Below are 67,900 nucleotides of genomic sequence, written 5' to 3'. Positions count from 1 at the left end.
TAATGCACTAAGTGCCGAGATCTCTCAAACTCTCTCTGACGTTGCTAAACATGGACTTTAAGACCTTCCTTATGCCCCACCTCTGCCCCTGATCAACTCTCCATCTGCCTTTAGCCATTTCTAATCATTTTTGCTCTTCGGCAGTTACCTAAATGCTGGTGGTTTATGCAGCTCTCGCTCAATGCCTTCTGGAACTAAATGTTTTCTGGCCTTTTGGGATTAGCTGCCTGGAAATAGAGTTAGTTATACAGGGTTCGGCTTTTGGCAGTAAGAGAACTATGTCTTGGCTGAACACTAACTCAAAAGGCCTTCCCCGTTACAGAGAAAATCATGACAGCGAGATAAATTCTCATGTCCTAATATCCAACATCCTTTCCCACTGCAGCCCCCTTGGGTTTGCTTTTGGTAATATTTTATACCTGCTTATAAATAAGCTATAAAAGCATGCTGTAGACGGTCAGGTGTTAGGCACAGGGGAAATTTCATTACTGTTGCTTATATAATTGCAGGACCTTCCTCTGATGTGAATTCCTGAAAACAGAATGAGTTCAGTTTTGCTTCCATCCTCCTTTGTGGCACCTACACACTCAGTGGCTCTTCTGAGGGGACAAGATAGAGGTTTTGTTGCCCTACGGAGCCCATGGCCAGGTGCTCGTACAAGCAAACCCCGTCCACTATAACGGACACTTGCCCTTCTGTAAATTTAGCCCTATAAGTGGTGGGGCCTTTGTGCTGCCCTGGGGGTCCTGGTGAGTTTCCTGGCGTCCCTGCCTGTCCCACCCAGCCCAGCCGCCAGCAATGATAGCCTGCCGCCCGAGGTCACTGGAGGGTATATTTAGAGCCTCTTCCCCAAGAGTGAGCTGGGTCTGAAAATAGATCGCTTGGCCCGTGTGTGTGTTTGGGTCACAGCCTCTAAATCTACACCTTGAATATATGCAGCCCCTGGCCAGCCCGATGGATGTCTGTTCAGCAGAATAGAAGTACCAGGGACCTGGTCTTGGGGGCTGGGCTCTACTCCAGGATGTCGTCTTCCCTCTACGGGACTTGAGCAGGCCTTCCCGAGGTCTGGTGCTGACATCCACCTCTGTGGCTGTGAACCCTTGGATCTGGACCCAGTCTGGATTAGAGTGTCCCATATTTGAAGGGCTGGCCTCTCTCTAGAAGAGACCAGATGTTTCCCTCTGGTCTCAGCTCTGTGTGATCACAGTTGCTCTGTATCCTGAGAGCCCCCATGTACTTTGCAGCTGTGGTCGAGTTGTTTACGACAGGGAGCATTTTATGACCGTCATTTGGGAACCAAGAGATGGAGGCGTCTCTGTAACTGCTCTTTCCACCTTGAACATGTTATGACAACATTTTGTAGTTTGGAGTTAAGGGCAGTTGAAAATTACCCTTAAACTTGTAGCTTATAGGTCCGTGAGAGCAGGGATAGAGCCTGTCTGGTTCATAGTTGTCCTCTTAGCATCCGTTCAATAAGCATTTATTAAGCACTCACTGTGTACAAAGCAAAATGTTAGATTCTTTGAAACTATAAAGATGAATAAGTTGTCCCTATATTCAAGAAGAAGGTCCTAGTTTAATAAGTAATTATGATACAAAGGGAAATTAAACTGGTGCCATAATAAATATTTAAGCAAGGTTTTTGGAGGACAGTGGAAGCACTAACCATCATTAAGGGAAGATTGACAGAGGAGACGGCCTTGAGGTAGTGCCTTTAATGAGTAATGGCAGAGGGGATGGGGAGTGAGTGGGTACGTCACACACAGTCCCTCAAGTCAGTATATGCTAAGTCCACGCAGCGGATGGCCTCAGCCACCACCTCTCCTGCTAAGCAAGAGCTTCTTGGGTCCGTGAGTCCCAACTGTGTGTCCCAGCAAATGGGTGAAGTGGATCTTGCCATTTCCTTGGAATTATCCCAGGAAGCTGATGGCTCCTTCTTAGCCTTCTATTAAAGGAAGGTTTTCTTTCCTTAAGTCAGTAGTTCCCAAAGTCATCTAGCTGGGCGTTAGGAGCACCGGGGGGTTTTAGCCCTTCCTAAACCTGGACCACAACCCCAAACCAGTGACATAATCTCTAGAGGTGGAAAAGGCTTCTGTAATTTTTTTAAGCTTCTGGGTAACTGTAAGTTTGGGAACAATTCCCTTATGGCAAGTTTAAGTCGTCTTGTTTCACTATTGACTGGAGCCACTGGCCATGATACAAACACCACTGGTTGCTAAGCCACGGAGGACACCTTGTAGATAGAGCATGTGTCTTTGAACACCTTTTAGGCCTTATGGAAATGGCCCAGGTTTGGGGGATGGCTAAGACGGTCTTCATTTAAAGCTAATCACTCTTTCCGAATCAGACACCTCATTTCTGACCTCGGAGGCTCTCAGTCCCCAAGACGCATATACTGGCCCAACGCCCATATCAAGCCTGTCCATACAGGAGTGTATGACTCCATGAGAAGGAGCCCATGAAAATGAAAATGGGATCGTAAGAACTGTTGGCACCTGGGAACACTCACCTCCTCGAGTCTGGTACCCTGGGGCTGACATCAGGAGAGGCTAGCTTCATCCACAGATGTCCACTCATTCACACATCATGCAGTTACTGGGCTTCTATGATGTGTTAGACACTGTCGTAAACGCTGCCAGGGCTGCAAAATGACTCAGACCCAGTTGCCAGTTATTTAGGTTAACCTATTCCTGCCTAGGGAGAGGACTTTTCAGATGCGTTCAGGAGAACCATAGAAGAAGGAACGTGATGAGCAACATAAGAATGGTCCCAGCTACAGGCTGTGGGAATCCAGGAGAGAGTGGTTCCAACGGAGGGCCATTGAGAAGTGCCCATGAGAACGGTCTGGGGGAATGGGGGTATTTGGACAGAGAATGGGAAGAGGGGAGGGCTTTTCTGAGCGGAGGAGCAGAAGGAACACAAAGATGGATTAGTGGGGTGGCAGCCCTGGGAAACAGTGAGTTATCTGAATCTGCCCAGCATGTGAAGGGGAGACAAAGCCAGGAAGGGAGGTTTCCAGCAGTACACAGCTGACCCGGCCCGTCGGACACAGAATCAGGGGTAAGATAATGGTACTGTGGAACTCTTGGAAGCCAGGTCATCTCTGGGGGAGACCTGAACATCGTACTCCCCAGCTTCTGGAGTGCACTGAGCTCGTTCCCTCCTCCGTGCTCTTAGACCCACTGTTCCCTGTGCCTGGTCCATGCTACCCCCACTGCTTCCTTTTCCCCCAACTGTATCTTATTCTTTCTTTAGATCTGAGTATAACTGTCATTTCCTCAAAGAATTCTCCCTGACCTTTCAATTTAAATTAGATTTCCCTGCTATGGTCTCTCATCTCATCCAATTATTTTCCTCCATCGCACTTATCATGGCTTCTAACGGTACATTTATATCTGTGACTATTTGTTTGCTCTCCAGCGCCTCCGTCAGACTGCATAAGCTCCGTGAGGTCAGGGACTTGATCTTGTCTCTTAGTGCTCCCCCAGGGACTGACAGGTGAAAGGCTCTCAGCAAGTGTTGGCTGAATGATACGTGAATGAATGAGTGACAGTGAAGGGAAAAAAAGAATATGTAAGACCTTTCTGTCCCATAACACATGTAATAGAAATACATCATTAATAAGGGAAGGGTCAAGGTCTCGTGAAGGACACTCTGTCTGGGAGTCAGAGTTGGGGGTCTGGTTTTATACTCATTTCTGTCACTTCCTAGTCATGAGATCACATCTGCAATCTGACCGGTTAGTGCGGCTCTCTTTCCTTCTCTGACTTCACAGCCCTGGACTCAAATTGCTCATTTATCAGATAGAGTCATAGAGTGTGCCCTGTTTAATAGTTGGGAAAACACACTGAGACTTTATATACTATTGGGCAGGTGAAGGACTACACAAATGTAACAGTATTAATTGGTGCCATCAGCTTAGAGGTATTTGCCTCTACATTTTATATCGAATAAATGGCTTTGGTTTTTTATTCATGTTTACTGCAAAATATTCTTTTTTATTGCCATTGTTCACACACACACATACACACACAAACACACACATACACACACACACACACACACACACACAGACCAGTGGTAAAGCTATATCCTTTTATTACCAGGGTGAACCTAAGATATGCAGAGTCTGTGTCAAACATACTAGTGAAAACAGATGCCCTTTTCATTTACTCAAAGGCACTAATGGCTTTAATAAAAGCAGAACGTATCACTTAAGAGGAATAGATAATTAGCCTTGACAAGCAGTAAGCTCAGAATTCTTATGAATGAATTAGCTAATTCCCACCATGGACATTGAGCATTTGGTTTTTCATCCGACATCCTAATGAGAAGCCGGTAACAGCTGGGGGCAGAGGAGTGACTGAAGTCCGTGGGGTTGTCTGGGAAGGGCTTAGGTCAGGCGAATGTTGTTATATCAATAATGGTCTTAGACAGGACACTGTGGTGCCAGCCAAAAATGTGGATTAGAAAGAAAAGCCACACTTGTATTTCTTTTACTTTAGACAAAGTGTATGGCTTGTTATGGGATGTTAAATCGTATGGACGGTGCCACAAGGAAATCATGCTGGGGTATCTTGCTATAAGCATATCAAGGATTTTTTTAAATGCAAAAGTATTTATTGAGCACCTACTGTGTTCCAGCCTTTAGGCAGGAGAACAATTTCTGTGGGGATGCAGGTTGGGTTGGGGAAGGTAAATGGACATAACAATGAACCACAAGTTGGGTTGAACCATGCTGTGCTCCCGCAGTGAGCAAAATAGCCAGACCGGAAGGGACCACTGGAGAAAGGGAAGAAAAAAACCCAAACAGACAAACATGAAGATATTACTTCCTTGTATCTGTATAGAACTTTGGTGTGTACAACAAACAGAACTCCCAAACCAAGCCAAAACACACGCAGTCCCCTCATCCCATTGGATCATGAAGCAAAAACAAAACCCAGAAACCTTAGCCAGCTGAGTGGTGTGGGTGTTCCCCCTCCCCGGGGGGTAAATGAGCTTGCTCAAGGTCACCCAGCTGGAGGTGCTGGGCCTTACTTAGGACTTCAATCCCAGAGCGCTTTCCTCCTGATGGAGCTTAAAAGGTAGGTTGAGACAAGACAGTGGGGCCTTTCCATACCAGGCTAAGGCTTTTGGTCTTTATTCCGTGAGCAGAAGTGGTCAGGGTCACCTAACTTAGCAAAAGGGGAAGAAAGTAGAGCCTACCACTCACTGCTGACAAATCATCTTGACCTTGACCTTGAATAAGGCTCTAAGGAGAGCTTTTTACAGGATGGCTTTTGAGTACTTGGAAGAGCCCTTGCCAGCACCGGTCCACGAGGAAGTCAGTTGTGCTGGAATAACTCATTTCTTTCTCAGACAGACATACAAAATGGTAGTTTGTGCTTTAGTAAGACTTGCTTCAGATGCTTCTGAGGGAAAAAAATGGACAGTTACGGAATTGGAGGCTGGATTCATTTGCTTTTAATTTTCAAGTTGAAGGGGATTTTGGAACTCACCTAGCCCTTTTCCATCATTCTACCAATGAGTAAAAAGAAACAAGGGGGAAATGACTTGCTAAAAGTCACATCATCATCATCAAAATGGCTTGTACCCACTAAGAATTAATTATGTATCTGCCACCTTCTAAGTGATTAACACCTGTGGACTGAATCACAAGACTATGGGGTCACTGATGCCCAGGGACACTCAGTGTCTGAATGACGCTCGTAGCAATGGAACTGGGATTTGTACCCAGCAACGCTGGCTTTTGACTGATTTCCTCTGCAGACACAGCCTCTTCTGGCCACACGACGAGTGTTTTATGAGCCAAGTGTCCATGGTCCTATAATTGGATGGCACGTTGGTATGCCCTAAGACATCCTTGCTATGTCCTTTTCAGTATTTTTGTCCCTAAGTTAGAGAAAATATGGGAGCAGGGTGTCAGGTCTTCGGAAGTCTTGAAATGGGGGGGAGGAATAATACACACTGGATGGAAGAGACAGGAACCCCAGAAGACTCGGGGTGATGAGTGAACCCAAATGCAGGGAGGCAAACAGTCCCCAGGTATTCTGCACGGTCCACATCTAATGCCCGTTCTCCACGGAGCTTCTGAGGCCACCCCCCAACCAAGGAAGCCCCGGGCACACCATGCCTTCGCAATGCTAGCCTGCGTCTTTCTTCCTCCTTCCTGACCGACGGGCTCTGATCCCCATCTGGGCCCTTCCTCCCGCGTCATCTGGACTCTGTTCCCGTCTCTGGGTCTTTATTCTTAGTTTTTTGCTGGGTTCTCTTAGCACTTGAATCTTGATATTTTTTTCCTGTGGGCCTTGAGTTGCCTTGCCTCCCTCCGCGTGCCACGCGACATCAAGGGCAAAACTCTCATCCTGTCCCAGCCTCTCAGAACTCAGCCCATGACCGTGGTGGGTCTGCTGATGGCACCCGCGTTGCCCTGCTGACCCAGACACCAGGTGGAGGAGATCGGGGTCATAGCTGAAATAATGTATTCAGGTCTGGCCAACTCCCTTCCCCTCCCTGAGGGTCTCCAGAAACTGAAGCATATTCCTAGAAAAAGAACAGATTGTCAATGGACTCGAATGATTGGTGGCACATGGGCAAGGTGAACGAGGCCAGGGCTCCTCGAGAAGTAGATTGCGGACACTGGAGATTTTTCTGTGAATTCGAAGAACCCTGCGGGCTCCTCTTATGTGACCCTAGAGCCTGTTGGCAGAAGCTACAGAAAAGAGGTAGACGTCAGTTCAATTAAAAAACTTTCTTATGGCAAGAGCTCTCTGGAAATGGAATGGGATAGTAGTGAGCCTCCCATGGCTGGAGGTGTCCAAGGATAGGCCCACAGTGTGTTGTCAGGAAAGCTGTATAACAGATCCGCACATCAAAGGGATACCTGGACTCTGATTTGTAGCTGGGTTCCAGCCCAGAGAGTCTCTGGCTCAGTGAGGACTCAGTGGTGCCTTCTGAGGGGAGCAGGATGGGATGACAAGGGCGGGATGCCCGCGGTGTGTCGGGCGAATGCATCCCTCCCGTGAATGGCCACCGCCACCTGGAGCCCACGTCTGGAGCCCACCTGGAGCCCCTGCTCGCACGTCTTCCCTGTGAATGCCCCGGGGCTGCACCTGTCAGGCTTCTTCTGTTAGAGCGCAAACGCCTCCGGCCCCAGAGCAGGAGAGGCCCACCGCACACGCGAGGCAACCTGCAGCTTAGTGTTCCACAGCTGGGGCCCGAGTCTCCCCCTTCTCCATCTTGTGCCCAGGAAGGGGCTCTCTCTAGGCCCTCACCCCTGCCCCCCTGCAGGAAAACAAAAACCCAGTGCAGAGGACGGACCGGAGCCCGAGAGCAAAAACGCATGTGCCCAACACCCCATCGATGTCCGTGGGTGCGAATCGAGGAGGAGCGCCCCCCGCCCCTCCCGCCCCGCCGGCTTCCCCCGGCCCCTGCCCCCGCCGCCCCTCCCCGGCTCCCGACCTCCGGGGGGCGGTCACGCAGCGCCGTGGGCTTCCGGGACGCGGGGCCCGCCGCCGGCAGCGCCCCCGGGGAGGCGCGGAGCCGGCGGAGCGCACGCGGCGGCCCAGCCCCGAGTGAATCAAAGCAACAGGAGCCCGTGCGCGGCGGGGCGCGGCGGCGGCGCCGTGCGTGGTAACTGACAGGCACCAGCTGCCGCGCCGCCCGGACGCGCGATGTGGCCGCTCCGAGCGAGGGGCAGATTCCAGACTAATCCCGGAGGGCCGGCCCAGCCCGAGCTGCCCGGGCTGCGAGGAAGCGATGAGCGCTCCTGTTAGCCCGAGTTGAAGGCAGCCCCGGCGGCGCGCGGGAGCCCGGGAGGCCGCGCTCTTCGGCAGACGCTCGGGAGAGGAACATGAACTGAAGAGTAAACATGTACGGGAATTATTCTCACTTCATGAAGTTTCCCACAGGCTTCGGCGGTGAGTCCGGCGCCGGGGCTGCCCCGGGGTCGGGGGTGGGGGGTGGGGGACCTGTCTGGAGGGGCCGGAGGGGAGCCGCGACCTGCGGGCACGCGGCTGCCAGTGAATTAGATGGAGGGCAGGGGTGTTCGTCCGCCCTGGTCGTGCGTTTCCGCGGAGTGGGTCTGTGCGTGCAGGAGGGAGGGAGGGAGAGGGGTGGTCGGAGGCGAGGATCCGTGCACAGCAGCATGAGCGAGCAGAAGAGCGGGCGTGCAGACGCCCCGCGGAGCGTCCCAGCCCACCTGCCCGGGAATGGATCGGAGACCCAGACGGAGCGCGAGCGTTGTTAGAACCCAGTGTGTCTGTGCGGGTGGGCAATGTGGAGGAGTCAGAGGGTATCCCTGGGACGTACCTATTGTCCAACTTGTAAGGAGAAAGATGTGGTGAAAAAGGCTTTTGCCTCTCTACTAAGAGCCCCTGCCATTCTTGGTAACAAGGGCATGCTTGTTGTATTGAAACGCAGATCTCCCTACAGTCGGATTTTTTAAAAAGAAAACGGAGCACTTGAATTTGCCACCCTGTTTTCCTTCCTCTGTTGTCTTCCCTTTTGATTTGCTAATAGCCTCGCGCCCCCTCCCTGCTGCTTTCCACTGCCAGGGTCCCTGCTGGCAGTTCTGTTCCGAGGGTGGAGGGTCGGATCTGGGTGCGGGAGTCTGCGCTCCCGGGACTGGCAGGCGGAAGGTCCAAGTCCCCAAGCCCGGGAGGGCAGCCCCGGCTCACTTTCCAGGGGCCGCCTTCCGTGGGACTCAAGGCTCCCTCGATTCAGTGGCAGAAGCAGTTCAGCCGTCCAGCTTTGAATAAATGGAACCAACAGCTGACCGACCGGCCTGTCACTTGTCAGCTGGTGGCACGAAGCTTGTGCTCTTGGGAGCCAAAGAGGAGCTTTTGCCCTGCGGATGCTGGCAGCCAGGACAAAGCAGAAATTCTTGTTAGGTCTTGAGAACTGAAAAGTCCCTGCTCTCCCGACCTCCTGTGTGGACAGATAGGCAATTCATCCGAGGGCTGGGGTGGGGGTGGGTACAGCTTGCCTCCTTGGCTGTGCAGAGCCCTCTGTGAGGCGTGGAGGAACGCTGCAAGGTGGCCATGGGCCCTGCCAGGGTGGTGTTGGGCTAGGGGACTTGCTCTTTCATTCAGGGTGCCTTGGGGAGTTTGTGAGCCAAGCGTGGTATTAGGTTCTGGGAAGACAGATGTGAATGAGACACGGGCTCTGCCACTTGTGCAGAGCAGGCTTATCACACAGGCACAGTCATATTTCCGGCTCTGTGTGCTTTGGGGTGCAGGAGGAGGCTGTTGCTGGGACTCAAGAGGTGGGGGGCCACGGATGTGTTCCTGGAAGAGGGGATGTTGAAGCCATTGGGGCCAGTCTCATGCTATGACCCAGTGAGAGTGGTGGCCAAGGCCGTGACCGGGACATCTGATCTCGTTTATAGTTGGGTCCTGGGTGTGAAAAGCCTTCTCAGCTCCCGTCTTGGTCCCATTCACAGTCGAGACACTTTTTTTTTCTTTTCCCTCTGAATTCAGTTGTCTGAGGTCAGAGGGATGTGCTTGTCTTCGAGGTTCTTAGGTCTCCCAAAGTCTGGGAGGCTGTGGCTTCATGAATGCCATGGAGACCCTCTGAGCCAGTGGGAGTGAAACAGGGTTGAGGGTAGAAAGATCTAGGGGAAGAGCTAAGAGCAAGGTTGGATAAAGACGGTCTAGCCCCAAATTCAATCGGGGCCGCCTGCTGGGATCTCGAAATGTTAGTCTGCTCAGGGACCTCGAAGACCATCTTAGACCTCTCATTTTTGGAGTGGAAATGGAGGCCTCAACAAGGCAGGGGCCAGTCTAAGGCCACATGGGCTTGAATGGGAGAGAACCTTCCAGAAAACCCCTGACTCAAACTTGGAATAGTGCTCCTTTAATCGGATCTAGTGAAAAGAGCATGAAAGGGAGAGAGAAAGAGCAAGAGAACTGGAGTTGGATTCACATACCAGCTGTGTGGCCGCAGGCAAGGAATTGCCCGTCTCTGAGCCTCAGTGCCTTGGTCTCTAAAATGGAGCTGATAATCCCATCCTCAGGTATTGTTTTGAGACTGAAACGTGCAAACATTCGGAGAAGCAGCCACTTTGGTGCTGTCTGTGTGTTTGGTCCGTAGTAAAAGTTAATATTTTCATCTCTTCCATTTTGCTCAAGCACTGAACATGCAAATTAACCGAAAAATCAAACGTTCCTGGAGAACAATGAATTAGGAATCTTGGGAAATAAAATGAGGTCCACGAAGATGCACGCACTTTTGCTGGTTTGGAGTCTTACGATTGTGGGGGCTCTGGTGGTTGGTGTAATGCGGTTTCAGAGACAAGGAGACACAGCAGTGCAGCCACAGAAGAAAATACGTTAATGTAACACGGGGAGCCAGAGGGAAAAGGGCCACTAGGTTCTTTAAATGTCTCCCTCTGATGCGACTTTTCCTTGTTCCCAAGGGAGGAGAACAATTATTTTGTTTAGCTCTGTTGATGTTTTCCGTTTTGTTTGCGTGCACTGACTCAGAGTGCTAAAACACGGAGCCAGAGGACATCCCCCCCGCCCCCGGCCGCCCCAGCTGCAGGGAGGTCTGTCTGAGAACTTGGCACACCCCTGAGGCACAGGGAAAACCTGAGGACTGGGCTGGCTGTCACCTGCAGAGCCAGCACAGAGAGAGGAAACACGCAGATGCAGTGATTTCGTGCCTGCCCCCCCTTGCCTTTTTATACAGCAGCAAATGGAACCTCAGGGGGTTCCTGGGATCCCCTGTGAGGAGCTCTAGGGAGGGACACAAAGTCACCCGTGGGAGATCCCCCCAGGGAATGTGTCTGGGGCTTTGCTTCCCAGATGTGAGCTCATGGTTCCATCGGTGAAGAGGGGCCGGTTCCTTGGGCTGAGCTGCGGTGACTACCTGGGTCGCGGTGGCCGCGGTGGTCTCGCCGAGGTGCCCCGGTGCCCAGCGCCCCGCCCTGCCTTGTGACGTGCAGAGAACCCTTCCCTCCTTCTCCGCCAAGTCCTGGCTTTGCCAGCTGCTCAGTAAGAGATTTGTTTGCCTGGAGGAGACAGTTGCTGCCTCTAAGAAGATGGCTAAACAAAGCCTGTAATTCCCCCATCCAATTGTGCGGTAATCCTCTGGGGGAGAGCAGGATGGGGAGCAGGGCTCGCCTTTCAGGGAACAAGGGTCGCTGCAGCCGCCCTAGCCCGGGCCCGCTCCCCTCGCGAGCCCTTGACCCTGAAGGCTCCTGACCACCCTCCGAGGAGTCACCACGAGGATCCCGAGGATCCCGCTGCTTTTAGAGGTGAGGAAGCGGAGGCACTGCACAGTGTGGTAACGTGTTGAAGGTCTCGGGGCCGGAAAGTGGCACTGGCCGGGATTTGAACCCAGGCCATCGGGCTCCGGTATCCCTGGTCAGCTGAGCTGCCGGTCAGGGCATCTGTGGACCACACACTTGCTTGGGGACAGGCCGGAAAGCCACGGGAAGCAGCGCAGGCCTTGCTGGGTTCCCGCCGCAGCCCTGCCCCGTGGCCGCAGACCTGTGGCCTGGCCACTGAGGAATAAAACACGGGGGAGTTTGCAGTCACTCAGCAGCAAGGGACTCTGCGGCCCTGCCTGGGGCTGCCCCTGGAGGCCCACTGATTTGCAAGAGTCCTGCCCATCTGGCCTTGACATTTGTGCGGAACACTCTGCTTTTCCCCTAAGAGTCTCCTTAGAGGAGGGGTGGGTCGGAGTTACGTGTCCCCACGTGTTTGTGTGTATGTCTGGGGGGCTCTGTGAGGATGTGCGTGGGTGTGGGAGCCGTGTGTGTGTGTGTGTGTGTGTGTGTGTACACGGATGCATGCGTCAGAACACACTTCTCCCCTCCACAAATGTGTGGGTGGTCACTACTGTGGACGTAAGTGGTTAGGGTTTATGTCGGAAGGCGTAACTGTTTATTGAGATTTAGGAAGGAACATATTTAGTGTAAACTATTTTCTGAAACATTTACAATCTTACCAGGAGACAGAGAGCTGAATAGGAACTGGGGGAAGAAATTGTGCAAAGACTAATCTAAATTCTCCACCTCTTCCTTCCCCTCATTATGTCGCTTCTGTATCTGCAGAGAACTTCGCCACCAGAGCTGGGTGGCTGGGATGCCAGGGGCTCCCAGGGGAAGCTGTGATTTTCTCTTATTGGAAAGTGGAAGACTCAGAGGCCCAGGGAATGTAAAAATTTATTTTCTAGAATGCCTGGGTGTGGGGGGCTCTCATGGGATTGGTCCAGGTCCTGGTTCAGCAGTCGTCACAAGAGTGAAATGGTAGCTAATGTGTATTATGCGCCTACTGTGTGCCAAGCCCTCCTCCACATTGCAAATCTCTCCTCGGCATTGCAAACACCGTCTCATTTAATATTCTCTAGGGCTCCTGGAGGGAAGGCACTACCGTTATCATGGGGAGTGATGACAGTATCCCTGTTGGACTAGATGACCAGAGTCACGGGGAGGTTTAGCAAACTGCTCAAGAACGCCCAGCTGGTAAGGGGCAGACCCAGGATCCAAATCCAGGCAGGTGCGAGCTGCCTGCAGTGCTGGGGCCGTATGCTGTACCTGCTGTTTGTTGGGGGGTAGGGTGGAGAGGAGGTGGGGTGCGGGGGCATGGAGTCCCAGATCTGCCACAAATGGGTGAATTATGTGTAATAACAGCAACTGACAATCTCGGTGCTCATATCATAATGCGTCTTTTGGACATGTGTAATTACAGCAAATGACTGAAATGACTGGGCACGGGGGCAGGGCACTGGGCACGGGGAGGTGCTAAGAAAACAAAAATCCAAAAAGTCTCCAGATGGACCCCGCTTTGTTCTAATACACGGAGCGCGACCTTATATTCTAAGGTGGGGCTCAGCAAACGTTATGAAGAGCGGGAGAGTAAACCTTTGGGTCTTTGCTGGCTCTAGGGTCTCCTGTTGCAACCGCTCGTATCCGAATCCTGTCCTAGGGTGAGAGGAGCCGTAAATGAAGTAGCGAAAGCTAAGGTACAGGGAGGGTCAGGGCTCCTGTCTGTTTGCGAAGCCCGAGGGGATCGTTCTGGAGAAGGCTGAGTGCTCTCCAGTCTGCAGTGGTTCCCATCCCTGCCTCCAACCAACCTCCTCCTGGCTTCCCCACCACCACAGGGCTGAGTCTTTAAAGCTAGACTGAGGGGCCTGCGGGTTGGGGTCGGGGTGGGGGTGACCCCTTAGTTATAGGTGAGGACATGTGGGGAAGCAGGGTGGCTTGCTCCGGACCTGCAGCTGCTTGTGGTCTTCAGACTGGGTTCCCTGGGGTGGTCGGAGGGGGAGATGGGGGGAGGGGTGGGGAAGCCTCTGAGAGCCCTCCCCCCACCCTTTGGGGAAATAACTCGGTTCTACCCACCCCACAGGGTCAATGTTAACTTTCCACAGTGTAGGGGTTTAATAAATAAAGCCTAGAGGATCGTAAACACATGGTCAAAGATCCCCCTTGCCATTTCAGAAAATTTGGAGACTCTAGTTCTAAAGTCACTAGAATTTTGTGCTTAGATTTTCAGGGGAGGTGTGCCTGCTCTTAAAACATCAGGCGGCACTCCAGGCGATCCTGACAAAGCAAAGGCAGATGTGGATTCAGCGCGTGTTACAGAAAGTTCTGTTTTCACAAATCATTCTGGGGCAAGCCTCCTGAGATCTGGCAGAAAGAGAGCTGGGACCTGGGACCTTCAACCCCTCCAAATCTTCAGGAGACCTTGGCCCAGGGCCATTGACTTTGATGAGTCATGAACAACCTGGAACCCCCTGCTGTCTTTATTAAATACCTTGATTGAGAGACAGGGAGGGAGACGGGAAGATTTGAGGTAAGAAATCAAGCTCAAGTTCCTGATGGGATTTCAGAATCCAACATCTGAACTTGAAAAATGGAGAAGCTTGTGATCTTTAATTCAGAAAGCATTTACTAGGAGTCAGAGGAGCAGCCCAGAAGGAGCTTAACACATATGTTGGGATGTTTCTTCTAGGCTGTTTGGCCTGGCTTTCATGTCTGCGAACTCAACATCTCCATCATCTCCTTTGCTGGTCACTAGCGTCATTGGGAAGCAGTCTCTTAGACATTTAGGCGGTCATGGTACCTGTGACTTCTCAGCCTCAGCCATGAGGGGAGTAGAGCAAAGGTCAGAGTTCATCAGCAGGGAGAGAATATTCTAGACTGTGCTGGGAATGCCGGTTGGTGGTTAGGCACACGTTGGCTAAGTATCTGGCTTGTACAAGGGTTGTGCAGAGCTCCAAGAAGGCAGACCCATTCCCTGTCCTGAAGAAATGATAAACTAGTTACACGCTCTGTAGTCTGCCTCCGTATAACATTTGGAGATGACTTATTTCCAGAAAGGTTTCTTGGGACTGAGGTTAAGCGAATGGGTCCCAGGAATTTACGCGTTTAGACCCTGGGAACAAATGATCCTGTGTGCCTTGCCTAATGTTAACATGCACTAGGGGTGTTGTTCACTGTATTTTAGATGATTGCAGTCCTAAGAAGACTGTATTTTGAACAAGAAGTCCAGAGAGATAGAAAAAGGGATTGCGGTAATGGGTTCAAGAGCTGGATGTGGACAAAATGGGTGTGCAAGGACTTTAGGAACAAGGGGTGAGATGGGGGCACCCTCAGCAAATGCTTGAAACATTCATTGGCATTTTTTTTTTAAATTTCCATTTGAGTGGGGTCATCGGCATTGTCTTGGTGGACGTACGACAGGTCCATGGTCCGCCGCTGTATCGAGTTGGTTTAAAGAGACGCACAGTGTTCCTTGTTAGAGGAGCCCCCGCTCCAGGATCCTGGCCTCCCTCTCCCTTACGAGTTAGACACAGCGTAATATCCACCTGTACCATCAAGGTTGATAATTTGGTCCTGGGTAGGAAAAGTGGTACCCAAGCAAGATGTCATTAATTACATGCAGAAAGGTTACCAGAAACTGTGCTAGACTCAACTCAGATTCTAGGTCTATAATAGCTCACAGCAAGTGCTTACAAAGGTCACTTTATCATTCTGAACCTGTTTTTCTAACTCGAGCTAATGGGGTTTACTTCTGCCCTACCAACCACTCTGAATCAGGTTCAAGCTTCCATGAACCAGGCACTGGCTCCCAGGAGGGACTGCTCTCTCCGTAGTGCCTAGCTTGGGGTCTGGTATATGGTAGGCACTCAACAAATATTTTTTTGACTTGATTGAACCAATAACAGACATGGAAATAAACAGTATATCGTTATGAAGAGCTTTGTGAGAGATGGTATGTAGGGCGTGGAATGACCTTGAACCTGGGAGCCAGAAGACACAGTGTTTTTGTCCTGATCGTGTAGCCTTCAGCAAGTCCTGAAAACTCTCTGGGATTATTTTCTTTTCTATAAGCCCTGAAAGTCTGGTTTCTAATCCTAAGCAGTATGGCCTTACGAATTTATGACCTAACTGATTTGGAAAGGTGATTAAATTTGGTCATGGTATGAACTAGTTTGTATTTCCTCCTTTGCCAAAAAAAAAAAAAAAAAAAAAAATGACACACACAAAAAGTTCATGGAACAAGTAAGACTGTAAAGTGTTGCCCCATTTCAGTTACATCTGTTTTGAAGCAATTTAAAAAGCCTGGTAGGAGCATCATTAGCATATTAACCGGGTGTTAATTACAAAGAAGTCTTTTAAAGCAGATTTTATAAAATCTCCGCTTAATAACCATTAGCTTGCGGTACTGGAAATACAAACTCTTCACGTGTGTTACTTAGAAGTAATAAAATTGTAATTTAAAAGTAATCTGCCAACTTGTCAAGAATTTAGACTGATTTTTTTCTCAATTGATCGAAATGAGTAAGGTTTTGCTATAATTATATATAATGCTGGTGATAATGAGGCTGATTATCAATCTTTGCCTGCTTTTCACAACCCCCATCATGGCAGATTTTAGGAGAGGTGGGGTGGGAGGGGCTGGCAGGATGGGAGCAGGGAGGGGCAGGGAGGGGGAAGGAAGAAGGGATGCCACTGTGCTCTCCCCCTCCCCCAAGCACCGGGAGAAACAACCCCATCCCCCACCCCAACAGCTCCAAGCCCTCCTTTAAAGGGACCTACTGGAAGCCGGAACTGCCCTGGGAGACTCCGAGAGGCTGGCTAGGGGCGCAGAACCCGTGAGCCGCTGATCTTTGCGTCCTCCCTTGCTGCTGAGGGACCCTGGGTGCTGAGCCCCTTCTCCCACACACTCTCCACTTCTGTCACTTTGCTTTATTTTCCCCACTGAGAAAGCCAGAAAACGCTTTGAGAGCAGAGAAGGCTTCTTATCAAGAAATGTGGCTTCTGCTTCTGCTCCCTACTGCCTGGGAGTTGGGGACCTCCCACCTTGGAGTTGGCCCCCCTTAAGCTGTAGAGCTCTGTGCCTCGGAGATACCCTCCTGTCCAGGTCCGGGTGGCCGAGAAGCTCCGAGGCTTACTTGCCAGTGCTTTTGAACACGCCGACAGTGACTCAAATATAAGAAACGTGGACTAGCAAACTCCTGGCATCCAAGTGCCCCTTCCCCTGGAGAAGGGAGAAGCAAAGGTCAGGCTGAGCTAGGACCCCGGTGAATGGAAACCCCCACCCCCCCCAAACCTTGGAAGTGGGCGGGGCCAGAGCCTGGGAGGGGAGTGTCTTAGTCAGAAAGTGCCACGGTCAGGGGCATCTGACTGGCCCAGTCCCTAGAGCAGGGGACTCCTGATCTCCGGATCAGGAGTGAGTTTGAGCCCTATGTTGGGTGTAGAGATGATTTAAAAATATAAAGTCTTTGTGTTTGCACCACACCCAGTGCTCCATGTAATACGTGTAACAGTCTTGGAACACTGAAAATAAAATCAAATAAGAAAAAAAAATAAATTCTTTTAACAGTGTGCCAGGGTCAAAGTCCAGAGTAGGGTGGCAAGTTAGATTGGGGAAGGCTGGGAGGAGTCCCAGAGGAGGGTCGTTCATGGTGGGGGTGGGGCTAAAGCCCAGATCTGCCGCCTTCCTCCATTCAGATGCCACGCACATAATTTACGAGTCCTGTTCCCTCGGGCGATGTCTTTAATTTCTCCGTACCCCTGCTTTTGCCTTTGTACAGTAGAGATAAGCAAAGCAACCTTAACGGGGCTTGTAGGTATGAAGTCTGTCAATGTATATAAAGTGTCGGGAACCAGATCTGGCTCCTGGCAATTGCTCGATGAATGTTATATTCTTTTGTTGTTGGTGGTCATGGAAGGAGGTGCCGAACAGTGTCAGTTAAAGCGCTGTCCTGTGGCGGGCCTCTGCCTACCTCGCTCTGCAGCCTGCCTGTGTTAGGAACCAAGAAGCCACGGCCGGGAGGAGGCGGGGGATGATAAGTTTCCCTTACACTAGGAAGAGCCAGCCACGGGGCACCGGGGTGGCTGAGTCGGTGAAGCAATTGGCTCTGGATTTTGGCTCAGGTCATGATCGCAGGGTCCTGAGAGAAGGCTCCTTATTCAGTGGGGAGTCTGCGGACGATTCGCTCCCTCTGCCTCTGTCCCCACCCCCCCACCCCTGCCCCATCTCTCAAATATTATCTCTCAAATAATAATTTTTTTAAAAAAGTATCTTTTTTTTCTTTTTAAAGCAAGAACAAGCCAGGTGTCAGACTGCTTTATGATTCTGGGGCTCACGCACCACGTTCCCCCACCGGAGACGAGGAGACAGGCTTGAGTGTGCGCTGGTGCCCCGTGGGAGAGGGTTGAGTGGGACTGGGCGGTGCCATGCTCCCTGGACTTCAGATGGAGAGTCGTGACTCAGAGATAGTGCCTCTGGACCTCCGTCCCCTCCCCGAGGTGGGTAGTAACCGGTGTCAAGCTTCCATACGAGTTTCCGCTGTGCAGGAGAGCCGTGTTAGCAGGCCAGCAAAGTCTCTGCGTGGCGGCAAAGGGCTGGACACACCAGGCCACTTGCTCCCTTGTCTGGCCAGTCAGGAAGACTCACGCTTGACATTTTCCTTTCATTGGCTGAGGAGGAGGTTGCTAGGCAACTTCCTCACTTTGGTAAGAATTCTGTAGTTCTGAGTACCCGAGATTCTCTTTCTCAACAAGGCCCCCCTCCACACACACACACACACACACACACACGCACACACACACACACACAAGCAATTTGTTACTCAGAGATTTTTGCGTTGGTTAACAGCGGGGACAGAGATTTCTGATGCAAGTGATTTCTACTGATGAACTCTCTGTACTTATATACATTAATTAACAAAAAAATGATTCCATCACTGCTCCCGTCCCCTCGTCAAGTGTCTTTTGAGCATCTGCTACGTTCCATGCTCAGGGCTGGTCCCGTAATGGCAATTGTGAACAGCAAGGGATAGAAATTAAAAAGTATGTGACAACTGGAGGTCACGTGGAGGACCTCTTTGTCCCGGGCCGGATTATGGGGTGATCTGGGCGATCCTAGGGGAAGGGTAGCGTGGCGGGGGTCACGGAGGGGCGCTCCGGGCTCAGAGCAGTGGCGATTTACTGTGTGTGGCCAAGACTGTCCTTAATAGAGCATTTAGCACAGGCCTGGCTCCGTGATCTTCTGCACCGGTGTTCAAGCCACACACAGTCCGCCCCTCACAACATTTACAGGATAGTGCATTAGTGCACCTGCTGCTGCGGCGTCTGCAGTCTCAGGTGCCCTCAGCGATCCACCGAGGTGAGTGTGTGTGTGTCTCCACGTTGCGGGGGGAACTGCGTTCAGGCGGGTCAAGTTCCTTCCTCAAGTTTATGTGCCTGGAAAGAAGCAGAGCCTCAAACTCAACCTTAAAGCTTTGCGGCTCCAGAGGCCCGTGCTCTCAGCGCTGCCCATGCAGACTTCAGGAATCTGGAGAGTTTAGGTGCCCCGCAGGTTCCCAGACAGCTCTGATAGCTGGGGACGCGCAGCCTCGCAGCCTGCAGTCTGGAATCCCAAAGAGCCCGAGGGTCCGGCTGCCGATGACAGGGACCCCTGGGAAAGTGGTCCGGACTCAGACCATGCCGGGTGGCTGGGACCTGCGCCGCTGCTTTGAGGTGCCACCGGACCGTAGCCTGCTCCAGATTCGCGGAGCCGCAGCCGGAAGGGTCTAGGACACCCCGGGCAGAATGAGGCCCAGAAATAGGAAAGACTTTTTTTTAGGTATGTTGCCCCGAGAGAAGACACACCTGAGAAAGCCCCCTAGCCCTTCCCCATCAGATGCCTTCGTTTCTGTTTAAACAAATCCTTGCCTGAGCGAAGGGCGTCAGCTCCGCGGAGTGGAGGGTTTGGGCGCTTCCCAGGCATGTGGCAGCGGGCACAGTCTGGCGGTGGCCAAAAAGGGTTAGAGGGGGTAGGGTCAGGGAGAGAGCAAGACTGCTGGGGCCCGGAGCAGGGCAGATGGGTCTGAAGGGACAACAGGGAAGCATTAGGGGAAACCTTGACTTCGGATCTGGACTAGAAACCGGGTTTCTGGAAAGCGTGTGGTGGCTTTTGGTCCTGGCTGTGGCTCCCACGTGGCTTGAGAAAAAGGGGAGAGAGGGCTGGAGGCCGTGAAAGTGCCGTGGACTGCCACGCTCTGGCCTGTGTCTGTGAGGCCGCGTCCATTTCTCGTTGAGAAACACGCCTGTGCTTAGAGGCACCGCGTCCCACCTTTTCTAAAAGCAAAACGCTCCTGTCTGAGAACCACTGGGTCACGGGAGAGGCACAGAACCAACCTGCAATCCTGGAAGACACATCTGCCTTGTCGGATTTTATTATTATCTTTGTGAATGTGGTTCTAAAGGAGCCTACCGCTTCTGGATCACTGACTCAGCAGAAGCCAATCACTTTTTAAGGCCGTTGCAAACCAAGCTTTAACCCTGTTTCAGTCTGTCTCAGGCATGCTGGGCTCCTCACTGAGCAGCCAAGCCATATCCTGGTTGGCATTATTATTATTATTATTATTAATAACAGTGTACTTTTCATTTCAGTCACCCTCCCATCATCTTATTTTATTCCTGGAACAACTTGTGAGTTCCCCAAAGCCCACGTTCCTATGTTCCTTGTGCAGGTCAGTGTTTCTCCTACACAACATCCCCTTCCTCGCTATTCCCATGTGTTCTGCATATGGAGTACCCTTGGACTTGGACTTGGTCCTAGGTCACTGTACTCCTTTATTTTTAAAGATTTATTTATTTTAGAGAGTGAGAGTGTGAGCAGAGGGAGGGCAGAAGGAGAAGGGGAGAGAGAGAGAGAGAGAATCTCAGGCAGGCTTCCCTGAGCCCGGGGCCCAATGAAGGGCTCCATCTCACGACCCGGAGATCGTGACCTGAGACGAAACCAAGAGTCAGACGCTTAAGCGACTGAGCCACCCAGGCGCCCCTACTCTCTTTTTGAAAACTTAAATAGCTATTTTTAGAAAGGTAATCTGGTGCAAAAATAGAAGCCTAGTCACTTGCTATTAATAGAAGGAAACTGTAAAAATAATTACAGAACTATTTAAAGAGTTGGCCCCATAAAATACTACCGAAGTGTCCCTTACGACTGCGTTACGGGTCTCAGACCTTGCGAACCCTGGGGTTGACGGAAGTGTGACGCGAAGCCTCGTCCTAGTGTGTCCCACAGCTCTGGGCCCGCGTTCGGGGTACAGAAGTGAAAGGCGCGGGCTCTCTGAGAGCCGCGTAAAACAGAATAAAAAGGAGAGTAGGAGGGTCGTCTGGTTGGTCTCTGGAAAGCTGAAGCCAGGAGGGAACAGCGATTGCCTTCAGGTGGCGGGGCTGTGGGGGCGACGGGGCCGCCGTCCCAGCCGGGAGAGCGCGTCCCATCAGGGCAGGCGGGCTCCCGGCTCACCTGTCACATGTCATCTTAGGAACAGGCTCAAGATATACATTGGCCTCTTTAAATGTCACAGGCTTCCAGGGCCTCAGAAGAGTCTAAAATTGTTCTTTCCAATCAGTGGCCCAGCAGGCTGGGAAGATTTTTGGTTTCTCTGGCTCGAGTTCTTGGAAGCTGCCCTTTTCTCTCTCCTTCAGATAAACTTTCAGCTTGAGATCCCTTCATAATTGAGTCATCTTGTACTTTGTGAGGTGATGGCTCTCCAAATCATCCTTGCTGTCCTTGACAGCACACACAGGGGACAGCGTGGGCTTCACGTTGACAGCTGGAATCTAAGCTCTGTCACTGGACACCCGGGCAGCTCCAGGGACCCTCCTGGGGGTGGGGAAGCAAAAACGGACACTCGTCTCCCTCTCCCAGTTTAATGGAAAAGACAGGGAAATAAATAAATATGGCGACACAGTTTAATAGATGCTAGGATATGAGTAAGGGCAGGCTGTTGTTAAAAAATGGAAAAGGGCATCAAACCAGACCAGGAACACCAGGGAAGGCTTCCTGGAGGAGGTGACACTTGACTTAGACCTTGAAGGATGAATCCGAACTCGGTAGAAATGGAGGGGAGAGCGAGTCATCCCGGAACAGTGTGGGGGTAAGGCTGAGCATAAGTTTTCTCATCTGTAAAAAGCTAAAATGATCCTCACAGGCTTATTATCAGGATGAAATGAGTTAACATATGGAATTTGCCTGATGCTATTCAGGACATGTGATAAGGGTCTGAGCTGTTCATTTGAACCCCTTGGGCACTTCCTCTGTGGACCCACAGAGTGTGGTTCCTCTTCAGTTGTGCTGCTTAGATCAGGTGATCGGGATTTATCTGTTTGTAAGACCATTGTCCCTGATAGATGGAAACTCCCTGGGTAGAATGATGGACGATCAGAGTTTCCTTGATCGTGGCAGTGACTGTTCTCTCCACTGGGAGACCTTAACCATGTTAGCAGAAGCTCAAGAGAAACTCCAGGCTGACATTTTTCCAGTGGAATATTTATGTTTAAGAGTAGTTGCACAGTATTCGAAGGGAGCACATCCCTCCCCCCATGCTGCTCCTAATGCTACACTGAGTGACCCCTGAGGTCTCCCCAGGGTTTGGACAGCACCTCGCATCTCGCATGCACCAGGTACTCGAGGTACCCCTTGAATGACCAGGAAACCATGCGGGGAAGCCACGCTGTGATTCAGGGTAGGCAGCCCTCTCGCTTCTCTGGTCTCTGTTTCCTGCTACAGATCCACGGGTTTATAGCTTCTCTTTTCTGGAGAGAAGGTTCCATGCTGTGCTCCTGAGAGGACAGTGGGGCCCCCTCCGTTTCTGTCACCTTGAACTGTGGCTCACCATGAGGGAACTTGGAGTCAACTTACCTGGGAGAAATAGGACCAGAGGATCATGTGCCCAGGCCTGTTCTGCGGGCACTTGTGACCACAGCTTCCTGTGCTTGGGGTAGGAACCGCTTGGGCAGGCCTGTCTACGCTTGCCCTCCTGGGCCTTTTTGTGGCCAGTAAGCCATGCCCAGCCATCCTGAGTCTTCTTCCCTGGTGCTGATAAAGCCCCATGCTGTGGAGACAGGCAGGGCAAAGACTTTAATGGGCACAAAATTGCAAAAGATACAGGTGGCCAAGGGTCTGACAACGTCACCCCCCTCGCCTTGCCATGGTGGAATGTGACCCCTGACAGCAGGAACTGTGTTCTCTTGGGCTCTGAAGCCCCAGCCCCTGGAATCGTACCTGCATCTCAGAAAATGTTCATCGCATGTGAGCGAGTGAGCCGCTCCTGCCTCGCAGGCTCAGCCCGACCCCAGCTCTCCGAGCACCCGGAGCGTGGAACTGGGCATTGCGGAGGAGCCTGGACACCTGCTCGCTTCCTCTCCACGTGTGGGTTTGGACTTGACTCCCCTTCCCCGTCTGGCTGGCCCCGGCCACCAGTCCCTTAGGCGCCGGGGGCTCGTGGGCTGTGCCACTTGTGGCCCTGGGTGTTGATGTGACCCAGTCCGAGGTGAGTTCCAGGCAGGCATCAGGGAACTAAAACATGGATGCGTGTTCTGTCGGAGAGTGGGTTCTTCCTGTGCCTTTAATCTAGCAGCTCAGTGGGGGTGTCAGCAGCTTGGGGTCACAGATATGCAGTGTGGTCGGGAGGAGAGGAGAGCTACAGGACACAAGCAGGGGGCCTCTGTCCACGAGGGGTCATCTCTGTGCCCCCCAGTCTCCCCTCATCTTTGCTCTTCTCCTTACAGGCTCCCCCGGCCACTCCGGCTCCACGTCCATGAGCCCATCGGCAGCCTTGTCCACAGGGAAGCCGATGGACAGCCACCCCAGCTACACGGACACCCCAGTGAGTGCCCCACGGACTCTGAGTGCAGTGGGGGCCCCCCTCAATGCCCTGGGTTCTCCATATCGAGTCATCACGTCGGCCATGGGCCCTCCCTCAGGTGCACTGCCTGCGCCTCCAGGAATCAATCTGGTCGCCCCGCCCAGCTCCCAGGTAGGTGCCCGTCTTCTCTTCGCGGCGACCTCGCACAGGTTGTCCCTGGCTGCTGCTGGAGCTGAGCCCGGGCTCGGCAGGGCTTCGAGGTTGCTTGCTGACGGGTCGTGTCTCCTGCAGGGCCTTCACGGAGTGTGTCGACCATGCCTCATGGGCCAGGAGGCTGTGGCCCACAGGCCACCCCTGTGGTTTAATGGTTTAGCCCTGGCAGTGATTTCCTTGTTTCTGAGGGCCGTTTGTCATTCTGGGGACAGACCCCTCTCTGTTCTTCTCAATTCAATAATGAGTGTTTATCAAGTCCATGAAGTGACTGCGGCTCCACTACAAGCTGAGGGAGATATTGACGCGGAAATGATCAGAATGCCGTGTCTGCTCTCTAGGAGCTGGTCCCCGAGAGGGGGACTGGGCAGGTGTGGCACATGGACAGATCTAGAAGATGGCCTGTTGTCCCTGAGATGGAGGAAAAGAAGGAAACCTCCCCTAATTCCTCGTGTTTCTGCTGCAACAGAGGGGAGGGGGCGTGTGCGTGGGCGGCATGTCCTTGCTGCGCTGAGGACCCCGAGGGTGGCTGGTTGCCACTTCCTGCCGGCAATGTCGCAGCGCAGCGAGGTCGTCCACCTTCCTTTCCTGTGGTGCTCAGCTCTTGCCAGGATGATGCTGCGTAACAATCTTCAAATTATCATGGTTTACAAAAACACACACTTTTTTTTTTTCCCCCTCACTTGCAAATTTACGTTGGCTGGGATGGCTCTGCCTCAGATGGTGGGGGGCTGGGCCAGTCTGCAGACGCGGTGCAGGTCTGCTCCTCGGTCCCAGAGTAAAGGAGCGACAGCTGTGGGGGCATGCTTTTCTCGTGGGGTCTCGCGAGTGCAAAATGAAAACCAGAGCAGCAGGGTCCAGTGAAGCCTCTGCTCGCTTGTGCCCACCAGTGTCCCATGGGCCTAAGCGAACTGTGTAGCTCACCCTAACCCTGGCAGGGCAGGGAACTAGGTGGTGCCTGTTTCAGCGGGAAGTACTACGGAGACACAGTGCAGAGGATGTGAAGAATTAGCAACAATAATCCCATCTGACACGTCCCCTCTCTTACTTACGGGCGTCTCGCTTTGGGGTTACACCGTCCTGCCCCAACTGCGGAATTAGTAGGTTGTGACGCTTCCTTGGAATTTATGGTTTTGGAGAAGAGTCAGGAATCCTGTCACGCCAGTATTTCTTCCTAATACAGCGAGAACTTCTGAGACCACCCTTAGACCATCCCTTTCAAGAGGCTTCCTGGGTGCGGGGTCTGGAAGCAAAGCCATGTGGAGTCACAGAACTTTAGAGGTGATAACGGATTCAGAAATCTATCGACTGGGGGATCCAAGCATCTGGAGAAGACCTTGGGGGTGGTCACTGAGTGGGATTGCGGGAGCTGGGGCCAGGCAGGCAACGGAGGTGCGTGAGTTGGGCGGACATCTGTCAGCTGGGCTGGTGGGGTCTCCAGGGAGCTGCCCCCTTCCCTTGAAGCCATTCAGATATCAAGATTTGACAAGCAAATGGGTCACATGTGGCTAGGCCTTTTAGCTCCAGTTTGTAATCTATGGTTTCACCCGTAGGATCTCCTTCAGAGTATACATTTCTCCCCCATCCCATATTTTGGCCCTTGTGGTGCTAGTGAAAGCCCACTGGAGAACCACTAATTCTGTCCACATTGTCCTCATCCCACCAATTGAAGTAGCAGAGCCCAGTGATCTCAAGTGACGGGTCCCCCCGCATACAGCCAGTCGGCAGCAGAGCTGGGGTTCTGGCCCCGCCGTCCTGACCCCCACTCTGTGTTCATGACGCCGCACTCACCTTGCTGCCGTGGTGGGTGCTGACTCAGTCCGTGACCCCCAAATCTTCCGCTGGCTGCCAAGGATCAAAAGATGATGAATTAGTGCGCCTGCAGAGCCGCAAGGGGGCGTGGCACGTCACGCAGGAGAGCTGCAAGGCAGCGTGTGTGGGCCACGGTAGGCGCGAGGGCGCGAGGGCAGGGAGCAGAAAAAAGGCAGCTCTGAACGTCCCACATGCCTGTTCCATGAGAGTGTGGGGGACCAGTCGGCCGCGGGGATGGCCCCTCGGGATTTCAGCCGCTCTCACTCCTGCCCCAAGCCGAGCTGGTGTTGGGTACCCCTGAGAATGTGAGATCTTGTTTGTTTCTCTCGTGCCAATGGACTCCGGGGAGGCAGGTCCCGGCCGGTGGGCTGGGGACAGAAGGAAACCAAGTTCTGGGCTGAAAGTAAACTCTTGGCAGGGCGCGCCCGTCCACTCATTCAACTATTTAGGAGGACCTGCCGAGTAGCTGGCGGTCCTGGCCGCCGTCCTGCGTTCTGGGGACAAGCGCTGAATAAGGTGGCCGAAGTCTTTGCTTCCCAGCGGTGACACCGTAGCAGGCAAGCCGGACGAACAGCAAAGGAAGGAACAAGATGGTTTCATACGGCAACCATTGTATCTGTGAAGCGATAAGACAGGGTGAGGTGACAGACAGTGACAGGGCTTGTGGGTGGGGAGTGGGCAAGACACCATCCTTCAAGGCTGCTTTTAGCAACCATGCTCCGGTCTGACTGAGCCAAACCGAACCCATAAACTCAGCTTCCTAGCCGAGCGCGTGGCAGGGCCGCTCTTCTTGGACCATATGTCTGTACAGAGGGATTGGGGTTGAAAGGTCAGCTGAGAGCTGTGGTCCTGGCCAACTGGGCTGTGTGCAGAGGCCGAGGCCAAGTTTCACTCCGGGAGCTATATTAAGCTTGCCAAGCTCTGGGGAAGCTCAGCGGCCCGGACACCGAGCGGTGTCGTGGGCTCGGGCTCTGGAACCCCCCGAGCAGAAACATTCTGCCCAGTGAAGCGGCCGACACAGGGCACCTCGTATCTGTTAGCTGCAGTGGGCTGGAATCTGACTGCCCAGATAGAAGGTCTCTGTGCATCTTGTCTTCCTCGCCCCGGACGGGTCTGAGGGGTCTCGTGCAGGAAACATGCTCCTGCGGTGAGCCGGGTCTAGGGTAAGTACAGGTTCGGGAGAGGGCAGTGGGGGAGCTGTGCGCGGGGGCAGCCGCTGCGTCTCCCGTTCCCTGCTCTGTCCTGCTGCTGTTGGAGCTTTGCTCTTTTTTGCTCTTGTTGGATTTTCATTCTCGAGGAGTAAAGAGAACTGAATCCGGTACTGTGGGGGCGGGGACTGTGTAACCTTTTGCAAACCACTGAGGCTTACGTGGATCTCCGTTCCCTTTTCTCTGTTTTTTTGGGGTAACATGCTTTTCCCTCGTTACTCTACAGGGATAGTTACGAATATTAAGGGAGCTCTGGATTTGAAAAATCACTTCTTAAGCACTCTACAGCAGTAAGGTGGTGATGTGATGATTATTACACCTAGGTGATATTACACACTTCAGTGATTTATACTCTAACCCCGTGTGATTGTTGATTCTGGCGCACTCTTGCTGAGAGGTTCCACAGAAGTTCATTACCATAAGCATTCATTGAACCAGGCACTGGAGATTAAAAAAAAAAAAAAATTATGAGACCCAGTCTCTGCTCTGGGGAGTGTCTAAGAGGAGGGAGCAATTTCCAGAAACACCGAATATCTCGTCGGGAAGATATTTATGGGGCTTTCAGACAAAAGGATCTAGGCCCCATTTTCCTGACTCTGTATGTATGTGTGTGTGTGTGTGTGTGTGTGAGTGTGCTGCCTGTTGTCTGGACTTGGAAGCAAGCCCTGCATGTCCTTGGAATGCCCCCACCTGAACCCAGCTGCCTGACCTGGGTTCTGTCCCTGATAACTCCTGCCCTGGTAGTGATTGATAACCGAATTACTATCCTTGAAGATTTTTACAGAGAATATTTAAGTAATAAAAATTGCAAATGTTAGAGCTGGAACAGACCTTAAGAATCATCTTCTGTAGTGATTTAAAGAAGTTAAGCTGTAAAGTCTTTTCTTCGAGAGAAAGCACGCTTGGAAGGCTGTTGTGTGTGTCAGGTACAAGCAGGTTGGGTGAACTCGGGGCAGGAGATCAGAAGCCTTCTCTTTCGCCCTGCCCACTGCCCAGCCACACGCACACTCTGAGTTGGAAAAACCACGGATCGAGTCTGTAGACCAGGAAACTGAGTCTCTGAAGCAGGGACCTGGTTAAGTGACCTGGACAAGATCACACAGTGAGGAAGCGCAGGAGTCCACCGGAACCCAGGGCCCCTCTCTCCCGGTCGGGAAGTCCAAGCTCCCTACTCCTCGCGACAAAGACTCTCACTGGGTTAAAGGAGCCCCACTCTACAGAGTCCGGTCCCTGGAAAAGGAGGGCCTGTCTCTGGCCTGGCAGGCCCTCCGCCTATCTGCATTCAGTGGAATAATTTTGGCCGAGAGCAGCTCAGAAATGCGGGACCTGATGTTCCATGATGGCTCTAGGGCATCCGGGAAGCATTTGGTCCCTGGCTGAGAGGCTGCAAATGGAAGCCAGGCCAGTCAAGTGTGTTTTCGCCCTGTTCTCAGGGAGCGGCCAGCCGCCTGGTGAACCCCTGCTCTGAAAGTGCTCGCTTCGGCAGAGCCGCTTCTAATGGAACAAGACAGCCGGGGGGGGGGGGGGGGGGGGGGGGCTCTGGGCCAGGCAGCTAATGGGTTTGCACCCCGGTGGCTGCCTCCCATCCCGTCTACCTTCGCGTGGAGCCCCCACGAACCCCAAGCGGGCCAAGAGGCCAATGGAGAAGGGAGCATGCCCCTGCCCCATGAGGAGAAGCGGTGGAGGGGGGCTGCCGGCTCCCGGCTGGGAGAGAGGGCGCTCCTCACCGCCGGGGTGGGTCAGGAAGCTGCTAGGGCAGGGGCTCTGACAGGTCTTGCGGTCAAGGAGGAATGAGCTCCTAGCTGGGCCTCTGGCTTGGGCAGGCCCCTAACCTGCGACTGGGCAGAGCGACAGCCTCAGTGTCTCCCTCCTCCAGGCTTTCCTGGAGCCGCTGCCTCATTTCCTTCCCTGAGGCAGTTTCAGGAGTAGTGGTCCTCAGTGCAAACCCTCCAGTGGCTGCTTTTAATTGCTTCTCAAGATTAAATGCACTCTCTTTAGCCCGGCAAGCCTTGGGCTCTGTCACAGCCCATCCCCCAGGCCTCGCCTCCTACCCATCCACACGCCACAGGGGCTGCCACGGGAGCCCCCGGGCTTCCCTCAGGGGCCTTTGTTCTCAGGGCCTTTGGCCAATCACCAGCCCATCCCTGGCCCCTGGAAGTCTTGCCTGCTTTTGAAGGCTGCTGGTGGCATTCTACCTAGCTCAGATGCCGCCTCCTTTAGGAAGTCTTCCCTGATGCCAGTGGGGGCCTTTCCTTCCTAAGCAATCCCAGCTGACTCAGTCTCATCAGTGGCCCAGCCCTTTGAGGCAGGGGCTGCCACTGTCGTCCTTCCTGCATCCCCGTAGTAGTTCTGAATGGACACTCGAAGAAACCAACTGCTCTCTGGCCCAGTTTCCTCATCTGGAGACTAGAATGACCTCATGGGGTTGTTGTGAGTGCCAAGCAAGCCTTCCGTAGAGGGCAGTGCTAACAGTAGCATTAACAGTACTTGCTGTCTTTGACCTCTGGAGGCTGCAGGGGGCGAGGCTGGTCCCACAGGTCAGGGCAGTGGGAGGGGAAGGAGAGTGATGGCCTCTTGAGCCTCTTGCTGGCCTCCTCCTTATTCCCATATCCCTTCTGGTCCATCTGAGGCTTTGGTCAGCCAGAGGGCTCTTTCTCTGGGGTCATCTGACCTAAAGTGTTGACATTTCATGGGTGCATCTAAGGGGTGACAGCTCTTTCACTGTCATGCTCCAGAAAAGTTGTCACCTAGAATCTACACCAACAGAAACCCCCTCTACCTATTTCTTAAAAAGCCGTACACGTCTAACTGTGTCCCACAGCCGAAGTAATGATAACCTAGATAGTATCATGACAACATGAGTTTTCCGACCCCTACCCCCGCCCCAAGAAATGGAATCATTTAACCCCTTCGGTGGATGTGGGCTCATTTACTGCCGAATTCCTAGCACAGAGTAGAATGTCGACTGGTAAGAAACACTCAAGAGTCTTGTCTCGATGACCCGGATCTTATTGGAATGGTAGGAGCCGGAATTCACAGAGCCCCTCCTGGGTGCCGGGTGCTGTGATGAGGATTTTCCGGTGTTACATCACGGAACCCTCCCAGCGACTCTGTGGACTCGGTCTTACTAGGCTCATTTTCCAGATAAAGATACTGGGATGAAGATAAGTAACTTCTTTGAAGTCCCGGGGCTGTTAAGGGCAGACTGGGAGTCGGTCCAGCTCTGTGGGACAACCAAGTGATGGATGTTTTTCCTGCCAAACTGGTGAATCTTAGCCCTGACTTCATATTAGCATTTCCTGGTAAACCTAGAGGAACAGCAGTACCAATGACCCTCAGAGCCATTGACTCAGAATTTCTGGGTGTGGAGCCCTGGCATCTGCTTTTCTTTTTATTTTGTTTTTTCCTCTAAAGCTCCCAGGTATACATCATACCCACAGTGTGACGCCAAAACAAAGCCAAATTCGGTTGGGTACGACTTCTAGATACCTTGTCTTAGCCCTGTGCAAAAGGTGGGGGAGAGGAAGAGAGAGAGAAATCTCCCAACCCACGTGTGTTTGCGTCCTTCGTACAAACTTTTTTAAAAATTCCTGATGACTTGGACTTCCAAGCAAGGAGCTGTGGGCTGTCTTGTGTTTCTGCCTCCCTTACCGCCCTTGACCCGAGCCTCTGCCCCCACCTCCTGTGCTCAGTATTTGCTTAGTGAATTGAAAAGCTGTACATTTAGAAGGAACGTAACTCAGGCTGTATTGTGTTTTATGTTTTATTGATTATTCCTGCTGTCCCAAAGGCCTTGAATAGAGAAACAAATCCTACCTTTGGTTTAGTTTGAAAATTGCTGTCACTTTGGGGAGATAGTGTGGTTCAAAATTCATGTAGACCATACAGAAGTCAGTGGAAACTTGCTTCCATTCCCAGATAGTTACCAGGTGCCTCTGCTGGACCCAAACACATGTGTGCTCGGCACCACCTGTGCCTATTTTTTGTGCCTGTCCCCACTCTTCAATGAGAGTGTGCATTTTTGAGGAAAGATCTAGGTTTTCTGTCTCCCTTCACAGTGCCTAGAAGGTTGGGCTGTGCTCATGGACACTCACAGTTTTCTGCAAAGTGGTTGCCTCTGTCATGTGTACTGACGATTTGATGAATACAGAGCACTCAGCCGTGGCTCTCAGTAATCTCCCCCAGCACTGGAAGGCATGGAGGTGATGGTGATGAGGACCCAGTGTGAACTTGGGACAGGGCTGAGGACAGGGACACACACATTCATTTCTTCAGCCTTTTGGGCACACCAACTCCCTACCATGTGCCAGGCCCATGTCGGGTGTGGGGAAGACAAAGCATATAGTCCCTGGCTGTATGAATTTTCCAGTTTCATTGGATGATGGCCTGTTCCTTATGGTCAAGTTCAACACCATGATCTGGGGCTTTCTACCCAGTTTGGGTGCTACTGTAATGATTTGGGCATCATCCTCTGTGGGCTTGTTGAGATGACCTTCTCTTCCATTTTACTGTGAACTCCTTATGAGTGTGTATTTTTGCCCCAGAGCCTGGCATAGTCCCTGCAGGGTAAGCACTCAGCCAGTGTCTGTTGATTGACTTAGTGAATGGATTTGCCTTTTTTTTTTTTTGCTTGGCTTTCTTGGAGTCTAAGTCTTTTGCCTAAGAGCTGTACCTCCTCTTGGAGCACTGCTGAATAGACAGTCTGCCGTTGTAACAAAATCTAAAAACCCATAGTTGACTTGTCCTAAGTGGGTCTTAAGCATGTTCAGGGTAGATTTCCAGCTCTAAAGAAACACATGGGTAAAATGAGTAAAAAATAATAATTCTGATCATGTGTTGTGATGTTCAACTTAGGTGTTGGTGTTACAAATAATTTAGTTCCTCCGTGTCACTTTTTTTCTCCCTTAAATCCATATCCCCCCAACAGGCAGTTTCGGATACTCTGTACTTACGAACTACTTCTTGAAATAGATTTTGTTGTTTTTCTGCGAGGATACCCTTGTTGCTTTCCGTCTTAGGCACTGGGTCTGTTCTGTCTCCGTGTTTTATTGTATTTTTTCCCCTTACAGCTAAATGTGGTCAACAGCGTCAGCATTTCGGAGGACATCAAACCCTTACCAGGGCTTCCTGGGATTGGAAACATGAACTACCCATCAACCAGCCCCGGGTCTCTGGTGAAACACATCTGTGCCATCTGTGGGGATAGATCCTCAGGTACGTGTAGAAGCAGACGCCGCTCTTGGGGGTCCCGTCCAGTGAGGGTCCCAAGATGGCGCCTGTTCCACTGCTTACCTGGCTACTTTGTACCCAGTGGAAGAAAAAGGGCCTTTGAGGATGGTCCAGCATGGGGCCCAGGCTGTAAATTTCTGGCACTGGATTCATAGCCTGAAATCTATATGAAGTTAAAGTATGAGTTCATTTTTAAGGATTGGATTTATAGGAAGCATTTCAGGAACACCTCTCTGGAGTTACTGTGTTGTATACTGTTTATGTGGCAGAGTGAAGCTGTTGTAATTAGTCATCTCTTTAATTTAAAAAAAAAATTGATTTTTTTCTAATTCTAAAAATATTGTCCCAGGGTAGGAAATGTCCCAATAGGAAGAACTAGAAAAGTACACAAGAAAACTACAAACATTATCTGTAATGTTCTTAGTGAAGCTAAAGACTTTACTCTTTTAGCATATTTCTTTCTACAACATTCTAGGTTTTTCACATGATTTCAGGGGTAGAAATAATTGTGTTTTCATAGATTTCATCCTCTCTGATTCTCTTCCATTTTTGCCCAAATGATTTCTTCCGTGACCTCTTCTCCCCCTTCTCCCTCACTCCGCATCCCTGCCAATTTTGAGGGCATGAGAATCTCTGTTTTGATGAATGAGAAGATGGGGAAGGCTCTTTCCTGTGGCTGTCCATGGTGGCGGACTGAGGATTCCTCATCTTCCTGTTGTCACCAAAGCTACTGCAAAATTCACTCCATCGAAAGTTTCCTGGGGCCTGGAACTGACTTCGCAGTGTGGCTGACTTGCTCGCTGGCTCTCAAAATGGGGTTGCCAAATGGTGCGGGCTTGGCCGTTGCCGTAGCAACAGAAGGCCAGTCACACCCCAGCAGGGTTTCCTCTGCTATGGCTTCTTTGAAAGTCTGAGAATTTCACTCAAATACGGGAGAGTCATGGGAATGACATGCAGGTACCATGTTTCTCAGAGACGAATACTTCAGAGCTGAGAGCATTAGGATTTTTCTGCCTAAGATAAAATCCCATATTTATTATTGCTATGCGTTCAGTGGGTTGGTGAGGGCCACTGATTGAGCCCCGACTGGCTCTGCTGAGGCAGGCCATCACGAGCCCCCATTTTATCTGAGGACGGCTTCCTCGGACACGTCAGCTCCTGGGATGCAAATGCGTGTCTCAGACTAGATCTCAAGGACGTCTTCACATTCACTTTTCCGTCAGCCTGAGTACAACAGAAGGAGAAAGCAATGTCGGGCCCACAGCTAAACAACATCACAGGTTACACTGAAGAACTGGGGGTAAATAGAGTTCGAATGATCTGCTTCCTTCTGTTTTTCCACATTCAAATCGACTGAGCACAGCTGTGTGGCATGTAGATCTGAGAAGGGCTGCCTAGAAGGAGGATTGTGACTGGTTCTTGGTGCCCCTGTCAGGTGTGCTGGTGGCTCTCCTGACACAAAGGAGCCATCCGTGGCTGGGGTCATTGGAAACTGTGTGGAACACATAATCAAGGCAATGACACATGTAACAGAATATTCTAGATCAAGCAAAACCGCCTTCCATCAGATATTTAAGTCATTAAGACTACATGTCCTTTTATGCTCTGAAAAATCATATACCAATTTATTTCTCCAACAGCAAGAGCATCTAGAAAATCCATAACCCAGGTTCCTGTTCCTAGTCTGTGGTGGAAGACCGTACTCCTCAGTGGGGCTCCCATGTCCTGGGGCCTCAATTATGGGGAAATACTAGTGACGTTGAGGGCTTTTTTTTTTTTTCCTGCTAGATACTACATAACAAACATAAATATTTTTATTTATTACGTATACTAATGTCTTGGATGGAGACAGAACATTTCGCTTAACTAAACACAAGAGTTGCCTTAATAAAATAAATGTAAACACAATCTTGGGTCAGGACTTTTCTGACAGTGCTCTCTCTGGAACTGGCGATTCCGGACGGGAGACACGAGGGGGGGCCTCTTTACTCTGCCTTCGTCTGGTCCCTGTGGTCCAGCCTGCCTTCTCCGCTGGCTGCTCTTTGTGGTCCGTCCCGGAGCCCAGGTGGTGGGCCGGGGTCCCTGGGGAAGAGCCGAGGGGGCTCTTGTCAAGGAAAGGTCCAAATGAACATGAGGACGGTCTCTGCCCGGTTAACTTTTTCTTCTTGTGAGCAGGGAAGCACTACGGCGTGTACAGTTGCGAAGGTTGCAAAGGGTTCTTCAAGAGAACCATAAGGAAAGACCTCATGTACACCTGTCGCGATAATAAAGACTGTCTCATTGACAAGCGCCAGAGGAACCGATGTCAGTACTGCCGCTACCAGAAGTGCCTGGTGATGGGCATGAAGAGGGAAGGTGAGGCCCTGCCCCCGCGGGGAGACAGGTATAAACCACGGTAGCACCCTCCTGATCTCCCGAGGACTGCGGTCGAGTCCCCCGCCCGACGCAGCGGGTCCCCCAGAGCAGAGGGAGCAGGAGCGCCTTCCTCCTCCACGCTCGGGGGGGCCCGCAGGCTGGACACTCTCCCAGGGGGGCCCGCAGGCTGGACACTCAGCCAGGCGGCAAGTCTCAGAGCTGTCGTCCGGGTCCTGGACCCCACACACGGGTCATTCGGATCCTTCGTGGCCTTTCTGGGCAGAGCAGGCTCCTTGCCTCTAATCCTCACGGGAAGGTTGACTGGTTTGAGCCATCTCTGTGGGCCTGTGCAACCTTGGGCTGCTACAGCTCTTCTGAGGCCGGTGCGTTCCCTGGACGAGGGGGATTATTGGCTTTACCAGTGATGGGACATCGCCTTTGCGTTCAGAGAGACCGTCGGTGTACAGTTTTAGGACATTATGTCTCTCAGCTTACAGCGTGGGTTCGTTGGTTGCTGCAGAGCAGGGAATAAAAAACCTGAAAGTACTTTCTGTTCATTTAGTAAATCGAAAGGTCTTCCCGTTAAATATCACAAATCGAATTGGGCAGTTAATTGACTCGTGAACTCAAGCCAGGACACAGCGTGAATGGTGCCTCTTTCTAGATTGCAGAGTGAGGAGGTCCCGCCTCTCTCCAGGAAATGGGGGCAAGGCATGTAGTCCGCCCAGGTGACTCCTCATTCTCCAGCAACTTCTTTTCTCTGAGAACAGGGGAGGCTGACGGAAGGGATCAATGAAGAAAAGGTTCTCGGAGTGTCTCTGAGGAGATAATGCTACCAAGAAGCAAAAATGGACCTTCTTAGCATGTCTGAGGTAGATGGAGGTGGCCCTTCAGAGTCGTTTACTAGCGCTCACCGTTCCGCAGCTGAGGAAACCGGTGTGGGCTGGTGAGGGGAGTTTTCCAAGGTCTCTCTGGTCCAGCCTTGCTGCTCTCTGCTGGGCCACCAGGAGCTTTGCACTTAATGGGTCTCTGCCCGCAGCGCCCTCTTGCCAGGTGCCTGCCAGGCTCCCTTCTCCTCTTCCTTCAGACCGTTACTCACTTGTCAGCTTGAGGGTAAAGCCTTGCTTGTCTGCGCCGTCTGGAATTGCATCCGCCACCCCGGGTTCTTCCTAGTCTCTTTTCCACAACATGTATCACCGCATCTAACGTACTTATTTTGTGTATCTCTGTCTCCACCAAGGCAAGTTTTTCTGCTCTCCCCGCGACCGCTTTGCCAGCCGTGACTAGCACAGAGTAGGCATTTAATACGAAATTGCCGAATGAATGGGTGAGTGGCTTAAACTGAGTATCGGAATCCGAAGTTTTAGTCATGCAGGAGCTCCTGAGAGAACTCGTTCCCTCCTGCAGCGAGTGTTAACGGAGGGCCTGCTTCATGCTCGTGTCATTCGGGCTGTCAAGGAATCCATGCTCTTACCGGTCGGAACAGGTGAGCTGAAAAATCAGCTGGTGGAGACTGTCTCCTCTTCACCAAGATAGAACTGCGGCTCCGTGGGGCTTCTGCCGCCATGACGGTCACACGCAAAACTTAAGACCCCAAACAATGTCTCCCATCAGCAAGAGCATGATGGCTGTAGGGGGCCATTTTCGTCCCTCAGGACAGAGGAGGTAAATTCAGGATGACTTGGAAAAACAAGCATTTTCCTTCTGCGGATGCGATGGAACTAAAGGCAGGTGGACGGCGTCCCTCAGAGGAACGGCCGTGTCTGCTGCTCACCGGCCGTCTCTCAAAACTCAAGCCCGGCCGCCTCAGCTCCGTTCCAGTCAGAGTGGTTGGCGCGCGAAGGGCAGGAAGTGTGGCTCTTCCGCGAAAGAAAAAGTCAGTCAGACCGGAGCATGGGAATTCTAAGGGCCTGGGCAGTCCTTCCTGTAAAGCCGGCATCGTTCTGATTCTTTGACGGAGCCCTGTCTAGTTTTGGCTTCTGCCTTTTTGAAAAGAATGTGGAGAAATGGGAGTGATGAACAGTTGAGCAGTAAAAATTCAGAGGGTGGGGCGCCTGGGTGGCTCAGTTGGTGAAGCAGCTGCCTTCGGCTCAGGTCATGATCCCAGCGTCCTGGGATCGAGTCCCGCATTGGGCTCCTTGCTCCGCAGGGAGCCTGGCTCTCCCTCTGCCTGCCTCTCTGTCTGCCTGTGCTCGCTCTCTCTGACAAATAAATAAATAAAAATCTTAAAAAAAAAATTCAGAAGGTAAAGGGGCTCTTGGAGAAGTTCAAAAAGAATCGGTGCTATCCACCCTGACCTAGAGGGGGCAGAGGAGCGAATGGGCTCCAGGTCTGAGTGGAGGAAGGGCCACTTTCCGAGGCTGCTGGGCACTTTCCTTCACCGCTCTCATTTCTGACCTCGATTTACAGAATAGGGAGCTCAGGGTGGACACTGCCTTGAGGACAAGAATAACAAGACTCTGGAACAGTCAACGGAGAGAAACTATTGAATGGAGAGTTTCTGGAGAGTTGAGTAGATAGAAAGGGAGGGACGTGGGGGTGGGCCCTGAAGGGGTCTGCCGGGAGCCAGGGCCCAAGACCCCGCTGCCTTCTCAGGGTGCATAGTGGTGAAGCCGGCGCGGACATTTGCTATTCTCCGATGTAACACATTTGTTTCCTGACAGAAACGAAGGTCCTGAGAGCCTTGGGACCTGACTAAGCTTCCTGAGCAGGCTAATGGCTGAGCTGATAGAGGACTGGGACCCTCTGGCTTCCAGACTCCAAATAACCCTCAGGGGTCATGGGGAAGTCTACTTCCATGACTTCTGGTCACATACCAGAGTTTGGATAGTTAGATAACGGGCTGTTTCTGAGGCAGTTCGTGAGTAGCATTTGACATCCCTCTCGAGCCCTGTGTGGTCGTCATTAGTACAACTGGCCCAGAACTGGGAACAAGTACAGAGGGCTGAGGGGTGGGCTCGGAAGGCTGTCGCCCACGTCCACGTGTTGGCTCCATCTTTTCTTAGCTCTGGGACCTCTGGCGGGTTACGTAACTGCTCTGTGGCTCCTAGTACTTGAGAGGGTTATGGGGGATTGAGCGAAGTGTAATCTGTGCAAAGTGTTGCACGCACTCCATAAATTTTGGCTATTAGAGTTAATGTGCAGTAGATGTATGTTGGGCTAACGGATAAAATTCTGTTAGAAGGCAGAAGTTTCGTATAATTTTATTTATTTATTTATTTGAAGGTTTTATTTATTTATATATATAGAGAGAATGCATGAGTAGGGGAGAGGGGAAGCAGACTCCCTGCTGAGCAGGGAGCCCAACACAGGGCTCGATCCCAGGACCCCGAGTGCATGACCCAAGCTGAAGGCAGACGTTTCACTGACTGAGCCACCCAGGGGCCCCCCGAGTTTGGTGCTATTTTAGATCACCGAGTGGCCCCCGGATATATCCCGAATGCGTGTAGTAGGGTAGCTCAGAATGTCTGCCACATAGAAGATTTCCCCAGCAACAGACATATGACTCCTCTGCTGTGGCAGTAAGATTTATGGCTCAAAGAGGAGAGGGGACCAGCAAAGAATCATGCAATTAATGGCAAGATTGGAATTAGAGTCGAATTCCCGAAAGCCCAGGTTGTTTTGTTGAAGGTTGGAAGGTTATTCCCCTTCCATGTTGCAGATCTGTAAAAAGAAACCAGTTGAGGACCACAAAGGAAACTTAACTTAGTTTGCTCTTCCCCATCTTTTAAAATCAAGACAAATAGAAGCCTGCTCACCTATGTTAAAACGATTAATACAAGAAGCACTCAACTTTAACCAGTCAGTCCAGCTGACAGATAAAACTACACATGGTAGCGTCTGTGTGCTGTCCGTGAACCGAGCTAACCGAGCGGACCGGAAGGGAGGAGAAGGGAGGAGGAGAAACGAGGAGAGGGAGGAAGAGGTGGAAAGGGGAGATGGAGGAGGACCAGACAGAAGTCCCAAGAGCACAGAGACAAAGGGAAGGGAAAACTACCTTTTGGGGAACTTAAAAAAAAAAAGATATTATTTATTTATTAAAGACACAATGAAGGATGGAACACAAGCAGGGGGAGTGGGAGAGGGAGAAGCAGGCTTCCCGCTGAGCAGAGAACCTGATGTGGGGCTCGATCCCAGGACGCTGGGATTGTGACCTAAGCAAAAGGCAGACGCCCAACCGACTGAGCCACCCAGGTGCTTGGGAACTTTTTATAATTATTTCATTTCATCTTCCCCAAACAGCCTCACTGAAGTATGGTAATTCCCCCTTTACGTTAGGGAAACTGAGGCTGGGTGGGCTGTCATATGTCTGGTATCCTTTAGCTGGGAAGTGGTAGAGCCCATTTTGGGAAAAAGACTTCTTGGGCTCCAAAGTACATGACTTTGGTTCTCCTCTTCTCTAATTTCTCTTTATTCTCTCTCCCTTCTGATTCTTCTTTTTTTTTTGCCACCCAGCTTTATTCTCTTTACGCCACGTCTCCCTCTACTCTTTCCTTCGTACCCCCCTCCCTCCGCCCCAGCCCCTGAATATCATTCTCATCTTGAGGCGTCTTCAAGGGTCTCTGCTGGAGACTTTGAAGTGTGAGTGGTGTCTTTGCGGTCATACCCTTCTCTGACCCACCTTGGCCAGTCACTGATGTCCCTTGTATGACAAACTGGATGCCCAGCGTCTGGTTCCGGTTCATTCTGCAGCCTCTGTGTCTCACTATCCCTGCAAGATCCTGGTGAACCACTCACTTAGAGGATAATTTTCTTGATTCTTGGGATGAAAAAAAAAAAAAAGCATACCAATACTGAATTTTGCTCCTTGATGCTAGGACTAGGAAGATGGAAACCACAGCTTTATAGATGAAGGGAACTCATCCAACAGAATATTTGTCAACAGAGAGGACCCCCTGCCTGCCACCCTTGTGTACAGACCATGAGGGTTCTGAGGGTTAGGATGAACTTTGGTGAAAACCCTAAGTGTGGGGAGGCAGAGATCATTCCAGTCTGCGCCTCTGCCTGTGTTCCTTTCCCACCCCCCAAATCAGCCACAGACTCTGAAATGTCATCTAGGTGACATTCTTCCACCTTTTCACTTCCTAAATCCCGTCATGGCTCCCCGAAGATCTCCCCTGACAAGTTGGATCAGGTGATGTTGTGTTCAGGCCGGTGCATTAGGGGCAGAGCTAATGGGACGTGAATGCCAAGCCTGATGCATAGAATCTGACAGAGGGAATTCGCGAAGTAAGGCACTCGCTGCTTAACCATCGCAGGCCCACAGTTCTAGAGGGAGCAGCTAGAGGTGAAATGCAGGAGACGCTCCTTGAGAGACGGAGGAGGGAGTGGCTCATTAAAGGAGCAGGATCAAGGTTATGAAAATTTGAAACGCACACTTCTTAGACTGGTCACCGTAATGAACGGGGAGGGCTGCAGGCTAAACGCACAGGTGTGCACCTGCATAGGCAGGCCGCTGGGCTTGCTTTGTTCCATCTGTCAACATCCTGACAGTTCTGACCCAGCGCCAGGACGAGGCCTGTGTTACAGACAGGGCAGTGGGAGCTCTGGTAGGTAACTCGCTTTCCCGTGGCTGTCCTGGGCATGTGGTGACATCTGCGTGTCTTTCTGTGTCTTTCTGTGTGCCAGCTGTGCAAGAAGAAAGGCAGAGGAGTCGGGAGCGTGCAGAGAGTGAGGCAGAATGTGCCAGTGGTGGCCATGAAGACATGCCTGTGGAGAGGATTCTAGAAGCTGAACTTGCTGTTGAACCAAAGACAGAATCCTATGGCGATATGAACATGGAGAACTCGGTATGCGGTCTTGGGGCTCCGTCCACCTGCCAGTGCTTGGCGGGGCTGGAGATGGGAAAGGGGTGCACTGGAGTCCCAGAACCTGCCCTCACCGTACTCTGGTGTTTTTTGTTTCTTTTTTTAAGACGAATGACCCTGTCACCAACATATGCCACGCTGCTGATAAGCAGCTTTTCACCCTCGTTGAATGGGCCAAGCGCATCCCCCACTTCTCCGACCTCACCTTGGAGGACCAGGTCATTCTGCTCCGGGCAGGTAAAGGACATCGAGGTTTGTTTTTCTTGGGACCATCACTTAGGCTGCCATTTTGAAATTACCCTTGGGATCAGAAGTCAAGTCAGCGGAGGAAGCTGCAGCCCCTCTGAGCCTTGTGCCAGGCTGGTAACAGGATAACCTGACTCAGTTACTCTTTTTGTATTAATTACAGGTGCTTACGTCTGGGTGGCCCCTCCTCCACAACTTTTTTCCCCAATGAAACATTGTTAATGGAAGGTGGGGCTCTTCTTCTGTGAAAATTTTGCCATGGTTTTATAATTTGCATTTGATTTTCCGAGACAGCTAAGTCCATTTCATCGAGGGCGGTCCAAAGCAGTGCGCCTTTCTTACTATACTGTAGGAACTAGAGGGATTCCCATTTCACAGAGGCGATGAAAGACGCCGGAGAGTGCCCGCTCAAGTTCATTTATCCAGGGTCCCTTCCTCCGCTAAGGTTCTGTGTGTGCCGCATCCTGTCTTGGCTTCCATTTCCCGGATGTTGGGCACGTGACCCGTTGCCATCCCTCCTCTTGGTCATGGGACCAACAGGGAGATTTCATGAAGACGGGCTGAGCCTGGGGAGCCAGGCTCACTTCATCCCCGTTAGATAGTGCGCAGTCTCTGGGCGTTCACTGAAAGCTCCGTGCTCGCTGGGTGCTGCCAGACACTAAGGGGATCGAGCCGGGCTGTTGGGTCCTGGGGGCAGAGGCTTCGAGGTCTCCCTTATCCACCCCGGCAGCTAACATGCTGACGATTACCTGCGCAACGTGCAGCCCATATGTGTTGATCGGGGGCGGAAAGAGAGTCTTTATCCTTAAGCTGCCATTCTGAGCTGTACTGGGGAGGTGGTGGGGGAGGTGTAGGGCCCTGAGTCAGGGGACCCCCAGTCTTACCCTGTTCCTTCACTAGTTAGCTGAGTGTCCCGAGCTGGCTTTTAGCCTCTGCGCGTTTCTGACGCTGCTCTTGTTCCACGCGGGTCGCAGTACAGGCCTCGAGTGATCATCTGTGAAGCACGAACGTGGTCGGTTTTCCCTCAAGGCCTCTTTCTTCTCCGCGCAGGGTGGAACGAGCTGCTCATTGCCTCCTTCTCCCACCGCTCCGTCTCGGTGCAGGACGGCATCCTCCTGGCCACCGGTTTGCACGTGCACCGGAGCAGTGCCCACAGCGCCGGAGTCGGCTCCATCTTTGACAGGTGGCTGTCCTCTGCTTCCGGGGCTTGGGTGTGCGTGCGCGTGTGTGTGCACGAGTGTGTGCGCGTGCGTGAGTGTGTGGGCCTGGGGGTCGCGCTGGTGTGCAGCACGGACCACCCACACAGCAGTGCGGGGCAAGGAGAGACCTTGAAACACACAAGAGCAGACCCTAGGGGGCGTGGCCGGTGGATTCCAGAAGGTTTGAAGGGGGGGTGGTGGCGGGGGGGGGGGAGGTGGGGGAGGGATGGGAGGGGTGGGGGAGCCGGTCAGGGAGCAGCAGAACTGCTGGGTGGAAGGGAGAACCAGTGACCTCTGGAGGTCTCCAAAGGAGAGACTGGCTCACGGACATTACCTGGGAGGTTCGGGTGGGGAGGCTGAACTGCTTACCCTAGGGGGCCGGGATGGGCACGCGATGGGCACGCGCAGCCAGGATCTGACGTTGGGAGGCAGGAGAGATGAGCTGAGGTTTTTGCCTAACCCTGTAGCAGGGTCTCTGGGGAAGGTCTGAGCGGGAGCAGACCCACCTCGGTCAGGCAGCCCCAGCCTCTGCCTGGGATGCTCTGCCTTCAGTGGTGTGGAAGGAAAATGAAGGCATGTGACTCAAAGACAGGACTGACGTGAGTGGGGGTGAGTGACTCGGGACAAAGGGACAGAGAGCTGGTAAAGAGGAGGCTAGGGTTGAAAACAGCCTCTCTGTCCAGTGCCAGGGCCCCATGGCCCCTTTCCACTTCCCTGAAGAGTGATCTTCCAGGCCACGTGCCCGTCCACGCAAGAGGTCTCTACTCCCTCCCTGCCCTTTCCCCCTGCACGTTCCACGCAGAGGCCAGCGTGGTTTTTGGCCGGCTCAGCCCTCTTCGTGGTCCCTGGAGATTCCTGCCCTGTCTCTGGAGTCCGCCCTCTGCCATCTTCCTCCAGACACGCCACACCCTCGTCCTGCTTTGCCTCTTGCATTTCTAAATCGTCTAGGCTGCCTTCCCAGCCCTCCCCGCCAGAGTGTCCTGCCGTCCTCCTGCTTTCCCCTGGGTGCTCCCTTGGATTTGGCTCTTGGCCGTTGTTGGCTTTGTGGTGCTACCTATTGCTTCCACGTCTGTTGTTTTTTTTTTTTTTCAATGAAACCGTGAGCTCCTTGAGATCAGGGGCTGCATCCTATTCACCTCCGAGCCCCTAGTACCCGACGCGTCATCTGGAACTTGGGGTGGGCACATCAGGGGCCTTGGCTGCATTCATTGGATCAGCCCTTGGCCTGGGACTCATGGTTTTCTCATCGCCTCTCCTTGTTTCCTGTGAACAGGGTCCTGACTGAGCTGGTCTCCAAAATGAAAGACATGCAGATGGACAAGTCGGAGCTGGGGTGCCTGCGAGCCATTGTGCTGTTTAACCCAGGTGACCGTGCGCGGCCTCGCCCTCCTCCGTGCGCGGCCTCCGGGCTCTGTTGTCCTCCGCTCCTCTAGTTCAGCGGAGACAGACGAGGCAGGGCGCGGGCACGTGTCCTTGGTGAGGGCAGGAAGCTGATTATTCATGGTTTCTACTCCTAGTGCCATCTTGAAAGTGTCTCGGATGGGTGTGGAGTGCGCCTGTTTGGGGGGGCAGATGGGGGAGACCACAGAGGTTAGCTGCCTGGGGTCACGGTGAAGGAGGTGGTAAAAAGTAGTCAGATTCTGCATATGGTTTTTAAAAAGTCTATTTATTTATTTGAGAGAGTGAGCACAAGCAGGCTGAAGAGCAGAGGGAGAATGAGACTCCCCGCTGAGTAGGGAGCACGCTGTGGGGCTCAAGATCATGGCCCAAGACCAAGGTAGACGCTTAACCAGCCGAGCCACCCAGGCACCCAGATTCCGCATATAGTTTTAAGCAAAGCCATGGGATTTGCTGATGGACTAGAGACAGTGTGCCAAAGAGCAGTGCTGAAGGTAATTCTCAGGGGGCTTTGTTTTGTCCTCCTAAGTAATTAGAAAGACAGAGCTTTATTTGCTGAGAGGAGGTTCCTAAGGCGGGGGGAGAGGAAGGACTTAGGACTTCATGCATTCAAGTCTCAGGTGGCTAGTAGGCCTCCAAGAGTAGCTGGCCAGGAAGGTCTTGCTTGCATCTGGGGTTCAGAGAAGTCGGGACTGGAGGTGTGTGTTGGAGAGCGGTCAGCCTCTACCCAGCTCCCGGGCTCTGAGACAGGGGTCAGCTCATGCGGGGAGTCAGGAAAGGTTGGGTAGGGAGGGGGGCTGGGTGCTCACGTGGGTGGGTCTGGTTTTTGCGCCCCATCTCAGCATTCCGTCCGTGCACAGCCCATAGCAGGCCCTCAGTAAGGGTGTGAATGTGATGTTTCTAGAATGATCGGATAAAATAAAAACTCCCTTCCTTGGACTCAGTGGTGGGTATTTGGCTATTAAAGCAAAGGGTTTTACACCTTTGTTCCCAGAGTCTACTGGGTAGACTGGGCACCGAGAGGAGAGCCGGGGCACCAAGGACCCCCAGCTTTGTTTCTTTCACGGTTGTTCCCTGTCCCAGTGTGTCTCGAGTAACTGAGTGGGTGGGGACAGCCCCATGTGGAAGGGGGTCGTGCCGTGTGTCACCCGAGGCTAAATCAGTCATGTTTTCCAGATGCCAAGGGGTTGTCCAACCCCTCGGAGGTAGAGACTCTGCGAGAGAAGGTGTATGCCACCCTCGAGGCCTACACAAAGCAGAAGTATCCGGAACAACCTGGCAGGTAAGGGAGTGCTGGAAGGACCTGCTGGCCGCAGCTGTCCTTCGCTCCTGCCCCGAAGACGTGGCGGCGCCCGGCAGGCACCGTCTAGGTTCTGCGTGTGTTATTTAATCTTAACAACAAGCTCAAAGCTGCTAAAACGTTGGCTCCCGGAAGCCGGAGACCTGATCTTGTTTGCTGCTCCCCACTCCGGAGCCAGAGCCTAAAGCAGGGCTGGGCCCATGGTATACAGCTTTATTTTGTTTATTTTAAAGATTTTATTTATTTATTGGAGAGAAAGAGAGAGAGAGATAATGACTGAGAGTACGAGCGGGGAGGAGAGGGAGAAGCAGACTCCCCGCTGAGCAGAGAGCCCGGCTCGGGGCTCGATTCCCATGAACCTGGGATCATGACCTGAGCTGAAGGCAGTTGCTTAACCAGCTGAGCCACCCAGGCGCCCCAGTATAGAGCTTTCAGTGTCGAATGAACAAGCAGATGAGCAAATGAATGTGGGTCCCGTCATCTCCAGTTTCTACCAAGGCTGCGAGGTTCTTGCCCACAAACACGGAGCTGGTGTGCAGTGGGGCTGGGATGTGAACTCAGGTCTGTCTGATTTCCAAGAGGTTGTGCTTTCCGGGCTGACCGCCCTGCTTTCTGCTCTGCCCCCACCGAAGCCTGTGCTAGAAGGTCCAGACTGACCGTGGCAGCCAGCACACGTGGCCACTGTTCCCCAAGGCCGTCTGTGTAGCCTCTGGCAAGGTCCTCTAGTTGGCTCTGGCCCTGAGCTCCTTGTCTAAAGAGGAGGACATTGATCAGAAGACCCCCGAAGCCGTCTACCCTTTTAGGTGTTCTGAGTCGTTAAAAACAAAACAAAAACAAGCGAACAAAAAACTTAAATGCTTTCCCCAAAGCACAGCTAAATAGAAGTCTCCTGCTCTGCTAACTAGTGAAATAGAGAGAAGGGGATCCTCAAATCTCGCCGAAATCCGAAAATGAAACTGACGAAACTGCCTTAAAGACATTCATTTTGTTTTTAGGATTAATATTACATGCTCTGAATTCTCACTCGTTGTTCGCATTCCTCTGTGAAGTCTAATTTCCGTTTAAGCTGTTTTCTCTGGATCCTCAGCCAGTCTGTGTCAGCTGTGCAGAAGCTGGGCTCCAGCTCTTACTGGAGTTTCTTTTATTGAACTCCAAGTGGGTGGGTTTCAGGCCTTCAGTAGGACACACACAGGCCTTGAGGGGTCAGGAGCCCAAGCTGGCGAACAGAGCTCCCAGACGTCAGGAGTGGAACACGATAGAAATGTACTTTTTGCTCACGTGCCAGGCCCTGGGCCGGCTCTCTTCCGCATCAAGACTCAGGGGTCCACTCCTTCCTTCTTGGGGCTTCACTGTGTCCACGTGAGGGAGAGGGAGGGAGTGGGAGGAACACAGGGGTGAAGCTATGTGGGCAGACTGGCCTCGGAAAGGTCCCCCATCTCTTCACTCACTGCCGCCAGCTGGAACTTAGTCACATGGCCCAGCGGGTCACAGAGGATTCCAGAGCATTCTCCAGATGCCACTGTATGCCAAGTAAGAAGGGGAGAGTGGGTTTGGTGGACACCTGGCGGTCGCCCTCATATATGCAGCAGGTGAGGTCACGGCTCTGTCCAACCGATGGGGCTGGCGGCCAGCAGCCGCTCGGCCCTGGCCGGTGGGAGCTCCTGACTGTGGTGGTGGGTGATTTCTACCCCATCTCCTAGCTCGAAGGCAGCACTAAGCACGTTTGTTGAGCACGTATTATGTGCAAGGTGTTAGGAATAGGCAGGCTCATACTCACCCATTCCTCCGACTTGGCTCTAGGTCCCATTATTTATCTCAAAAAAAAACCCCACAAAAACCCCAAAAAACAAAAAAACCACCCAAAACCCTGAACCAGTCTTTTTCCTTATAAAAGCAGAACATGGTTTTGTGGGAAAGAAGGGAAGTGTTTAAGAATAAAGTAGGTAATGAAATTAATCATAAATGGGGGGGTATTTTTTCCCATATCCTTGTGTGTCAGTGGTTGTATACGTAGACGTGTGTGTTCAGGGGTGCCTGGGGGGCTCAGTCATTAAGTGTCTGCCTTTGGCTCATGTCATGATCCCAGGGTCCTGGGATCGAGCTCTGCCTCGGGCTCCCTGCTTGGAGGGAAGCCTGCTTCTCCTTCTCCCAGACCCCCTGCTTGTGTTCCCTCTCTTGCTGTGTCTCTCTCTGTCACATAAATAAGTAAAAAATCTTAAGAAAAATTTCTTTTCTTTTAAAAAAAAAGTGTGTTTACAGAGAGGAAATCATACAGTTTGGTGTATTGTTTTCCTCTCTTAGCTATTTTGGGCGCTTTATCAGATACTGAAAAGTACAAAATTACCCTTCTCTGTGATTTTGTACTATTTCACAGGGTGGATGTATCCTTGTGTATTTAGCTCTTGTTCTGGGGAACATTCAGGTTGTTTCTACTGAATATCATATTGAGAACTTGGGAACTTGCCTGTTCTCCTAGGAACGGGACTGCCAGGGGCCTGGGCTCCCTGCTTGTTGGCTGGATCAGGGCAGAAGCTGGGGCGCAGGGCGGGAGTGTGGAGGCTGGGCCCCCTGCATGTCCCTGGGGCGCGTCCAGCACAGCCTGGACAGAGGGTGGTCGCCCCACCCCCACCCCCCACCCCGGAGCCTGTGCAGGTGCACCAGGGATATCGCTTGGCTCAACCAGGTGGGTGAGGGCGCAGACAGCTGGTGACCTCCGCTTTGCAGAAAGTAGTGGCTGAGGAGCCTGGCCTGGTGGAGGAGAGCGCGCAGTGGTGGCGTGCTGCCACCCCGTGGACACTCTTCAGAAGTATGCTTTGCAGGGGCTGAGTTCTGCTTTCTCCAGCCTGAAAGCAGAGATGGAAATTTAGGAGGACACAGAGCCTGGCGCACATCTTCTCACCCTGGGGCCGCTGCTGCTGCCCTCGGGCGAATGAGGAACTTGGAGACCTCCCCAGGGCTCTGGCTCTTCATGGTCATGCTTATTTCCGTGGTCCTGCTCTCAGTTCCTAAATCAGGCGCAGTCGGCAAAGACAGCAGTATCCTTCTGTATTTAGTGTTTTACATATTATAAAACTTTGGCATTCTTAGAATGTATAATACAATCTAAATATATTTAGATCTAAATATATTCTCGGAGTCACAGCTCAGGCTAACTTTGTATTTTGCTTCTAGAGAAGTCCTTCCCTTCCCCTAATTCCATGAAACTCTGCTGTGGCCGAGTCTGGACCAGGAGCTCAGTGTCGCTAGCTAACTCTTTCCTCCTGCTTGATGACCCCCTGCAGATGTCCTCAGAGACTTTACCATCAACAGTTTCTGGAGGGTTGTGTGGGCCTTGGTGTAGACCGTTAGCTTTTCCATGTAAAGAAGGAATGCCTACCTATTTAGGTGGTGCCGTTTTATGTTTCTTGAATTGCCCCTGTTCCGTAACCCTTCATGGCGTATGAATATAGAAATAGACACATTTTCAAGGAGTCTTAAAATTCCAGCTTGAAACTCACTCTTGAAATCATGTTGTGATGCTCGGTGACGACCCAGCCCAGCCAGAGCCTCTGAGTTAAGGCAAGAGTGGCTGATATGGTTTTGGTTCTTGGCCTTTTATTGGAAGTTATGACTTCCCGATTTCCGGTTGCTGTTAATACCATTAAAAAAAAAAAAAGCTTCATTGGCAAGTGGGTTTGAAAGATGAAGAGGGACCACGGAAGCAGGATGGGAAACATGGCAGGTTGCGGGACGTCAGCGAGGGGTGCAGATGTGAGACGCATTGTTCACATGCCGCCTCCTTCCCTGGGAAGCTCACAGCCAAGGTCCTTGACGGTACAGGAGTGTAGAGGAGTGCAGGCAAGCCCGTGTGAGCGTGTACACGTGTAGGAGGGTATTGAGAGTGAAGGCGAATGTGTGAGTGTGTCTAGGTGTGTATGCGTATGCATGAGTGTGTATGTCAGGGTGTGTAAGAGTGAATGTCTGTGCACCCAGGTGTGGCAGTGGTGGAGGCACGTGTGTGCATGTACACACGTGTGAGGCATGGGAGCATGTATGAGAATGTGCGGGTATGTATGTGTGATGGTGTGCACATGTATATAGGTGTGACGTACGAGGCAGGTGTGTATAGGTGTGTGCATATGTCACAATGGGGGGCTTCCTTTGCACGTATTCACACCCAGTGAGGATGTGGGTGTGTACATGTGATTGTGCACATGTGCATGTGTGTGATGAGAGGCACGTGCATGGTGTGTGTGTGTGACGTGGTGGGGTTCTGTCGCATGCACACATGTGAGAATGTGTGAGTGCGTGTGCACGTGTGTGTGTCATCTCCCACCCAGACCACGGCCCCTCAGGGGGATCGCCCTCTGCTCCTGACTGAAAGGGAGGCACAGCCCGAGAAGCCGAGCGTGCATGTTGGTAACAGCTGCTTGTACTTCGGTAACAAGCGTTGGTAACTGAGGTGGCCTGCGGTCCTGGCGCAGGGAGTGTGAGCGCAGTGCGGCCCACTAGGGAGGGAAGAGCTGATGCTTCCTAGGACTGACGCTTGTCCAGCTGCCTCCGTGGCCCTTCCAGGCTCCCTGTCCTCTCCCAGGTTGGAGAGCGGACGAGCTCCCCGGTGCCGATAGCTGCCCAGAGCGGCTGATCCCGGCTCCTGACGCCCCTTCGGCTTCCCTGCAGGTTTGCCAAGCTGCTGCTCCGCCTCCCAGCCCTGCGCTCCATCGGCCTGAAGTGCCTGGAGCACCTGTTCTTCTTCAAGCTCATCGGGGACACGCCCATCGACACCTTCCTCATGGAGATGTTGGAGACCCCGCTGCAGATCACCTGAACGGCCCTGGCCACAGCCTCCCCACCCAGGACCACCCCTGGGCAGGTGTGTGTGGACCCCCACCCTGCACTCGTTCCTCCGCTTCCCACCCCGACCCCTTCCTGTTCCCAAAATGTGATGCTTACAATAAAGAAACCTTTCTACGTCTGCGACTTTTATAGGTGGAGTTTGTACAGATGTTCAAGGAAGCCCTTCTTGGCAGTCTGAGGGGATGGGGATCTTTCTAGAAGTTCCTGGAAAAACGAACCAAGCCTCTGTACATATAATTGGTTTAAATTATTTTTTCACTTGCCATGGAAAGCAAACGAGCGAATAATAAAATAATATATATGATGTTGGCACCGCTTGGAGCACGGGGTGTGTTATTGTGCTTTGGGGAAGTGTTCTTAGCAGGCGGAGGAAAGCTGTTGGGTGGGGAATGGGGCTGGAGTCCCGAAACAGTAAATCCCACAGTCAGGCACCCTGAGTCTAAACTGGGCACAGTGTACTTGGCTCAGAGCCGCTCCGCCCCCCTCCCTCCCCGGCAAGACTGGGAAGAAACACGGCCTTTCAGAGTCAGCTTGGTTTTTTGTGTTTTGCTTTCTTCCTCCTAAGGATAATGAGTGCAGACAACCTTGTTCTGTTTGGGAGCAATTGAGCCTAAGGCCAAGAGAAGATGCTCTCTTGATGGAAGAAGATTCTTGGATCCGGGAGTTGGTAGGAGGTAGTAACAAAAGAAAAGAATTTTCCGCTGTTAACCAGCAACATTAGCAAAAAAGACCAGAGTATACCTAATTTGTTTTCCATCATTATCTGACCCTGCATAGACTGTTCTTAAAATGGAAAGAGAAAACCTCTCCTGGCTTCTAGCCTGTGGTTTCCTGGTGGTCCTAGGGCCCTACCGTCTGGTGGACAGTGAGCGCCTCGAGGGCAGAGACTGTCTGACACCACTGTTAGACTATGTAGATAGCCCATCTTCTTCAAATCACCATCCTGCCATCTGCAGGAATAGAACTTAATGGATACACAAATCTATACTATGATTTACATGATGCCCCCTAGGGTTGTCAGTGTACAACATGAACAACTGCCCATGGCAGTCCTACTTACCAGAACTTGATCTAGGGCCAACAACAGAGCAGATGCATAGTAAACGTGTGTTGTTGAACTGGTGTCCACGTAACTGGAAGGAATTTCTTAAAGGGCATTGTGGGTGCCCAGGCTGAAGCTGGCATTCAGTAAATGTTTGATGGGATTGGTACCTTTGGTTTCATCCCCCCATAGATGCAGCCTGTCACGAGTAGTGCAGTCCTGCGGTGAGCCTGGGAGCCTCCCCGCTGGGGCCACGAGCCGGAAAATCAGCCTTTGGTCGACTCTTGTCGGAAGGTATAAGTTCTCCGTCCAGTCAGGTTGCTCTTCACGGGCACAGTAGGCCTCTACCAAAGACATGGAGACATGTCCTCTGTCTTTGGAGAACTTGCAGCTGAAAACAGTACGAGGCACGAGGATCAAGGGATACGAAGCGATGATATGTCTTGTAGCACTTTAGAGTTTATAAAGATACATGAAGATCTGTGATAGCTTTTGGCCCGGGAGAAGTGGGCAAGAGAACTTTTGTTATCTTCATTTTATTTATTTATTTACTTTTATTTTTTAAGGATTTTATTTATTTATTAGGGAGAAAGGGAGAGTACACAGAAGAGGGAGAGGGAGAAGCAGACTCTCTGCTGAACAAGGAGCCCAACGCGGGGCTCGATCCCAGGACCCTGGGATCGTGACCCGAGCTGAAGGCAGACGCTTCATGGACTGAGCCACCCAGGCGCCCATTGTTATCTCCATTTTAAAGATGAAGAAATTAAGGTGCTGGAAACTCAGAGACGCGTGCCAGGACAGACATGGTGGGTAGGAGATGGAACTCAGTCACTTTAACTGCCCATACGCAGCAAGTGTCTCCCCAACCCCAAGACTTTTGCACGCGTCTCCTCAGTGAACGGTATATTCTGTGCCTGAGAAATATCTGTCCATTGAGGGATCGGCATAAACATTGAGCAAATATAAAATAAGGAGGGTGTTTTTTTTAAATAAACGAACTTGGGCAAACACATCACAGTTTGCCTTGAAACTTCTTGGAGACTTTTGCTGCAATGATATTTTCTTTGGAAAATTCTCTTTTCCATTTGTCTTTAGAGCTGCTTTCGGGTCCACCTAAGAAACACGATCTCATGGTTCTATATTAAAAACTCATCAGTGGGGCGCCTGGGTGGCTCAGTGGATTGAGCCGCTGCCTTTGGCTCAGGTCATGATCTCGGGGTCCTAGGATCAAACCCCGCATCGCGCTCTCTGCTTGGCGGGGAGCCTGCTTCCCCCCCTCTCTCTGCCTGACCTTCTGCCTACTTGTGATCTCTCTCTGTGTCAAATAAGTAAAATCTTTAAAAATTAAAAAAAAAAAAAAGCCTCGTCAAATAACAGCAAGGACCGTAACTACCCATGGGACCCAGATTCACAGGCGACTCCCATCTACCCAGAACCTGCTCTACACCGGGCTCATCACTCTCATACCAGCTTTATTTCCTCTTTTTAAAAGATTCAGCTCAGGGTGATTTTCGGCTGTTTCCAAGAATCAAATCTCCTCTCTCCGCTAGTGATAATTTGCCGGCACTGATGTAGTTGAAGTGACTGAGGCTCTGGCTCCGAAGGTTCCTCCCCACAAATGATTTCAAGGCTCTTCCAGCATAAACCAACGATGTCTTTCCCCCTGGGAGGAAGATTGGGGTCCCTGATGTGGGATGAATTTAGGGCATTCCTGGGAGGCACTGAGTGGGGAGTGGAAAGCAAGCACTCCCCCCCCCCCCGCCCCCTCGGCCCGCCTTTTGCCCTAAGGCAGGCAGGGATGGAGGATCTGGGAAAGGAGCCTTTGCTCGCCTAAAGCAGAGGACTAAGGAGCCAAATTCTTTCCCAGCCAGAGAAGAGCAGCCTTCACCCCGTTCCATGGAAAACGCCATGGAAATGTCTCCCAGGACGGTGTTGGAGCACACAGCCATCTCCGACCACGCCAAGCAGGCGCTGGTCCAGGTCCCCAGGGGGAGCTCCTGGAGGTCGGCGCAGGGGCGGGGATGCCTGCGGCCCGCCCAGCCCCCACCCCCGCTGGGCGCCAAGATCGATGAGCGCGGGCGCCCTCTGCCGCCGGCTCGGGGTAGCGCACCCACCTTCCCGGGAGAGAGGCCTCCGGGGGTCCTGGGAGGGCCAGAATGCTCAAGATGGAAAACAAGAAGACTCGGTAAAACGAGATCCGGAGAGACTCGGAAGGTCCGATATGCCCCTGGCCAGATGCCACACGGGGCGAGTTTTCGTTTCTCGGGGGGAAGAGGCCCCCAAAGAGGACGGAGACCCTCGCGGGGAATGCCGAGGAGCAGGAGCCGGTCTCAGCGGGGAAGGACCGCCTTCTTCGAAGCTGCCAGACCCTCAGCAGCTACACCAGCTCACTTGACGTTGGTGACGTTGCACGTGAAGTCGAAGGGCAGCGCCGGGCTGGCGCAGAGCCCGTCCCCACTAGGTGGCGCCGCGGACGGTCCCGGGGCAGCCCCGCCGGCAGGTTAGGCTTCTCGTGCGCGGCGGGCGGGGCCAGTGCGGAACTGCGCGGGCCTGCGCATGCGCTCCCGGGGGCCGTGCTTCCGGGTGACGGTCCGGTGACGTCCGGTGATGTCCAGTGGGCTCGGCTGCGAGCCGGTCACGCCGCAGAGCGGACACCCGGTGCGGCGGCCCTTCCCGCGCCCGCGGAGCCGGGTGCACGTGCGCGGCAGGCGGGCAGGTGAGGCCAAGCGCACCGCACGCGGCCCGGGTGGAGGGAGAAGCGGGTCGGCAGCCCGGGGCCAGGCCGCAGGTCGGCCTCGTCTGACCCCTTCTGACCCCGGTAAGGTCGCCGGACCCCTCCAGGCTTCACCTTCCTCCTCAGCCAAGTGGAAGCTTCTGGCAAGATGATCGCTGAGTTCCTTCCCTCTCGCTGAGCCGGGCCTGTCCTTCAGAGCGTGACCGATTCTGCACGCCTCGACCTTCCACGGAAGGCCCTGAGCTCTCCGTGCTGAGCCCAGAGAAAACCCCAAAGATCCGCGACCTCAGGGAGCTGCGACTCTGACAGTGAAACCGGTTAAATTCGGTTGCACTAGTACCCGAGCGCTCGCTGCCGGGTGCTGCTCCGTCAGAGGGCGCGCGTGGGGAGGGGTCCCTGGCCCCCGGGAAACAGCGAGTGGATCCTTCGCGGCGGAGGGCAGAGCCGACCGTCCAAGGCAACTCGGTCCCCCCGCTGCCCGCCGTCGTCTCTCTCGGATCGAAATCCTCCCAAAGCAGCTACTTCTCGCGTATTTCTAGTCGGTCCCGGGAAATCCGCCTTCTCTAGTGACGTTTGCGGGCATCACAACTGTTGGATGTGCTTTCCAATGTACGTGCGTCGTGGTTCTGCGGTCGGTCTCCCCTTGACTCCTCCGTCTTCGTTTCCCTCTGCGCTCTGCTCCGGGGTCTGTCAGCGACGCCCCGGGGGGCAGCTCACTGGCCTGACTGCCGCAGGCGGCCCGGCGGGTCCCTCGGTGGCCGGCGGGTCCCTGCCGGGGTGGCCGCGCTGGCTCGAGCCCGCGAGCGCCCTCGCTGCCTTGGGTAGGAGTTTGTCTGGCGCATAGCCCAGGAATAGGACTTGCCTAGACTGTCGTCACGGACCCACGTCCCTAACACGGCGCAGCTGCTCTCCAGGAGTTTGCAACAATGTATCCCGCGAGGGCCCGAGGGTCCCATGTCTGCACGTCCTTCCCAGCATTTACAGCTCAAGTGATAGTTTTGCGGGCTGCGCATCCCAGGAGAGCTTTCTCTGAATCGCCTTTCTCTGATTCGTAGGAAAATTGGGCTTCTCTGCGTGTCTTTATTAGCCTTTCTAATTTCCTATTCTGTGAGTTACCTATTCGTAGTGTTCTAAGGGATTCGAGCAAATTCTTAGTGACCAGAAGCCTCCTCAACGTTCCCCAAATTTATTTTTATTCTTTTCTAAAGGAAACCAGTGGGTTCAGAACATTGTTCCTATTCTCTCTTCACTCAAATAAATCACAACAAGATTTATATGCAACCTCCTCAGAAAGATATATTTCACATCTTGGCAACAACTAGAATGCGCAAGGCATGCAAACGTCCTATGAGAAATTTCGGGTCAGAACTTGAACCGGCTTGCTGTTTAGCAGAGCTGCTGGAAAACAGAAAGGAACCTGCCTGTTTGATGAGCTTTGAAGGGCCAGTGGGATTTGCATGGACTGTTACCACGGCCAGTCATGTCTACCCTGACAGGGGAGTGGGAGTCACCATCTCTCACACTCAGAGGCAGACACACAGGCACAGGTGAAGCCCCCTAAAAACGGTTTGGGGAAGGGTCCAGTTTTGCTTGGATATAGGGAAACAGAAATCTCCAGAAGAATACTGACCCACGTATGGCAAATCCAAACTCTGTATGATAGTGTGTAGGGTAGGGAATAAACACGGGGCTGAATGACAATTTGGAAGTATCCTGAAGTTTCCGTTTTGCTGCTTATCTTAACTGAAAATCAGGCTTGGTTTCCAGGAGGTTGTTGCCTTATATTAGGGAAATGCCTAATATATAATTCCCTCCTTGTCTTTCTTTCTATTGTATTTCTTGAATTCTTGTTACTGATTGGTTGGAGGTTTTCCTTAAGATTTTTTTTTTTTTTGAGAGAGAGAGCATGCGCAGGAGAGAGAGAGCAGGAGAGAGAAAGCACGAGCAGAGGGAGAAGCAGACATTCCCACCAAGCAGGGAGCCTGATTCCAGGCTTGATCCCAGCATCCTGGGATCATGATCTGAGCTGAAGGCAGACGCTCAACCGACTGAACCACCCAGGTGCCCCAGGCAGAAGTTTTTTGTTTTGTTTTTTTTTTTTTAAAGATTTTATTTATTTATTTATTTATTTGACAGAGAGAAATCACAAGTAGGCAGAGAGAGAGAGAGGAGGAAGCAGGCTCCCTGCTGAGTAGAGAGCCTGATGCGGGACTCGATCCCAGGACCCTGAGATCATGACCTGAGCCGAAGGCAGCGGCTTAACCCACAGGCAGAAGTTTTTAAAATACACTCTATATTATACCTTTGAAAGCTATCGATGTTACAAGTAGCTTTTCCCAAACTAATACTATTTATTAACTTGAACAGAATTTTACTTTTGATGCAATAGTCAAGCCCATTCCCCTACGTTAAAGCTAGCAATAATGGACTCTTGTAGGAGAAACCCCCTTCACCCCAGGGTGCCAGAAATACTTTCTCGTTCTGAAATACGTACAGAATTAGCAAGAGACTGAAGGAGCAAAGCTCCTGCCCTGGAAGTGAGAGATTCGGCCTGGAGAGCTTCCCAATTTAAATTAAAGGTTTCCAGACCCACAGCACAGGTCGGGAGGGTGGAGGAGGGACACAGCTGGTGCGAGCAGCCCTGCTCAGGCCCCTCTGGTGGACCCCGGGAGCACATGGCTCACTGCACTTGAACATGCCCCGTCCGGGGAGCCACTGAGGCCTTCACTGATTCACTTTTCGGATCTGCCCCCATGGAGGGGGAAATGTGGCTGAATGTCTTCTCTCCCCATTCACACCAGTTAGACTCGTCACCTTCCTTTCCATGGGGAGGACCAAGTGACAGGGTGGAGTGAGGTCACGTGGTCTCTCCCAGTATTTCTATTTCCAGTAAAGGAGCAGAAGTCTTACCTCTCCAGGCTGAGCTGGAAATGCGAGGTGAGGCTCAGAGTCAAACAATGCCTTTCCCTAGGCAACCTGAGTAGCTTCTTACTACAGTTGAAGAGAATGTGGCTCAGAGAGGTTGAGTAATTTGCGCATGGTCACACAGCAAGGAGTGGAGCCAGAATTCAAAACCAGTCCCTGGAGTCTGCCTGACTCTAGAGATAAGCTCTTAATTTCTTCCGTTACCCTGGACTGAGGGGCAGACTCTGACCTGCTCCATACTCTAGCTCTCTCACATTACAGATGCCCAGGATATTGGAACGTCAGCGTCCAGGTGGTTGTGCTGCTGAGAACTTTCCTGCAGAGAACTCAGCAAAAGGGCTCATCCAGAGCCGTCAGTGAACTGGGGCAGAGAGCAGGCATCGACCAAGCACCATGCAGAGTCCTGCCTCACTGCCAGGTGCCTTCAGCCTCGAGCTCCTGCTCCAAAGAGGACCCACGTCAACAGCAGAAGACCTGACACAAGCCAGCTTGAGCAAAAAGGGGAATGTATCGTCTCACAAAACAGAGCGGTCTGGAGGCCAGGCCCAGGCACCCGGACGGTGCCTTCTGGACTCCTCACACCTCCTCCAGGGCCTGCCTTTTTTCTTGATGGAGCCATTCTCAGTGAGGGCAACCAGAGACGACTACCAGGAGCTCTGCATGGGAATCCCTGCTGCCCGGTGCTCACAGAGGAAAGAGAAGGGTTTCTCTCCCCGACCCTGGATTCTCCGGGGAAATCCTGGCACTCACAACCTCTGATCTGTTGGAACCGTGTTCCCGATACACCTGTGCCGATGAGGCCAGGAGCAGCGACCCCGGAATCACATGGGCTGACGGGCTTCACCACACGGTGAAGTGGTGGTTTTCTAAAATGAAATGAAAACTGAGGCCCAGTCCCCCGAAGGGGGGCAGGGAGGCAGAAAAGCCGGGTGTCAACACAGCGGGCAAATTCAATATGCGGTCACTCATGCTTATTTCTCTGTTGCTAGCCCACTTCACTCCCAGACCACCCATTTGGGGTGCCAGACATGGGGCCAAGGGTCCTGTGTGCATCACTTCATTTCATCCTTGGTGCACTTCTATGTTGGGGAGACCACCATGATCCCACTTTCACGATGAGGCTCTCAAAGCTCAGGGAAGTTCTATAACGAATTCAAGGTCACACAGGTAGTAAGGGAGAGAACCCAAACCCAAACTCAAGAACGCTTTGACTTAATTCATATAACATTCACCACCACAGCACAGAAGGCAGCCAATCCCAGGGAAAGAGGACTCCCTGAAATCTCCAGAGAGTAAAACACAAGTCTTCCCCCTGCCGCCCCGCTGCCCCCACCCCACGGTGGCACAGAGAGCTCAAACCCATACTTTCACTGCCTATGATTTCTTTTTAGAAATTCTGGATTTCCGCTCCCCTCACAGACACTTCCTCCCTTGGAGAAGGCTGACCACCCACACAAGAGAGCTGATGTCGTAAGGGGACAGCTGTTTGGGGGTTGTCCCCAGCCAGAGAGATATTTTATTTGTTTTTCAGCTAAAGAAAGATATTTTTCCCTCCAAGTCGCCCGGGGTTCCAAACTGGCTAAACCACTTTTGTTCAGCTTTCCCGAGCAATTTCATCCCTGGGGTGGAAACAGAGCATGGAATGATTTGGAGCAAAAGGACCATTTTTGGACAATTATGAGTGAGTGAAAACAGGAGGTTATAATGGATGTTGTCTCCCAACCCTTAACTCCAGCATTTGTAACCAAGAATTCTGTCCCTCAGGTTTTGGTGGTGGGAACGTTAACGCTAAGCTGGAACTACTTCTAGATGCTCAGTAATTGGAAACAGTGACGCTGACTCAGGAGCCCATCAGTAGGGTTGCAGAACACCAGAGTACATAAGTAAAAGAGGGGGAAATGTTGGAAACGTGGAGAGATAAACATCGAACAAAAATTAACAAATATTTTATATATATTTTAAGAGCGACTTGTATTTCTCCTTTCAAAATTGCAATGTCAGATGTCTGGTATATGTAAGTCCTAGAAGAGGAATGAGCTGGAACCAAGGATGCAAATTTTTCAGTAATGACGAGACGGCAAAATCTCTTACCGGGAGGCATGCAGTCAATGGAAGGAGACAGTGCGGTTTAGGAGTGAGTCAGGTGACACAGCTAGGAAGTTAATTTGTCTGCAAAAATGTATTTTGAAATTTGGTCCAGGATGGGATCAGACGTGTTCCAATTTCCTCCAATAGCTTTAAAAGCTGGAAAATACCCAGCTATTGTCCATGACTTAGACATCGGGCTTACTGGAGGCAGAGAAAGGCGTTTTGGAGTGTCCCTTCCAACTCCGTGATATCTTAGGGCTTTTGCTTCTTATGACGGGTGCGGTAACAGGCATCTAAGCAGGAAGGGGCCTTCTGCTTCTCCAGCAAGTACTGCTGGGCGGAGTGCTGGGCACGCAAACACTGTCTACACACTGTGCTCCAGGGGTCCTGGGGAGGAGCCCCCCAAGCCTCCCCCAGGTGGCTGACGAATGGCACCTTGTTCACACCTCTTCTTTGTACCCGGTGGGGGGGAGGGGGGCTTGCCAAAGCACGTGCCCATTAACGGGAGTCGGAAGGACCAGGTGCCACCCATGGACCTGGCTTTGAGGTTCACCGTCAAGTAGGCCTTAAAAGAGGGAGAAGTTTGCTCATCCCACGGGCACTGCATTTAGAGAAGATGTTTACTCAACGTGAAATTCTATGCCAAGTAGCAATATGCAAAGGCACTTTTCCACTTACCCAAAAATAACCATATACGGGTTGATTTGGTGTATCTAAATGTATAGAAGAAAGACAGGACGGGCTTGCTGAGGTGCGGGTGGCTAATTTGGCGGGGGGGTTGGAGGCTAAGTGTGCTTTTACCTCTCACTCCACTTCCCTTATCTCTTCCACATCAGGCATCCAGAGGCATTCATACGTTGCTTCTGAGATCCTTCAAAACATCCATCATTTCTTTCACTAAATAAATACAAATGCATATGAATCTGTTTATTTTCTGTCTCTCATAAGGACAGGGACTCTTGGCAGGATGCTATGGACGAGGGGCATCTATTTTTTCACTCTTGTCTCCCCCAGTGTCTGGCACAGAGGAAGTGTTCAGTATATATTCATTGACTGAATGAAAGAACTATTGACAAAATTAAATTGCAAAAGCGTATATGTTCCAAACGCAGGACTTAAGTCTCTGGAACAGAGCCTGGCTTATGCTAACTACTTAATATGTGAGTTTATTAAATACTTTGTATATAAAGCTTGGTGCCTGCTCTTAGAGATTTTAAAATCCAGAGCAGGCACCAAGCTTTATATATAAAGTATTTAATAAACTCACACATCCAGACTTAACCACTGTGTTACAACACAGATGATGCAAGGTCTCCCGAAGAGGGATAAGCAGAGTAAAGGGTCAGTAGAGGGAGAGAAAGTTTCTATCAGAGGTAATCAGAGCGGGCTTCACAGAGGAGGTGAGGTCTGAGAAAGATGTTGCAGCATGATCTAACAGTTTCCTGGGGTTGCCGTAACACATCACCACAACCTTGGGGCTAGAAGTCCCAAATCAAGATGCTGACAAGCTGTGCATCTCAATTACGTCCTTTTGCTGTTGAAGGCAATCTTCACAGGTTTTGGGAATTAGGAAATGAAGGTCTCTTTAGGAGGCGTGTTTTCAGCCCAGCAGAGATGGAGAGAACGCTAAGAAGTAGAGAGAAGAAAGGTTCTCCTTGCTTCCTTACAGGTCAGTGTCTCGAAAGCACTCCCCAGACTTCTGCATGCCATTCTCCCATTGAAATCTGTTCCCAGAGGACCCGACCTAAAATAGGAACTACTGGGAACTTTTGTTTTTAAAGATTTTATTTATTTATTTTAGAGATAGAGTGTGAGCAGGGGGAGGAACAGAGGGAGAGGAAAGCGGATTCCCCACTGGGCTCAGAGCCTGGCATGGGGCTCGATCCCATGAACCCGAGATCACGACCTGAGCCGAAATCAAGAATTGGCCGCTTAACTGACTGTGCACTCAGGTGCTCCTGTTTTGTTTTTAAATAGTGCCGTGGCAGGTGCAGGGTGCATCTGGGGAGATCTTGGCAGGACTGCCTCGGAGTCATTGGAGGAGAGAACAGACACAGGACCATTCCGGGTCCCATCAGAGGAAGCAAGGACCTGAAGTAGGACGCTGGTGTGAGGAGGGAGAGAACAGCAAGAGAACCAGAGGCAGGTTGGCCAGTGAGGCACTTAACTGGGGAGGACTGTGAGGCAGCGGTGGGGGCGGGAGGGGGTAGTTCTGAGCCCCTGGCAATGGTCGTCTTGATAGACACGGGCGTGAGGGCAGGGCGAAGATGGGGAGAGGGGACAGTGAGTTGGGGATGCTGGTGGGGCAGCTGCTTTGTCAATAGCTCTTTCATTGAGTCAGTAAACATACTGGACACGGGCCACCGGTGAGAAGAGAGGCCCCCGGGATGAGAAGGGAGGCTCAGGAAAGCACTTTGGGCAGAAGCAACCAGAGAAGGAGGTGAAGAAAGAGTGGGCGCAGCCGAGAAGCCCAAGTGGGGAGAGCGTTGATGCTGCAGTGGGGGCCTGGGAGACCGCGGATGTGTTTGCATATTGCTGGTCTGGTAGCAGATGGCTTGTCGCTGGCTGGAGGAGAACCTGGCTCCTGAGCGCTGACCCCTCAACCATGCTATCCTATACCCCACCAGCCCACACCCCTGCTACCCCACCCCCGGGGGGGTGTTGCAATTGGAAACCCAGATTAATATCCTTGAGTCAGACCCCATAGAAGCCGCAAGTATATACTCATAGTCATAAAAATCCAGCACAGTCACTACAAACTGAAACCTGGGATGTATTACTCTATTTTATTTTTTTAAGATTTATTTATTTATCTGAGAGCAAGAACACATACAGGGTGAGGGAGAAGCAGGCTCCCCACTGAGCAGGGAGCCCGATGCAGGGCTCGATCCCAGGACCCTGGAATCATGACCTGGACGGAAAGCAGATGCTTAACCGACTGAGCCCCCCTAGGCGTCCCCGGAATGTAGTAGTTTGGTTTCCCATAGAAATATCACCACAAAATGATAATTTATTGTTCTTTCTAGACTGGGCCATTTTGGTGAAATGACTCGTGGAGATACTATTTTCTTGTTCACTGAAATTTATACAAAGATCTTTAAAACAAAATATTCTATCCTTTCTGAGCTGAAAAATGTTGGCGTTTCCGCTCTCTCTGATGTATTTTCTCTTGCAGACAACTAAGGGCTTTGTGCTCTAACCTAATTCCTGTTTTTATGTCATCTGTCAGGATGCTCAAGGCCAAGTTTTGCAGCGGATTTCAGGGATACCTTCTGTTTGGTTTTCTGGGACAATCTTTCTTCCTGCTGCACACTCTCACTCACCATAGCCTTCCCCATCCTAGCCCCTTGGCCTCCTTCCTTTCTCTTGATACTTTGCTGGCTGTCACTGCCATGCATGACACAGCTTTTCAAATCCTTTTTGGAAGCTGGTGAGATGTAGAAACCAGACCAGTGGGAGGTAGACTTTGGTGCCGTGATGGGCAGAAGGTCGTTATTTGGGGCCACGGGCCTTCTCCAGTCTCCCTGTACCACACCGCAGAGGCAAAGTCATGGTACAGATGTGGCTTGTGGTGCCAGGACTGTGCCTCTATGACTCTGTGGAGCAAGGAGCCGGTGAAGGTGACCTGAGTCTATCTCTCATGCTCTCTCAAATAAATAAATAAAATCTTAAGGGAAAAAGGAGGCGGAGGGGGCTGGGTGGCTCAGTCTGTTGAGTGTCCACCTTTGGCTTGGGTCATGATCCCAGGGTCCTGGGGTTGAGAAGGCGCCATGGGGCTGCTCTGCCGGCAGGAGGAGCAAAGCCAGTGGCTCCCCTAAGTCCCATCCGGTAAGACACCCTGGTCTCATAGAGAAAGACCATGCTACGGCCACCTCCCTAGATGTCCCTTATGTGGCGTGGCTCAGGATCCACAGAGAGGGACGTGGGAGCCAGGTGAGGCTTTCTGTCTGTTCTGTTAAGCAGCGTCCCCTTGCTGATGAGGAAGCGCGAGTGAGCCTTTGGTTGCCTTCATTGGACGGCTACCTCGCTGCTCGATTCCACCGGACTCCTGGGAACTGGGAGGTGCTCAGTCCCCTAAGCGACCGCACGACTTGCCCTCAGCTGTGGAGCCCCTAGCTCAGGCCGGGCAAGTCCCCAGTGGCCTGGCTGCGGCACGCCAGCCAAGAAGCCACGCTGAGTCCCACGGAGAATGGCGGGGGAGCTGGAGGTCTTCTCTGCAGGCTCCCCAGCACTGCTGCAGTCGCCCCCAACCCAGCCACACTAATGGTGTCAGAGGGACAAAGGCGGGGGAGGAAGGGCGTGGGGCAGGGCTCTCCTGGGAGCCAGACCCGAGGAAGCTTTGAGGGGTAGCCACCTTGTGGCGGGGAGAGCACGCCTTGTGTATGGGATTCTGAGGGAGAGCGATGTCCAAGGCTGAGCCCAGGGACCCTGTTCAGGATGAGACCTTTCTGGCCTGGGAGCTCCACCTTTGGGGTGAGATTAGGCGCCACCTCCAGGAAGCCCTCTGCTTAACTAACCTTCCCAGCCCCGCCTGCTCTTTGTACCCAGAAGAGGCACCATCCCTCTAGAAGTGGGTTTGGAAGCATAATCAAGTGGCTGCTTGATTGTGGCGGAGGCCTCTGACACGTTTCTCCCAGAGGTCTGAGGTGAACCAGGGAAATGGCTCAAACAGCCACAACCAAAGGGACACGGCAGTGCTCCCGGGTGGCCCCTGAGAGAGCAGAAACACGTCCTGGAATGATCTAGACCAGGGGCGCCTGAATCAGCCTGCGCGTCCAAATCCTTAGAAAATTATAAAAGCCTCTAAAAACCACGGAGGTCCGAGCGCTGGCCCTCCTCTGTGGACTCACATTCTCGGAGGGCAGCCGGAGAGTCGTCTTTTAAAAGCTCCCTTGGTGATGCTCATGTGCAGGCAAGGTCAAAGCCAAGATGCTGACTCCACATCTGGGCGGTGGGCCCAGAAGAGTGACTCACCCGGGCTGGCTGGGCGGAGCCTGGGACCCGTGTCCTCCAGCCCCCAGTCCAGGCTTGTAGCAGCCCATGACTGTCACGCTGATCCCAGATGAGCCGGCACACCCCACCCAGCGGCGCCGCAGGGGTCTTCCTGACCTCACTCGGGAACGCTGTGCTGGTCCCCCCCATGGTCCCCCTGTGAGCTCCTGGGCTTTAATCTGCTTTTTAGGAAAAAAAAAAAAAAGTTTACTTGTGTCAACAAATCAAACTCTAAGTTATGGTCCAGAACAAGGACTGTGGGCCCCACAAGGCTTGGAGAGGCATAAACGTCGGATCTCTCCCAGAGCAGGATGCATCTGAGCAGAGTGGAGAGCGGATCAGGCCCGTGGGCTTTGGAATCAGATTCGACTCTGAGCTTTGAATTCCGACCTCGCTGAGGTTCAGTTTCCTAAAGTGTAAAACGAGGCTCAAAGGAGGGCGTGTGACCACCCAAGGCAAATGTGTGTGTGTGTGTGTGTGTGTGTGTGTATGTGTGTGCACCTGCGTTATTAGGTGGATGACATCAGGGTAGGATGGGTTTTCTGCTGTAACGGCCCTCAGCATCTCAATGTGGAAAGTAGGGTCGTGTTTGTCCCGCACACCGTGGGCTCAGGGATGGGCTGGTGGAAGGCGGGGCTCAGTGGATGGCGGAGGACCCAAGCTGACTGTCTCCCCATAGGCCTTCAGGGTTCACATGGAGGATCACATGCCGTCCCTCAAATGTTCTCCGGAAGTAAGTGCCTCATTCCATCGACATCCCGTTGGCCAAAGCAAGTTGCAGGAGTGCATCTAAGTCCGAGGGAGCTGTGCTCAGAAAGTGAAGAGAACCGGTAGCCTTGGAGAGCACCGGCCATGCCCACCGCCGCGTGCAAGGTCTGGTTAATGTCCAGGTGGCAGCAAGAGCCATCCCCCAGGAGCACAAGGGCCCAGCTTCCTGCCTGAATCTCGCAGCTGCCAATGGCCTGTTTGTTGCATGATCTCTTCTCCCATATGACTCATGCACCCCTCCTCTATTTGAAGACTGAAAAGAAACATCTTCAACGGTTACAAAATGTCAGAGCAAGCAGAGCAAGATTCCCCTGCCCAGCCTTCCAGCCCAGGGATGGCTCCTTGGCCAGGGCTCATCATCATAAGTGACTTATGCTTGTCAGCAATCCCACTTCCTCAGTAAACAATGGAATTTGGGGTATGACTTACGAAAGATACATCATTCTTCAATATAGGCATTTGATGTGAGGGCATCGGTTTACATTTTGGGTCCCTGAGCAAGCATGTGCAAGGATGTCCACTGTCAGCCAGCCTCCTCTAGAAGAATCCTTGCCACTCTCACTAGTGGAGCCCTGGATTGGCAGCTGTCCCAACCCTGCAGAGAGCAGTAGGTCCCCTGAAACCCCGATCCATTCACATAAAATCAAAACACTCGGGGGGCAGGTAGGAGAGAGTCAGCCACCCAGCCTCTCCCAGCTTCCATATAGCTCTTCCCTAGAATCACACCTGGAAGTTCTTTTAGTGACTGATGATCTATGAGTATCATATCCAGCTTTCCTTCTCGAATTCAGGACTCAGTGGGGAGTCAAACCATCCTTGCTCTCCTGTAGTTGATTTGATGAAGACTTTTCTGAAGAGGAGACAACTAATCAGAGGTGAATGAAGAGAAAGGACCAGTAATGCTACCATACAGCTGAGTGTCCCATTGAGAGGATGTGTGTGTGTGTGTGCGCGCGCGTGAGTATGTGCATGCTCGTGTGTGCACTGGTAGCAATGTCTAGAGGCAGGGTGGGTTACAGTCCATCATGTTTTGTGTAGGCTGGTACATGCATGTGGCGGGATATTCAGTGTGTGGTATAGAGGGAGGTAAGAGCCAGTGTCAAGGCCCTGAGGCAGGGATAGCTTGGCCTGTTTCAAGAGCAGCGAGAAGGTTACTGTGAGCTGGTGACCGGTGAGCAAGCAGAGGAGAAGGAAGGGATGATGGGCTCCATCGAGACTGGCCCTGCTGCCCACAGGAGGAGTCAAATTCTGATGTAGCCCCTTTCAAGGGCCACACTGTCTTTCACTGTGTGTGGCTCAGCTCTGCTGCCGCAGTGGGGCACGGTGCCATAATTACTCTAACTGGGCCGACGCTGGCCATCCTGGGCTCTGGGTCCAGGCTCCCTGATGCCACTCATTGTGTCCCAGGGGAGTTTGACATTACTCAGCAGCAGGCCTGGCCAGCAGGTAGAGCCTCCTTTCCACCCTGCTTGCTTCTGCCTGCCCCCACTCTGGCACCCAGCCTCCAACGCTCAGGATCATGACTCTGTTTTACTCCTGGGAAGTTTCAAGGGCTCTTATGGAGCTCTGCGAGGAGCCCAGGGGGTCCGAGGGAAAGACAGGAGCCCCTCCGTCTTTGGAGTGGATTGTGCCCACCTGGAACGCCATGACTGGGGTGCCCCCGGAGCTTCCAGTGGAAGGTCCTGCCGGCCAGCCCTGAGGTGGAACAGGGGTTCGGAAAGCAAACCCGTTCTCACCCAGCTCGCCCACGACCACCATCTGCTCCCTGCGCTCCATTGCCCTGGTAATTGTTTTTCTTGGCATTCCAGGGTAGCAGGTCACGTCAGATTTTTCTCTTTCAAGTATTCTGCTGACATCAAAGTGGAAGGGGTGTAAGGTAAAAAAGAAATAAATTGGGGAGGATTCTGCATGTTTCCCGACCGCTTTCATGTTTGGGATGTGCAGGAATGCCGGGGTGGGCACGCGTCTGGAATCTCCCCCAGTTCAAGGAAGGCTGGTGGGTGGGAGTGTGGTGTCCAAAGGCAGGAATGATCTGGACAGATAGCAGGGCAGCCGGCTGCATGAAAGCAAGAGTCAAGGGCAGGATTTCTCGAATTGAGATAGCGGGTGGATAGCTCAGGGCTGAGCCTGAGCCATAAAACAGGCGGACTAGTGGGGGCGTGGCCCCGCGCCGGGAGGGCCCGAGAGGGGCCTGGAGGGTCTGCAGAGAGGGTCACTGCTTCTGCGGGACTTCTGGGGGGGTGGGGGGAATGCCCACGGGAGCCCCCATTTTCCCACCTGGACCTGACATCTTTAAGCACGTGATTCCTCGTCTCAGGTCCTGCTGACCACTTCGGAGCTGGGAACAATGTATTCTCTTCCGAAACATCAAGTGGTGAACTGAAGAACTAAGAGAGATTTCAGAGTTAGACCGGGATCCCGGGAGGACACCGGAGAAGGGGGAGAGGGCCAGGTGGCAGCAAGAGCCATCGCCGTACTCAGAGGGGGGCAGCTTTTAGTGGGGGAGACGAGCCCTGCTGGAAAGAAGGCTGCTGAACAGATGGATTATGACATTTGGAGGATGAGAGGCTTTCCTCCTTGTCTGTTCCCAAATGAGCCCATGAGAGCATGAGTACATGGAGCTCAATACAACTGTGATTTTTAAAAATTTCTCCCTGCCTCTGTCTCCTTTTAAATGAAATTTACATCATCCTTCTTTAGAATGTCACTTGGCAGTGTGCCTCAAAAACCTTCAAAATGAGGGCGCCTGGGTGGCTCAGGGTTGATCGTCCGACTCTTGGCTCTGGCTCAGGTCATGATCTTGTGGTGGTCGTGGGATCAAGCCCAGTGTCCTGTAGCTCTGAGCTCAGCGTGGAGTCTGCTTCAGATTCTCTCTCCCTTTCCCTTCCACCTACGCTCTCTCTTTCTCTCAAATAAATACACAAACTCCTCAAAAACATACACACACACACACAACTTACAAATGGCCAAACCCCTTCATCCAGAAGCTTCTAGAATCACCTTCCAAAGAAATAATCAGGGCTGACAACTACCATTAACTGAGTTCTCTGTGCCAGGTGTGGCCCAAATGATTTCAAGATATTATTTTGTTCTCCACAATAACCTATACAAAAACTGTTAGTATCACCATGCCATGTGAGAGGACAATGAGATGGAGGAAAATTTAGTGGGTTTATAAATTTAGGAAATTTAGTGAAGTTATTGTGAGCAAGAAGTAAAGCCAGGATTTGAATCCATATCGGATTTCCAGCCTTGACGATCGTCTCTGTCTTCAGGAACGAATGCAGTGACCCATGTGTAAGTACTGATTAAACTAATTACACAGTGATCCATGTGTAAGTACTGATTAAACTAATTAAACTAATAAACTAAACTAATTAAACTAAGTACATCACATATGGATGAAGAAGACGCAACAAGTGACGTACAACATTTTGCCATGGAAAACTATTTATAATGTATTAAGTAAAAAAAAAAATAGGCCATGAACTATTGAGTATGACATGAGCCTGATTTTATAAAAAATTAGGACAACATTAGGTGCTAATGAAATAAAATATTCATATTTTTATGTGTTAATATGGAGTTGTGGATGATTTTTATTATTAATGTTTTCTGTAGTCTCAACATTTTCTTAAAAGAAAGAGCGTGGCTTCTTCTAATCAGAGAAAGGTAAGAAATGCCACAAAAAACAGTTTTCTTTTTTTAAGATTTTATTTATTTATTTGACAGAGAGAGAGAGACAGCAAGAGAGGGAGCATAAGCAGGGGAGTGGGAGAGGGAGAAGCAGGCTTCCCGCTGAGTAGGGAGCCCCACGCGGAACTCGATTCCAGGACCCCAGGATCATGACCTGAGCCAAAGGCAGATGCTTAATTGACTAAGCCATCCAGGAGCCCCCAAACAGTTTGTTTTTTTATTATAAAATGAATACCTGATCATTATTGAAATTTTGGAATCTATCTAAAAGTAGAAGGAAGGAAACAGTTATTCTAATCTCCCTCCTTAGCTGTCCAGGGACAACTATTTGGGTGTATTTCCTTTCTGAGCATGATCTGTTCCTTGGTTTACTTAGTCGTGCTTGGGTTTAAATGGCATTTGGGAGCAAGAAAATTTTATTTCTTGTTTAACTGTTTTTCTCACTTGACTGTACGGACTGTGAGGGCAGAGATGTGTAGTTTTGTGTTCTTTATTGTATTTGCAGCCTGTAGCTCAGGGCCTGGCACTTTATAGATGCTCAGTAAATACTTGGGGGATGACTCAGTGGTGGGGGTAGGGGAGGGCGTGGCTCTGGAGTTTTCATAATCTCTGAGAAGGTCCCCGAGGTGGGGCAGGCAAAATGGGGGGGCTGTCGGGGCGGATCTTAATGCTCATGGTTAGAAATTGAGATTTGACGTATAAGGCCACTGGGACTCACTCTGGCCTTCCAAGGGGGTATGTTATATGATCAAAACCAGGGAACGGAAACGTGATTCTGGCAGCTTTGAGGGTGGATGGGAGCAGCAGAGGGAAGCGGTTGGAGGCAGGGAGGCCTGGAGGCTGCCCTCAAAACTTCCTAGTTCTCCAGTGGATCCCTGCCTGGGGAGGGGGTTCCGGCTGGGCTGTGAGCGCGCACACGGAGAGGAAAGGGTCACTGGGGGCTCTGCTTCCAGGACCC

At 52.0% G+C, this 67,900-nt stretch overlaps 1 protein-coding gene across 2 annotated transcripts; it reads left to right on the top strand.

The window, feature by feature from the left end:
- Positions 1-7,786: 7,786 nt before the first annotated feature.
- RXRG (retinoid X receptor gamma) lies at positions 7,787-48,973 on the top strand. Of its 2 annotated transcripts, XM_044266252.1 has the most exons (10): positions 7,787-7,922; positions 23,021-23,268; positions 31,397-31,541; positions 33,732-33,911; positions 39,540-39,700; positions 39,826-39,955; positions 41,015-41,147; positions 42,437-42,528; positions 43,738-43,843; positions 48,521-48,973. In XM_044266252.1, exons 1-10 carry the CDS (start codon positions 7,874-7,876, stop codon positions 48,666-48,668), a joined length of 1,392 nt encoding a protein of 463 aa, XP_044122187.1. In that variant the 5' UTR covers positions 7,787-7,873; the 3' UTR covers positions 48,669-48,973. The 2 variants fall into 2 exon arrangements, with proteins under 2 accessions (XP_044122187.1, XP_044122188.1); XM_044266253.1 differs by lacking the exons at positions 7,787-7,922; positions 23,021-23,268 and adding an exon at positions 26,213-26,282.
- Positions 48,974-67,900: the final 18,927 nt, after the last annotated feature.

Source organism: Neovison vison, chromosome 10 (genome assembly GCF_020171115.1).
Source record: "Neovison vison isolate M4711 chromosome 10, ASM_NN_V1, whole genome shotgun sequence".
In the NCBI taxonomy this organism is placed as follows: Eukaryota; Metazoa; Chordata; class Mammalia; order Carnivora; family Mustelidae; genus Neogale; species Neogale vison.
Note: the sequence above shows the minus strand (reverse complement) of the source record. Positions and strands in the feature narration are given on the sequence as shown.

Coding starts and splice junctions, on each gene's coding strand:
- RXRG (XM_044266252.1), top strand. CDS start 7,874: ATGTACGGGAATTATTCTCACTTCATGAAGTTTCCCACAGGCTTCGGC. Junction 7,923..23,020: donor GTTTCCCACAGGCTTCGGCG/GTGAGTCCGGCG, acceptor TTCTCCTTACAG/GCTCCCCCGGCCACTCCGGC. Junction 33,912..39,539: donor GATGGGCATGAAGAGGGAAG/GTGAGGCCCTGC, acceptor TCTGTGTGCCAG/CTGTGCAAGAAGAAAGGCAG.